This window comes from Solanum stenotomum, chromosome 7, assembly GCF_019186545.1.
Source record: "Solanum stenotomum isolate F172 chromosome 7, ASM1918654v1, whole genome shotgun sequence".
In the NCBI taxonomy this organism is placed as follows: domain Eukaryota; kingdom Viridiplantae; phylum Streptophyta; class Magnoliopsida; order Solanales; family Solanaceae; genus Solanum; species Solanum stenotomum.
The window spans coordinates 39246703-39318791 of record NC_064288.1 but is presented as its reverse complement, the minus strand read 5'-3'; the positions used below and the strand labels follow the sequence as shown (position 1 = coordinate 39318791).

Below are 72089 nucleotides of genomic sequence, written 5' to 3'. Positions count from 1 at the left end.
TTAAAGCAAAAACCACGGCGGCCAATTCAAGATCATGGGTTGGGTAATTTTTTTCATGAACCTTAAGTTGCCTAGAAGCATAGGCTATAACCTTACCACTTTGCATCAACACACAACCCAAACCAATACGGGAAGCATCACAATAAACAACAAAACCTTCTAACCCATCCGGAAGTGACAAAATAGGAGCGGACACAAGCCTTTCTTTCAAAGTTTGGAAGCTTTCCTCACACTCATCCGACCACACAAATTTAGCCTTCTTTTGAGTCAACTTAGTCATAGGAGAAGCAAGAGAAGAAAACCCTTCCACAAATCTCCTATAATAACCCGCTAAACCCAAGAAACTCCTTATATCCGACGGGGTCAAAGGTCTAGGCCAATTCCTAATAACATCGGTCTTCTTAGGATCCACCTTAATACCATCCCCCGACACCACATGGCCTAGGAAAGCAACTTCCTTCAACCAAAACTCACACTTTTCATATTTAGCGTACAACTTCTCTTCCCTCAATCTTTGGAGTACAACCCTCAAGTGACCCTTGTGCTCTTCCTCACCCCGAGAATAGATCAAGATGTCATCTATAAACACCACCACAAAAGAATCAAGGTAGGGTTTGAAAACCCTATTCATCAAATCCATAAAGAGAGCCGGAGCATTAGTCAACCCGAAAGACATCACCACAAACTCATAGTGCCCATACCTAGTACGAAAGGCCGTCTTGAGAATATCACACTCCCTCACCTTCACTTGATGATACCCTGACCGAAGATCAATCTTAGAGAAGTGACTAGCCCCATGCAATTGGTCAAATAAATCGTCAATCCTTGGAAGAGGATACCTATTCTTGACGGTGACCCTATTAAGTTGTCGATAATCAATACACATTCTAAGAGACCCATCTTTCTTCTTCACAAACAAAACCGGAGCACCCCAGGGAGAATGACTAGGTCTAATAAACCCCTTCTCTAACAAATCTTTTAATTGCTCTTTCAACTCTTTCAACTCCGCCGGGGCCATACGGTAAGGGGGGATAGAAATAGGTTGAGTATCGGGAAGGAGGTCTATACCAAGATCTATCTCCCTTTCGGGAGGGACACCGGGAAGGTCTTCTGGGAAGACATCTAGAAACTCATTAACAACCGGAATAGACTCAATAGGAGGGACTTTAGACTCCACATCATTGACTCTCACAATATGGTACAAGCACCCTTTGGAAATCAACCTATGGGCTTTAATGCAAGAAATGAATTTCCCCTTCACCACAACATCCCGGCTCTCCCACTCAAGGACGGGTTCATTAGGAAATCGGAACTTGACTTTACGAGTCCTACAATCAATAGAAGCATAATATGCATGCAACCAATCCATCCCAAGAATAACATCAAAATCCACCATGTTCAACTCAACAAGATCACAAGGCAACAACTTATTTAATATGCAAACCGGACAATTTCTATACACTTTTCTAGCAACAATAGAGACACCAATGGGAGTGGATACTTCATATGACTCATGCAACAATTCCGACTCGACATGAAATTTTCTAGCAACTAAGGGGGTAACAAAGGAAAGGGTGGCACCCGGATCAATCAAAGTATAAACATCAAGATCAAAGATTTGCAACATACCGGTCACCACATCCGGAGTCTCATTAACACCTTGTCTACCATGCAAAGCATAAAATCGATTGTCCCTTGGGGCACCACTTTGAGAAGCACCTCTACCCAAAGGAGTAGTGTTAGCACTTCGGACCTTGTTGCGGATCTTGGGACATTCAAACCTCTTATGACCCACTTCTCCACATTCAAAGCAAGCACCCGAACCCTTCATGCAAGGACCACCATGCTTCCTCCCACACTTAGGGCATACATCCATAGAACCCACTTCACCTCCCCCTTGAGGTCTAGGAACATTGATAGCAAATCCCCGGTTGACATGAGGGTTTCCTCGGCCTTGATGAAATCTAGCACCCTTAGGGAACCTATTCTCCAATCGGGCCCTCTTGGCCTCGTGCCCCCTTCTCTTCCTCAATTTCTCCTCCTCCATTTGCTCGGCATAAGTCATCAACCGAGACAAATCCATATCTCCAATGAGCATAGCGGACCGACACTCCTCACTAACCAAGTCGGATACACCCATCACAAATTTGTTCATCCTCGACCTAGAGTCGGCCACCAAGTGAGGTGCATACTTGGAGAGTTGGACAAATTTGAGGGCATACTCCCTCACACTCATAGCTCCTTGCTTCAAGTTCATGAACTCCACCAACTTTGCCTCCCTAAGCTCAAGAGGGAAGAACCTATTAAGGAAAGCAAGTTTAAACTCCTCCCACAACACCACATAGCCATTACCTTTCTCACCCTTCCATTGATCAAACCAAATTTGAGCAACCCCCTTGAGTTGGTAGGCCGCCAATTCCGCCTTCTCACAAGCACCAACATCCATAATGGTCAAGATTTTGCATACCTCATCGATGAACTCTTGCGGGTCCTCATCCACCTTTGAACCATGGAAGACCGGAGGGTTCATCCTCATGAAATCTCTCACCCTTTCCCCCGGGGTGGTAGTTCGAGGAGCTTGGGCTCCTTGTTGCACTTGGTTAGCTACCACTTGTGCAAGCATGGTGAGTGCATCACGGAGCTCACCATTGGTGGGTGGCTCTTCCGGTGATCGGGCCCGTCTTCCCCTCATGTTTGGCATGATGATCTAGCAATCCAAAGAACAAGCGTTAGGGAGGAATCACCTTATCGCACTCTAAGCACGACATAGAACATGAAGAAGGGAAACCTTTCCTAAAACGTTTTGTAGCCTCCCATTCATAGTCGTGGCGCGCTTCACAACCATGATTAGGACTCTACTCAACGCGGTGTGTTGGACTCCGAGGATTTAACAACCTAGTGCTCTGATACCAAGCTTGTCACGACCCAAGCCTAGGGCCTAGACGTGACATGGCGAATGAGGAACCCGAAGGAACCCCAAACAAGCCTCTCAAACTTGTCATCACACTTCATCGGTCGCGGAAGTACAATCAACATTAATTAACGGGAAATAGGGACTAAGGGCAAACCATTTCAAAATGACATCATAGAACAAGAGTCAAGCTCATTTACAAAATACTTGTCCAACGCACACCTCTACATACATAGATAGGACGGGGGCCATGACATACTACCGGCTCCCCTCATAGTCAAAATACAATTGCAAGCTAAAGTCTCAAAACATAGGAGTAGGAAACATAACATAGCCCTCGAATCATTGAGGACTCACCAACAAACTCGGATAAGCACCGTACTAGCCACGTGAATGGAGAGAAGGATCAAGAGTAGCTCCGGTCCCTACATGGTGACATCATGTAGGCAAAATATGCGTTAGTACTTGGAATGTACTAAGTATGCGGGGTGCAACACAACAATAGACAAGGACACAATCGAAATACAAGAAATAGTTTCATAGGCATTATGAATAACAATATGAGGATGCATGATCAAAGTGAAGTCAAAACATGTTTAAGTAAATCTATACTAATAGTAGATATCATATGTGTATGCATGATCCAACCAATCTATAACCCCAACTTAGGATGGGGGATGCCGTTCACACCCGGACACCCTGGTGGCAAGGTATAAACCCCTCACATGGTTGATGTTGGTCACACCCCAAGCATCCTAGGTGGTGAGATATAAACCTCTCACATGGTTGATGTTGGTCACACCCCAAGCATCCTAGGTGGTGAGATATAAACCTCTCACATGGTTGTCCGGTTCTTTTCCCCCGGACCGGGCATGGTCATGCAACACTTTATATAGGAAATTCCCATTAGGCTCTAATGCAATCTCACGTATGGAATGAACATATACACAAGCTTAGTTTGTCATCAACACATCTCTGGATTGCCATACATCTCATAACTCAAGCTTTAAAGCATCGATTCATCAATTCTCCATAGTTGGACATTTTGTCAAACACCTTGAAGGCATGTAATGGAATCAAAGAGCATGGAAAATAGGGTAGTAATTATGCAGCCAAACCAGTGAACAACCTACAACAACACCTTTTAACACCCACAATACCACATGAAAATCTCCACATCCATTCCAAATTTAGATTCAAGTTCTAGAGTCACAACATGCTCAAAACAATCACTTTTCATGTTTAAAATTCAATGTGCAGGAAATTATTACAAAGAACAAGACTAATTTATGAATCTTAACTTAAACCATGAATTAGTGAGTAGAATAGAGTCTAGGCACTATGGGTGGAAGGACCCATGAGTTCAACACCACATACCTTGAGTTCTTATGAAGGTCTTGAGAGTGTCTTCAATGGAAGCTTGGAACTTGGAGCAAGAGTCTCTTCAATCTTGAGGAAGGTTTTGGATTAGGGTTCTTGAGAGTACTTGAGAGAAAATGTGTCTAAGTATGGGAGAGGTGTTTTGGGAAATGTTTTAGAGATGGGAATTGAACTAATGGTATATAGGAAATAACATATGCCCTTTGGAAAAATGGTCCAACACTTAGAAAAAAAAATGAGGCGGGTGAACAGTAAAAACGCTCACTGGAAATTGCCTTTCCTGCCGGACAGATTTTACGAAAATGGGCATAACTTCTTCGTCCGAACTCCGAATGAGGTGAAACGAAGTGCGTTAGGTAGCTAACTCAAAGGGCTTTCCATGGATATGTTATTGGCCACCCAATAATATGTGTGCTAGGATATCTGATCCTCCAAAGTAGACCCTCGAAAAAGGCATCACTTGGAAATTTCGAATTTTGATACGGTTGCTCTAAAATTTGGGTTAGACCCATTCCCCACTCAATTTGACCCCCTAAACAAGAATATGAATTCAGATTTTCGAAAAATGAAACGGATTTTTTTTATATATAGCTAAACAAGTTGCCGGTAACTTTCGAAGCACATTTTTAAGAACTTTTTGGGTCATTTCAGGTGGTTACTCGGTAACTCCACAACATAATCCTATTCTGGATAGTCAAGGAGCCGTACCTGCGTCTGGAAGCAGGCCGTCTTTTGATCACAGTCGTGGCAATTATGGAGAACTAGGACATATGAGGAGAGATTGTCCCCATCCACGCATGCCCGACCCCGTGCAATTGTAGACCAGAGTAGTGCTACTAGAGGGAAATGGTAGTAATGGCAAAGGATGTCCACAAGGTGGGTGAGGAGGAAATTAGTGAGGCTGTGGAGGCCGCAAAAATGGTGATGCAATTAGAGGAGCAGTGCAACCAGACAATGAGGTTTTCCGGCAAGATGACATGACTCTGTTTTATGCCTTTCCAGGCAAGACCGAGGCTGAGGCATCTGATGCAGTGATCACATGTACTATTTTTGTCTATTACCAAATTGCTACTGTTTTGTTTGATTTGTGTTTTACTTATTCATATGTGTAAGTTCAGATTGCCTTGGGATTTGATACAGTCTGTGATGTGCTTGATGCCCCCATCTATGTTTCTACCCCACTTGAAGAGTCTGTCATAGTCACCCATGTCTATTGTGCTTGTTCTATCCTGTATATGGTTTTCAAACTTGGGCTGATTTGGTAATTTTGGATATGACTGACTTTGATATAATCTTAAGCATGGCTTGGTTGTCCCCCTATTATGATGTTCTTTATTGTAATGCTAAGTTTGTGACTCTAGAGATCGCTGGTATGGAAAAGTTAGAGTTGGAAGGGGTGAACAAGCCTAAGCCAACTAAGGTCATATCTTTCGTTCGGGCTAGGAAACAGGTGGGGTAGGGTGTTTGGCATATTTGGCTCATATTCAGGATGTTGATGTTGAGTCTCCCATTAGTGAGTATATTCCTGTAGTGTCTGAATTCAAGGAAGTGTTTCCTACTGATTTTCCTGGTATGCCTCCAAATAAGGATATATATTTCTGCATTGACTTGCAACCATGCACTCGCCCCATCTCTATTCCTCCTTATCACATGGCTCTGGTAGAATTAAAAGAGCTTAAAGCTCAAATCTAGGGCTTCTTGATAAAGGTTTCATCTGTCCTAGTGCTTCCCTGTGGGGTGCTCCTGTCTTGTTTGTAAGAAGAAGGATGGTAGTATGAGGATGTGCATAGATTATTTATAGTTGAATACGGTCACCATTCGAAATAAGTATATGTTCTCTCGGATAAAGGATCTCTTTGATCAATTGCAGAGTGCATCAGTTTTCTCTAAAATTGACCTAAGGTCAAGTAACCATCAGTTAATGATTAGGCCTGAGGATGTACCCAAAACGACCTTCAGGACCCGTTATGGGCACTATGAGTTCTTAGTGATGTCGTTTGGGTTGACCAATACTCCTGCAACCTTCATGAGTTCGATAAATGGTGTGTTCAAACCATTCCCGAATTCTTTTGTAATTATTTTTATTAATGACATTTTGGTTTATTCGAAGAATAAAAAAGAGCATGCCGACCACCTTTCTATTGTTTTAGGTGTCATTAGAAAACAGAAGTTTTATGCAAAATTTTCCAAGTGTGAGTTCTGGTTGACTTCAGTTGCCTTTTTGACGCATGCGTTTTCAAAGGAAGGGGTAATGGTAGATCCCCAAAAGATCGAAGCAGTCAAGAACTGGTCCGGCCTAGCTTTGTGATAGTAGTTTGGAGTTTGGTGGAGCTCGCCAGCTACTATCGATGGTTTGTGAAAAAAATTTCTTCTAGCGCCACACATTTGACAATGTTGATCCAAAAGGAGGTGCCTTTCGAGTGGACTGACAAATGTGAAAAGATGTTCCAAAAGCTGAAGACTCTTCTTACCACAACACCTTTTCTGGCACTGCCGGTGAAAAGTACATATTTCATTTTTTATTGTGATGCTTCACATTCGGGTTTGGGTGCTGTGTTGATGCAGGATAAAAATTTCATAGCTTATGCAGTGCGGCAACAAAAGGTGCATGAGAGAAACTACCTGACACATGACTTGGAGTTGGCAGCGGTAGTGTTTGTTCTAAAGATCTGGCGGCATTATATTTATGGTGTCAAGTGTGAGGGTTTTATTGACCATCGTAGTCTACAACATGTTTTCACCCACAAAGACTTGAATCTGAGACATCAAAGGTGGATGGAGTTACTCAAGGACTATGATGTTACCATCCAGTATCATTCGGATACGGCTAATTTGGTGGCAGACGCATTAAGTTGGAAGACGGTGAGTATGGATAGTCTAGCTTCCTTGGATGTGTTCAAGCGACCTTTGGCCAAAGAGATTCAGACCTTGGAGTCTAAGTTAATGCAGTTGGGTCTCTTAGAGAAAGGTCATATTTTAGCCAGCATTGAGGTTTCGCCTACATTCATTGAGAAGATCAAGGCCAAGCCATTTGAGGATGACAGTTTGAATGAGATCAGAAAGAAGATATTGTCTTGCAAGGCATAATATGCGGCTCTTGATATGGATAGTGTGCTCAGTTTTTAGGGAAGAATTTGTGTTCCCTAAGTGGATGACTTGATTTAGAAGATGTAGACAGAATCCCATGGTTCATGGTATTCCATTCATTTGGGTGTGACCAAAATGTATAGAGATGTGAAACGACTATATTGGTGGCCTGGCATGAAGAAATACATAGCTGAGTTTGTGGCTAAGTGCCAAAACTGTCAATAGGTAAAGTACGAGCACCAAAGGCCTGTAGGTTTCCTTCAGCGAATGTCAATCCCTGAATGGAAATGGGAAAGGATAGATATGGATTTCCTGGTTGGTCTTTCCAAGACCTTGGGGAAGCTTGACTCCATTTTGGTGGTTGTTGACTAAGTCAGCCCACTTTATTCCAGTCAGAGTAGACTATAATGCTCAACAATTGGCTAAGGTTTATGTGAAGGAGATAGTAAGGCTGCATGTGGTGCCCCTTTCCATCATCTTGGACCGTGGTACATAATTCACATCCATGTTTTGGGGGAAACTGCATGAGGAGTTAGGCACTCAACTCACTTTTAGCACATCCTTCCATTCTCAAATTGACGGGTAGTCAAAGAGAATTATTTAATTGTTAGAGGACATGTTAAGGGCATGCATGATTGACTTTTGAGGGCATTGGGATAAGTTTCTACCTTTGTGTGAGTTCTGCTATAATAACAATTACCACTCCAGCATTGACATGACACCGTTCGAGGCACTTTATGGGAGGTGATTTAGATCACCCATAGGGTGGTTTGAGGCTGGAGATGTGAAACCTTTGGGGGTTGATATGGTGAAAGATGTTCATAATAAGGTGAGAAGCATCGAAGTGAAGCTTTTAGCAGCCCAGAGTCGACAGAAAAAGTATGTAGACTGTATGGTAAGGGACATGACATTTCAGGCTGGTGAACAAGTTCTTCTGAAAGTTTCACCCATAAAGGGGGTGATGAAATTCGACAAGAGGGGCAAGCTTAGTACTCGATACATCGGGCCATTTGAGATTCTTGACTGTGTAGGGCTAGTGGCTTATAGGTTGGCTTTACTGCTTAGCCTATCTGGAGTCCATCCAGTGTTTCATGTGTCTATGTTGAAGAAGTATCATAGGGACGGAGAATACATCATAAAATGGAACTCAATTTTTTTAGACAAAGACCTTTAGTATGAGCAAGAACCTGTTGCAATTCTTGATCGCGATGTTTGAAGGCTGAGGACCAAGGAGATAAAGTATGTGAACGTTCAATGGAAGCATCGTCCGGTTGAGGAAGCTACTTGAGAAATCGAGAAGGACATGCGAGATAAGTATTCGTAGTAATTCGATGATTCAGGTACTACTATATTCTTGCCTTAGCCAATTCTCCTAGTTTATGACTTAGGGATGAGTGATGGTTAAATTGGTATGTATTGTAACGACATGTTCCCATCGTTGTGGAAAAGCCAATAGGGAAGGAATTTCTGCCAAAAAACTTCTGAGTAGTAACTTGGAAATTTCTAGCCTAGGCCAGACTTGGATGAAATCTGAGTAAGGTGAGGTCTAGAGCAATCCAGTAATAGATGGAGGATTTAATTATGAGTTTGATCACATGAGTGGATAGCCAAGACATTAAGGAGCCTATATGGCTTCACAGAATCAAATTTAGGCAAGTGAAACTCCTGAAACTGATCTTGGCGTGAAGGGGTAGTTTTACAACATCAAGGTTTGAAGGTACGTTGCAAAATGGGAGCTTGGAACTCAAATTCCAAGTTTCTGTCTCCATGCAAGACGCCGGGACGGGGTTAATTCTGCCACGGTGGGGCCGCTGTGGCGGGATGGGGATCACTGTGGTGGGCCAGTCGTGACTTAAATCGGGGAAAAACCCCAAAAATGTTATTTTCTGTAAAACCTCATTCTTAAGAGCTAATGGTCGACCTAGGGCAGTTTCTCATCAAATTCACATGAATTCCCGTGCCAAAGATTAGACAATTACTCCCCTAATCCGTATTTCAATTCCTAGAACTTAGAATCTTAGTTAATTATTGTTGGGGAGGGTTTTGTCTTGAAGTTAATGGTGGGAAAGCCCTAGTTGAACATTAGGATCATGGGTTTGGCCTTGGGTTGATATTTTGATAAAATCTGGGTAAATAAGGCCTTGTTTATTGATCATTGCATTAATTAATTGTTTTAAACCAAGAATAAGCTACAAGACTCTGAAAAAGGAAGGCTCACATGTCTTAGGAGTTTTCAGGCTTGGTTTCGAGTTAGGTGATGGTTCAACTTCCCGTTGTGTTGTATATGCATGTTAATTGTTTCATTGTATGTATGCATGTATGTGAATATGGAACATGAATCGAATTAAATGAAATGCTTATGTATGATCAATTGCATGCCATGAACATGTTACTTGGCTGTGTGACTATGTGCACTGTTCATTATGGGTCTGATTGTGATTGTGGTTGTGCTGACTGAACCGGGTGTCACGTTCTGACACATATATTAGACTGGGTGTCACATTCTGACATATATATTGGACCGGGTCTCAGATTCTAACAAATATATTAGACCGGGTGTCACGTTCCAACACACAAAAATTGGATCGGGTGTCACATTTTGACAAACTAACAATATGGGTGTGTGTTCCATGAGAGGAACCACTTGTGATTATTACATTCATACCTATAATTGATATTGGGAAATTGTATCATGCTCCTACAATGATAATTGAATTATGAATCCTTTATATGCGTGTCTATTGTGTTGAAATTACTTGCTTAAATTCCGCTGACGGGAGAAGCAATGTGATCCTACCAGTACACCGTGGTTTCATGTACTGATACCGCACTTGCTTTTTCTTTGTTGATTACAGGGCATTTTCAGGCGGCTACTAATAGACCTCAGCTAGGAAATTATTAACCTAGACTAGATTCAAGGGTGAGCCATTTCTTTCAAGCTGCCACAGATCCATCATTAGTTTAGTCCTTTCTTTTTGGACTCAGATTACATATTCATACTTTTACTTATGTTTTGTTTTCGGGGTTCATGTAATTACCCGTAAAACGAATAAGTGAAACTAAAGCCTAACTAGTGTATCTTTTAGTTGATGTTAGGTTATGAGTTGTAAAATGATGTCCCAGGATATGGTTGAGGAGTTTAGGGGTTAAACGTCAAGGTACGACCCCCCAAAGACCAACGAAGGGTCCTTGAGGGGGAACCTAAAACCTAACCCCCAAGACCCTAAGGAAACCAAAACTTCTGCTCAAGTTAGGTGACCTACGGAAGGGGACCATGCCCCGTATCCACGACCCGTGGATGACCTCCGTAGGTCAAGCACCCCAAATACAAGCTGCAGTTATGAACCACGAAAGGACAACACTGTCCGTAGACCAACACACGGTCCGTGGGTGGGGTCTCGTGAGTGACCACTGTGTTGCTGTCCAAAGTCGGCCTGGTGGTGGGGTAGTTTAGTAAATTCATTTTAAGTATAGTTTAGTTGGGGACGGTTATTATAAGTTATTTATGGTATTTTAAGAGCATTGAAAGTATTAAACTCTAATTTCCAATTCATTATTTCAAAACTCAAAACACAAACCCACCTCTCTTCTCAAAAGTTCCCTCTCTAGAAACCTCCATTGGAGGTGAAGGATTCAAGATTCCAAGGTCAAGACCTCAAGTTTTTCAAGGGATTTTCGTGGGATTCTTCCATTAAAGTTATGTTAGTCTTCATCCTTGACTTAGTTTCTTTCAAGGAGCCAATCTCAAAAGTGATTTCAAGTCTCCAATGTTTTCCCCAAAACCCTAATTTCAATCTATGCATAGGTTTGATTCAAAACGTTTTTCAAAGGCTTTATTGAATCGAATTATGAATGAATTGTGGATTTAAAGATGAATTAGGATGATTTTTTCCTTGAATCCATGTTTTCCCCAAAATCCCTATGTTGTGATTTGTGATTGGGATTTAATTGATTATGAAGTATGTGAATTTTTTATGTGTATATGGATATATAATGTTGAAATGATGTTATTTCTCCTGCATAATTGTATTAATCTATGGTGTGTGGGTGAATGTGATCCATGGCCTTGAAAGACAAGGTTTTAAGGTATGAATATGATGTAAAGGATATGTATGTGAACTCAATGATAGTATGATGATCTTGTTTAGAATGTAATAGGGTTGTTCTTGAAAACATATTCTCAAAAGACACTCACGAAATGATGATGATGGAATGTGAAGGGTTTTATCCTATATATTGTATATGTTGAATTGGTAGTCTTAGGCATCCTTTTCTTGTATAATGAACGTATCTTGAATTAATGTCCTAATGTCTTGAATTGGTCGACCTAATGTTGGTAGCCTTTCATGAATGAATGAATGAATGATGAAGTATTCTAGGTTAAACCTGGGATCGGTAGACCTAATATTGGTGGCCTTCATGATGAGTCTAGGAACTACTGAAATGTTGAAATCTTGAAGCGGTAGACCCAATGTTGGTGGACCTTTCATGTGTGAAATGATAAACCTTGTATCGGTAGAACTAATGTTGGTGGCCTTCTTGAAAAGTCAATGAGCTATCCTTAATGTACCTTGAATCGAGCCTAATGGTGGTGGCTATTTCTTGTGTAATGTACTTTGAGTCGGTAGGCCTAATGTTCGTGGCCCTCTCAAATACAATGATGTTAATGAAAATGAAATACTCTATGGGAATGGAGGCTAAGCACCGAGTGGATATGGTAAGATGGGAACTCTCCCAATGTTAGGCTAGGGTTCCAATGAACATCTTCCCATCCCATAACTATGTGCCCACATAGGGTATGAGCTAGTGGTTTCGACCTACACTAAAATTTTACTAGTTCTACCTTAGGCAAGTAAAACACCTTCCTTTGGTGTGGGGTCATACGACAACCCATTCCATAATTTAGCTCTCATGGTCTATGTCGGTTAATGCCTATTCCCATCATGTCAGATGTGCATTATGGTTTCTTGATGAGTTCTATGAAGTGTGGGTGGTAGTATGGGATGCCATCCATGCATTGCATAAGTAGGCTTTGAGAGGGTCATAGTGTGTAGGCTTTGAGAGGGTCATGTGTGAAATGATGAACATTGTATCGGTAGAACTAATGTTGGTGGCCCTTCTTGGAAAATCAATGAGCTATCCTTAATGTATCTTGAATCGATAGGCCTAATGGTGATGGTCATTTCTTGTGTAATGTACCTTGGGTCGGTAGGCCTAATGTTGGTGGCCCTCTCAAGTACAACGATGTTAATGAAAATGAAATACGCTATGGGAATGGACGCTAAGCACCGAGTGGATATGGTAAGATGGAAATTCTCCCAATGTTAGGCTAGGGTTCCAAACATCTTCCCATCCCATAACTATATGCCCACATAGGGTATTAGCTAGTGGTTTCGACCTACGCTAAAATTTTACTAGTTCTACCTTAGGCAAGTAAAACACCTTCCTTTGGTGTAGGGTCATACGACAACGCATTCCATGATTTAGCTCTCATGGTCTATGTCGGTTAATGCCTATTCCCATCATATGAGATGTGCATTATGGTTTCTTGATGAGTTCTATGAAGTGTGGGTGGTAGTATGGGATGTCATTCATGCATTGCATGAGTAGGCTTTGAGAGGGTCATAGTGTGTAGACTTTGAGAGGGTCATGTGTTAAATGATGAACCTTGTATCGGTAGAACTAATGTTGGTGGCCCTTCTTGGAAAGTTCATGAGCTATCCTTATTGTATCCTGAATCGATAGGCCTAATGGTGGTGGCCATTTCCTGTGTAATGTACCTTGGGTCGGTAGGCCTAATGTTGGTGGCCCTCTCAAGTACAATGATGTTAATGAAAATAAAATACTCTATGGGAATGGAGGCTAAGCACCAAGTAGATATGGTAAGATGGAAATTCTCGCAATGTTAGGCTAGGGTTCCAATGAACATCTTCCCATCCCATAACTATATGCCCACATAGGGTATTAGCTAGTGGTTTTGACCTACGCTAAAATTTTGTTAGTTCTACCTTAGGCAAGCAAAACACCTTCTTTTGGTGTGGGGTCATATGACAACACATTCCATGATTTAGCTCTCATGGTCTATGTCAGTTAATGCCTATTCCCATTATGTGAGATGTGCATTATGGTTTCTTGATGAGTTCTATGAAGTGTGGGTGTTAGTATGGGATGCCATCCATGCATTACATGAGTAGGCTTTGAGAGGGTCATAGTGAGTTCTCTAAGTCTTAATGGCTAAATGTATGAATGTGTCCTAAAAGAAGTTAATGAAGAATGTTGAATCTTATCTGCTTAAATGTGAAGATGCATGCTATACTTGGATTGTATTATGAGTTACTTCCTTGTCATGACTTATTGAGTATGGAGGTGCCTTGATTCGGGTGGCTTCAAATGAGTACTTAGTGTGGGTAGTAGTATGGGATGTTACTCATACATTGCACAAGTATGACCTAGAGTTGCTCTAGATGTTGGTCCTAATGTGTTGATATGACTTATGAAATTTGTATTACTCTTATGTATGAGTATTGTAGGAAGATGAAAACGTTGAATGGTAAGTTCACTTTTGGTGACCTTAAGGTGGTACTTTAGTGTGGATGGTGGTATGGGACACTATCCATACATTGCACAAGGTATAGCTTTAGGGTTACTTGAGGTGAAGGCTTAATGTGAAAGTAATGGTTTATATGGTTGATTATGTTCTAATGTGGTGATATAACGTGTATGTTGCTTATGTTTGAATATGATGCCTCTTATAATGTTCATGAAGTTTTATCAAAATGACATAAAAACATGACTTTCCAATACAACGTCAGTTTTTAGCATGGTTTTTGCATGGCTATCCTACTTTGTACTTAATTGTGCTAACCCATATTTCTTCATATTTTACTACAAGTGTAGGTTTCGGCAAGTGAGTTTCTTCCTCTCTTGTTGAAGCTTGGAGTTGAGATTCTCCAAGACTAATTGGTATGCCCTCATAGATCGAGGACAAATGCTTAGATGTTTCCATTTCTTTTGTGTCATAAACTTTGTTAATGTTTTTTATTGTAAAGGGTCGTGTCCCTACTTATGTTTTGGATGTTGTTTTTAGATGGCCATGTGAAACAATAGACTTCCGATGTGTTTTTCAAGAATTTTAAATGAGTATTTTGATTGTATGGTTTTAAATAAAGTTTTAATTCCACATTATTTCTATGTATACAATGTTATGAATGCTAAGAGGCTTGTACGAGACCCCTCTCGGGGTCAAGTACGTCGTGTCGCTTCCGGGGTATAGGCTCGGGCCATGACAAACTTGGTATCAGAGCATAATATTTTGGAAATGGTTTTTAGGATTGATGTCTCACAAGCTATGTCTAGTAGAGTCTTGTTCATCGGTGTGAGTCGAGTGAGAGGCTATAGGACGTTAGGAAGTTACACTTCCTTCATATTTTTCAAGTCGTGCCATAGAGTTTAAATCTAGAATGTCATTCTCTTATTCCTTATTTGATGGTCTTTAGGATATAACCACTTGAAAGGCTTATATTAGAAGGAGTAAGGGAGAAAGGTTGGTTGTGATGCGATTTATGGCTATGTGACTCGTTAGATTTGCGGTGATAGACATGATGTTGTCCTTAGTAGGAATTGATTGTTTTATGGTTATGCTTAGATTATGGTAGAACCCAGCTTAGTCATAATGATTTTTTAGGTATGTTGAAAGAGTTGATGAAATGTAGTGTTCTAGAAATTCCTAGGTGTGTTGAGTGAGTAGACCTCTCTAAGAAGGGTATTAGTGTAATTTACCTCTGTAGAATCATCTTGTGTGATGAGTGTAAGGGTTTAGTGATGTTTTGCTCCGACCTTAGAATGGAAAAAAGTGAAGTTTAAAAAAAGAACTTTTATAGGCTTACTCCTAGTGGGGGGATAATGTGCTTAGATGGTAAGGCCTTTGAGTGTCCTTGATGATCATTAGTTAAGCTTGCTTAATGTTCTCACCTTATGAGGTGTAGTGAATTTGAGAAGTTTAGACCCGGTGTGGTAGACTCATATGAGACCTTGATTGGTGTTGGTAAGGTTAATTGTGAGCAAGAGTTGCTTAGTGAGGACCTTCCTAGTTTAAATGCACCGGTATTATGATAGTTCCTTATGGTTGTGGATGACTTGTTGAGGTCCTTATGTTGTTTTCATGTTGGCCTTAGTTGGGTTTTCCCCTAAGTGGGGGATAGTATGTTGAATAGTAAGGTTGTTGAGAGTTTTGATATCATTATCTCTTTCCTTCTATTCTTATTCAAGCCTGAGACCAAGAGTTCCTTGTAGCTTGTTTCATCTTTTGGAGTCTTGTGTGAATATGTGTTTCCATGATCTCCTTATATTATACATGTTCTTAATGAGATTATGTTTAAATGAGAAATCGAGTTTATATGAATTATGTTCCTCTTGTCGATATACATTTAGTATGAGTTGTCTATATGCTTCATGAGGTTAATTATTGAACATGCCTAAATGTGCTTTTATGAAGAAAATGCATAATGTGCTTAATGATGTTGTTATGAAATGATATGAGTTGGAGAAGGTAATTCTTCCAATGAAATGAGAAATGTTGAGTTATGATGCATAATGAGTTTGTAGATGTAGTTCGTACCTTCTTGTGTTGCATTGAACTTATTAATGTGGAGTTGATGTTTCATCATTGTTTTGTGCATCTTGAGTAATTTACCCCTTAATGTGTTTAAAATGTAATTCGGGGATGAATGTTCCTAAGTGGTGGATAATGTAACGACCCGTAAAACGAATAAGTGAAACTAGATCCTAACTAGTATGTCTTTGAGTTTATGTGAGGTTATGAGTTGTAAAATGATGTCCCGGGCTATGGTTGAGGAGTTTAGGGGTTAAACATCAAGGTACGACCCCCTAAAAACCAACCAAGGGTCCTTGAGGGGGACCCTAAAGCCTATCTCCCAAGACCCCAAGGAAACCAAAAATTCGACCCAAGTTTGGTGACCTACGGAAGGGGACCACGCCCCGTAGGTCCATCCACGCCTCGTGGAGTCCTCCGTAGGTCAATCCCCGCAAATGCAAGTTGCAGCCACGAACAACAAAAGGACAGCATGGTCCGTAGACCCACCCACGGTCCGTGGGTGGGGTCTCATGAGTGACCACTGTGTTGCTGTCCAAAGTCGGCCTAGTAGTGGGGTAGTTTAGTAAATTCATTTTAAGTGTAGTTTAGTTGGGGGACGGTTATTATAAGTTATTATGGTATTTTAAGATTATTAAAAGTATTAAACTCTATTTTCCAATTAATTATTTCAAAACCCAAAACACAAACCCACCTCTCTTCTTAAAAGTTCCCTCTCTAGAAACCTCCATTGGAGGTGAAGGATTCAAGCTTCCAAGGTCAAGACCTCATGTTTTTCAAGGTATTTTCGTGGGATTCTTCCATAAAAGGTATGGTAGTCTTCATCCTTGAATTAGTTTCTTTCAAGGATCCAATTTCAAAAGTGATTTCAAGTCTCCAATGTTTTCCCCAAAACCCTAGTTTTCAATCTGTGCATGGGCTCGATTCCAAACGTTTTTCAAAGGCTTTATTGCTTTGAATTATGAATGGATTGTGGAGTTAAAGATGAATTAAGATGATTTCTTCCTTGAATCCATGTTTCCCCCCAAATCCCTATGTTGTGATTTGTGATTGGGATTTGATTGATTATGAAGTATGTGAATTGTTTATGTATATATGGATGTAGACTGTTGAAATTATATTATTGCTCTTGCTGAATTGTATTGATCTAAGGTGTGTGGGTGAATGTGATCCATGGCCTTGAAAGGCAAGGTATGAAGGTTAAGGTATGAATATGATGTAAAGGATATGTATGTGAATTCAATGATAGTATGATGATCATATTTAGAATGTAATAGCGTTGTGCTTGAAAGCATATTCTCAAATAACACTCATGAAATGATGATGATGGAATGTGAAGAGTTTTCTCCTATGTATTGTATATGTTGAATTGGTAAGCTTAGGCATCTTTTTCTTGTATAAATTGAAGTAATGTGATTGTGATATCTTGAATTGGTAGGCTTAGGCATCCTTTTCTTGTATGATGAATGTATCTTGACTTAATTTCCTAATGTCTTGAATTGTTTGACCTAAGGTTGGTAGCCTTTCATGAATGAATGAATGATGAAGTATTCTAGGCTAAACCTTGGATTAGTAGACCTAATGCTGGTGGCCTTTCATGATGAGTCTAGGAACTAATGAAATGTTGAAACCTTGAAGTGGTAGACCTAATGTTGGTGGCCTTTTCATGTGTGTAATGATGAACGTTGTATCGGTAGACCTAATGTTGGTGGCCTTTCATGATGAGTCTAGGAACTAATGAAATGTTGAAACCTTGAAGAGGTAGACCTAATGTTGGTGGCCTTTTCATGTGTGTAATGATGAACCTTGTATCGGTAGACCTAATGGTGGTGGCCCTTTCTTGTATACTGTACCTTGGGTCGGTAGGCCTAATGTTGGTGGCCCTCTCAAGTACAATGATGTTAATGAAAATGAAATACTCTATAGGAATGGAGGCTAAGCACCGAGTGGATATAGTAAGATAGAAACTCTCCCAATCTTAGGCTAGTGTTCCAATGAACATCTTCCTATCCCATAACTATGTTCCCACATAGGATATTAGCTAGAGGTTTTGACCTACGCTAAAATGTTACTAGTTCTACCTTAGGCAAGTAGAACACCTTCCTTAGGTGTGGGGTCATATGATACCGGATTCCATGATATAGCTCTCATGGTCTATGTCGGTTAATGCCTATTCCCATCATGTGAGATGTCCATTATGGTTTCTTGATGAGTTCTATGAAGTGTGGGTGGTAGTATGGGATGCCATCCATGCATTGCACGAGTAGGCTTTGAGAGGGTCATAGTGAGTTCTCTAAGTCTTAATGGCTAAATGTATGAATGTGTCCTAAAAGAAATTAATGAAGTATGTTCACTCTTATATTCTTAAATGTGAAGATGCATGCTATATTTGGATTGTATTTTGAGTTACTTCCTTGTCATGACTTATTGAGTATGAAGGTGCCTTATCTTTGGTGGCTTCAAAGGAGTACTTAGTGTGAGTAGTAGTATAAGATGCTACTCATACATTGCACAAGTATGACTTAGAGTTGCCCTAGATGTTGGTCCTAATGTGTTGATGTGACTTATGAAATGTTTATGTCTCTTATATATAAGTATTGTAGGAATAGGAAAAGGTTGAATGGTAAGTTCACTTTTGGTGACCTTAACGTGGTACTTTAGTGTGGATGGTGGTATGGGACGCTATCCGTACATTACACAAGGTATAGCTTGAGGGTTACTTGAGGTGAAGGCTTAATGTGAAAGTAATGGTTTCTATAGTTGATTATGTTCTAATTTGGTGAAATGACTTGTATGTTGGTTATGTTTGAATATTATGAATCTTATACTTATGTTCATGATGTTTTATCAAAATGGCATAAATGCATGACTTTCAAATAAAACGTCCGTTTTTAGCATGGTTTTTGCATGGCTATCATACTTAGTACTTAATTGTGCTAACCCATATTTCTTCATATTTTACTACTAGTGTAGGTTCCGGAAAGTGAGTTGTTTCCTCTCTAGTTGAAGACTGTATTTGAGATTCTCCAATAATAAGTGGTATGTCCTCACAGATCGAGGACAAGTGTTTAGATGTTTCCATTTCTTTCATGTAATAGACTTTGTTATGGTTTTCGATTGTGAAGGGCCGTGTCCCTACTTATGTTTCGGATGTTGTTTTTAGACGGCCATGTGAGACAATAGACTTCCGCTGTGTTTTTCAAGAGTTTTAAATGAGTATTTTGATTGTATGGTTTTAAATAAAGCTTTAATTCCGTACTATTTCTATGTATCAAATATTATGAATGCTAAGAGGCTTGTACGAGACCATTCTCGAGGTCAATTACATTGTGTCGCTTCTGGGGCATAGGCTCGGGTCGTCACAGTTCACCCCCTATTCTTAGTGTAACACTCGGAAAAACTAGTAGGTGAAACTAGAGCCATACGTGAGAGTTTTAGAGTTTGATGTGTGAGTTAATGTTGTAAAATGGTTTTCCAAACTTAGGTTGAGGGATTTAGGGGTTAAACATCAAGGTAAAACCCCCCAAGGACCAACCAAGGGTCCTTGAGGAGGACCCTAAAGTCTAACCCCCAAAACTCCCCAAATCTACCCAAAGCATCCCAAAAGTGTGAGCTACGGATGGGACCTACAGGGCATAGTTCCATCCTCGCTACGTGGGTCTAGCTGATGGGTCAAGGCGTGGAAAATGAGCTACATGCCATGGACCTATGGACCTGCAGAAAGCCCAGTAGGCCAACCTACAGACCGTAGATCATGGGCGTGAGCCATGCCTGCACAATCTGCCAAAGACTCGGCTAAGGGAGGGGCAAATTAGGTAATTCCTTTTAAGGTTAATTTGAAGTGAGGTCGTTTTATATTGTTTATTTAGACCTATGTAAGGGTTTTTAAGCTATTAATTAACCCTTACACTTCATAATTCTCAACTACCCAAATCATAACTAACTTTACCCCCAAAGTCTTCTCCCAAAAACTCAATTGAAGAAGAAGAGGAAGATCAAGTTAGGTATTGAAGGAGAGGAATTTCTCACATGATTTTGGTTGGATTTCTTCATCTAAGGTATGGTAGTCTTGATTCATGGAAATCTTTATTCCATGGAGTCATCAAACTTTCGATTTCAAAGTTGGAAATTCTCCAAAACCTAGTATTTTCACTCCAAGTCATGGATTCTTTATCAAAACGTTTTCAATGAGTTAATTACCTTGTATTATGATTGAATTTCTCTTTTATGGTGGTTTTATGATAAATTCTCCCATGAATCCATGAATTTTCCAAAATCTCTCAAATTGGTTCTTTAAGTGTGGGTATTGAATGATATTAATAGAATGTTATAGAATCATGAATATAATGAATTGATTACTTGAATTATGTATTAATTGAGTAATTTCTATGGTTTTGATGTTGAATTTCATCCAATAACCCATGAACCCTCATGTCCCCAATTTGTGTCTTTGTAAGGATGGTGAATTGCGGTGAGATGAATATTATGAGATTATGTCATAATTGTTGAGTTATTTGAATCATGTTATCTTTCATGTTTAATGTAGTAACCCTAAATGTGATTGGTTGAGTATGATCCTTGATCCAAGAGGGGTTAAACATGAGACTTATGCCTAATTGTGGCTTCATGTGTATACTTTTTAATGTGATTATAATGATGATGTATTGATTGAAAGTATATTCTAAATTGTACACTTTTGAATGATAATGACATGTTGTGAATGGTTTTCTCACAATATGGGGATACTTAGTTGAAAGGCTATTCTCACCTTTGAATTTATGAGCTATCTAATGAATGAATGTTGGGATGAGATGGATGCCCTCGCGTGAGTTGAGGTGGGATATCTAGTAATAATATCTTCTTCCCATAATAATGAAGTAAAGTAATGAATGTCAAGTACTCCGTGGTGAACAATGTTAAGCACCAACTGGATATTAACATGAGATGGAAGCTCTCACATGAATTGAGGAAGGGTTTTTAGAAGCAATCTCTTTAGATGGATGGCCTTATGTGAGTTGAGGTGGGGTATCTAGTAGAAATATCTTTATCCGATAAACTATGTGCCCTCATAGGTTATAGCTAGTGGATCCACCTAAGCTAAAAGTTAATGGTTCTACCTTAGGCAAGTAGGACAACCCTTTTCTGTGTGGGTAACATCGGATTCCATGATTTTCTCACATGGTCTATATCAATTAAGGCTTACCCCCACAATGAATGATGATGAACTATGGCTCCTCAAGAATGCACTAGTTAGTATAGATGGATTATGGGACTTCATCCATGCATTGTACAAGTAGGCTTTGAGAGTAGCTATGGTGTGTTTCTTAAATGTCATAATGTCTAATGAATGTGCTCATAATGATGCTAATGAGAATGTTGACTTAAAGGCTAAATGTAATGATGAATGTTTAACTTGGAATATTGCCATAGGTTGCTTTCCTTGACTTGACTTATCAAAATGTGAATGTTCCTTGTCTATTAGTATTAACTAAAGATGATAATGAAGAATGGTAAGTATGTTTATGGTGGCCTCAAAGTGGTACTTAGTATGAGTGGTATTATGGGATGTCATTCCTACATTTCACAAGTATAACTTAGGGTTACCTAAGATGATGGTTCTATTATGTTATAATGATTTACATATTGAACATGCTTGTGTCTTATGCTTTTATACCAAAGTTCACGATGTTTCTTCAACTTGGCATATAACATGGTTTTCAACTAAAATGTCATTTTTAGCATGATTTTTGCATGGCTATCATACTTTGTGCATTTTTGTACTAACCCATATTTCTTCTACATTTTTCTACAAAGTGTTGGTTCCGATGTTTGAGGTTCTCTTCTATTGTTCAAAGCTTGGATTGATTCTCTCGATGATTTTGGTGAGTCCTCATGGTTCGAGGATGAGAGTTGATCATTTCTAGTTTCTTTCTTACTTTCTCTTTTGAGACTATGTTTTGAAGGGTTGTGACCCTTATTGATACTTGATTGTATTAGATGGCTAAATGAGACAAGTTGACTTTTGCTTTTCCTTTTATGAAAAGACTTCGATTGTAAAAAGTTTTAAATTCTGCACCATTTTGTATTGTCTTATATTATGATATGCTATGAGGCTTGTACGAGGATTTTTGGAGTCTTGTACGCCGTGTCACGTCCGAGGTGTAGGCTCGGGTTGTGACAAACATGGTATCATAGCACAAGATATTTGGATGGTTTTAGGAGGATGTCTCATAAGCCACGTCTAGTATAGTCTTGTTCATGAGTGTAAAGCATGCCACATTTATGAATGAGAGGCTATAAGATGTTAGGAAACTACAGTTCTTTCATTACTCTATAAAAGTCCATTTCCTAACCTTTCTCTTGTGTCTTCAGCAAATGAATACACGAATGGCGAATGCTAGAAGGGTGGAAGATGAGAATGTGAATCAAGGAGTTCCTCAAGGCAATCAAGCTCCGGTTGATCATGTGGCCGATAATGTGACTCAAGAAGGGTTTAGATCCACTATTCAAATGATAACTCAAGCCATGATGGCTCAAGCTCAAGCCGTGACAACGCAAACCCAAGCTATGACGGCTCAAGCCAATAGGGATGTTGGGCCTCGTGTGAACCTAATGTGAGTACTATGGCTTTGAGATGGAGGGATTTTACTAGGATGAATCCCCTCGAGTTTCTTGGTTCCAAGGTAGATGTAGATCCCCAAAGGTTTATTGATGAGGTTTACAATATACTTGGTGCTATGGGGGTGTCTTCGGAGGAGAAGGCAGAGCTAGCCACGTACCAACTAAAATATGTAGCTCAAATTTGGTATGAACAATGGAAGGGTGAGAGGCCATTAGGAGCGGGTACCATAAATTGGGAGGTGTTCAAAGAAGCATTCCTTGATATGTTCTTCCCTCTGAAGGTGAGGGAACGAAAAATGCAAGAGTTAATAAACCATTGATAAGGGGGTATGAGTTTGAAAGAGTATTCTCTTACATTTACCCAATTATCCAAATATGCTCCAACCTTGGTGGCAGACTCAAGGGCTAGAATGAGTAAATTTGTAATGGGAGTGTCCAATTTGGTTGAAGAAGAATGTCGTACGGCAATGCTCCATTATGAGATGGATATCTCAAGGCTCATGGTATTTGCTCAACGAATTGAGGAGGCAAAGAGGGCTAGAACCGGTGATGAGAATTCCTCAAATGCTAGGTTTGAAGAACAAGGACAACCAAGGTTCAAAAAGAGGTCCTCCAACCAAGATTCCCCAATGGTCAACAAGGATAGGGTGTCTAACCTTAAATCTCAAGGAGGAAATGGAGGTAGTTCCTCTTTTGAAAGGTCTATATGTTCCAAGTGTGGGAAGCAACATTTGGGTAAGTGACAAGCCGGCATGGATGGTTGCTTTGGGTGTGGAAAGAAAGGTCATAAGATGAGAGATTTCCCAACACTCATGGAAAAAGGGAGAGAGGCTAAGCAAGCTACTCTTAGTGATACGGTTCCCATTCCTCTAAATTATGGTCGCTTCTATGCACTCCGGTCAAGAGAGCACAAAGGAGCCCTTCCGGATGAAGGCATCGGTATGTTGATAAGTCATTAAAGATGTAAATGTTTTATTAAGGTCCCTATGCTATTTGTGAGATTTTCATGTTAGCCTTAATATGGGTTTACTACCAAGGGCCGGGGAGATGGTATGCTTAGAAGGCAAGGTTGTCGAGAGTTCCGATATCCTTATCTCTTTCTTGTATTCCTTATCAAGATTGAGACAAAGAGTTCCTTGTGGCTTGTTTTAATGTTTTGTAGTCATGTGTGATTTATCTGTTTCCATGGTCTCCTTATGTTATGCATGTTCATGATAAATTCATGTTTAATGAGAAAATGAGTTTTCATGATTTATGTCCCTCATGTTGATGTGCATTTAGTATAAGTTTCCTATATGTTTTATGAGATGAATTGTTGAACATGCTTAAATGTGCTTTTGAGGGTAATTGCATAATTTTCTTCATGTTGTTATGATGAGCATGCTTTGAGTTGGAGAAGGTCATTCCTCCAATGATATGAGAAATGTTAAACTTTTTGTGCATAATGGGTTGTTAGATGTAGTGCCTACTTCCTTGTGTTGCGTTGAGCATGTTAAGACAAAGTTGATGTTTTCTCCTTTGAATTGTGCATTATTTTATATTTCATGCATGCTGGGTTGCTAGTCTTAAGTGTTTAATTCCGTAAGGTGTTGACGTCATCATGGACCCTTCTTCTTTCTTTTTTTGATTTACAAAATTACCTGACCCGCTTTGTATTGCTTGCGTGGTAGCTCTAATCGCTGTCTGGCTTACAATTTTACCCGATTTTATGCCGTTCTCTACCACTTCTCCGATCTTAATTGCTTCGGCGAAAGGCTTCCCCATTGCAGCGAGAAGGTAATGAAAGTAGTCAGGTTCTTGTGCCTGGAGAAAAACATCAATCAATTCATAGTCTTTCATCGGCGGTTTGACTCTAGCCGCCTGCTCCCTCCATCTTATGGCATATTCCCTAAAGCTTTCAGACGATTTCTTCTTCATATTAGCTAGGGAATTGCGATCCGGAACGATATCAATATTGTATTGGAATTGTTGGACAAAATCTTGAGCCATGTCATCCCAGACATGCCATCGAGAAATATCTTGGTCGATAAACCATTATGAGGCTACACCCGTTAGACTTTCTCCAAAGTAAGCCATAAAAAGTTCTTCTTTTCCTTCGGCTCCCCTTAGCTGATTACAAAATCTTTTCAAATGAGCCACTGGGTCACCATGACCGTTATACTTATCAAGCTTTGGAGTTTTGAACCCTATAGGCAAGTGAACATCTGGAAACATGCATAAGTCCTTGAATGAGACACTTTTGTGTCCTCCCAGCCCTTGCATATTCCTTATGTTTTGCTCCAAACTCCTCATTTTTCTTGCAATTTCTTCATGTTCCTCGTCCTTAGTGGTTTTTTCAACCTCGACGGGGGAACTGTATTGATGAGTGTGGTGGTAAGAGTCAGGAATTTTGAAAGTCAATTTAGAGGCCGGACTTTGGCCGTATTGATCTTTGGGTATAGGATCATCATTAGATTTTTGTGCTAGTGTTGGTTGAGGAATTGCATTAGTTTGCACAGTTGGCATGAAGAGTGGATTGTTCATCATAGGTGGATTCAACGGGTGTACCGAGGAAGTTCCAGCAGTATTAGATGTGTTAACGTAGGGTCCAAATCCAGGTGGATAAATCGGGTCACTTGTTCAGACTTGAATGAGGAATGGCATATTCACATTCAGGTATTCCCGAATTGAAGATGGGGGAGCCTGCCCATTCATCCAAGCTTCATACATTTCGGCCATCTGTTGTCTCAACATTTTGACCTCTTCTACAAATACTGACTCTTGTGCAACCATTTGATTTTGGACTTCGTCATTTCCCGACTCAGTTCCGTCTTTGCGTGTCATTTTTGCTTTCCCTTTTGATCTTGTGTTATATTGATGAGATGCCAGCTTTCTTCACAAACCAACCACTTTTAAACTCTTTCTCTCTTATATATAAAAACAAATGTGTTAGGATTCAACAGTTTGCAATATTAATAACACGTTGTATGTTATGCACTTAAATTATTCCTATTTCTACAATGAGTTTTGGAAGACTTTTATGTTTCATCCTGGCTTTGGACGACTTGCTTATGTCTTTTAGTCCCATACTTTACTCATCTGAATATTTTGAACGCATTTTGATCGAACCAGTTGAAGGTTGCCTACGTATCATGTTGAACATGAATCAGATCATTACGTAGTTCGTGAAGAAGAATTATTTAAAAAAAGAAAACACGACATTTATTTATATGAAGATATCATTCAAATCAAAATGTTCTTAAAATAAATAACCAAAATATCAAAGTACTTAAAGATTGAAACAAACTTCGACAAAAAATGAAAATAAAAGAAATAATAATAATAATAAAAAAAATCCTTCTCCAATATTTCTCGATCATCAATTGCCCCCTAGGCTAGAGTAAACCTTGAACAAAGCTTTTGGCAGATATGGGCCAGTGCACGCGCATGTCAACCCAGGCTCTCATCACTCCGATGTAAATAACCACCATAAACATCAATCAAGCTCTCTGTCAGCTGAAGCACTTGTCCTTTGGCCTCCCCCATATTCTCGTGACAATTCTGCAACCATTCTTGAGTAGTATCAACCCTATGGGTCAAATCCTCTTCATGTGCCTGAAGCTCTTCGATTTGATTATGAAGTTCTTCACGCTCCCCCATCCATTGGTTTCTCTCGATTGCGACTTCTACTTGATACGATGTGAAACGCTTTGCTATGTCTGTTTCTCGTCCCATCGAAGCTTTTAACTGATTTTGTAATCTAGCCTGTGTGTGCATTAAGAGGGTCTTTTCTTTTTTATACTCCTCTTCTTGTTGCTCCATAGCGCCTGTGACAATGCCCAAATCCTCATGTAAGGTTCGAATGGTGGATTGATGTTCTTTTTCAGCCTTTTTCTGAATCAACCTAACTCTTTCTTTGAATATTGCATCACGTTGAGCCAACTCTTCTCTAGCATTCTTTAGATCATTACTGAGGATATCCAGAGTAGACCTGTAATTTCTTTCCACCTCAAGCCGAGCTTGCTTGATTCTGACTTCAATTTCCTCTTCTCGATCTCTGAGTTCTCGCGCTGATCCTTCGGGCATTACTTTGAGGGGGGCTTGATCAAAGAACCAATGGAGGTATGAGGGGTCTACTTCTCCTTCAACACGATCGTCTACCATAGCTTTCGGGCTTAAAGTTCGACTACCACCCCAAATCTTTTGAGCTTCTGATTCTCGATCTCGATCTTCAGACGACACCTCCCATACAAAACTCTGTGTATCCTCGGCCCTAGGTAAGATTTGTTTTTGTCCTAGTTGGTGTAGCACCCGAAGGGGTATGTATGGTTGGAATCCTCGAAGGCCTGTCAGAACAAAGAATGGACGATAGGAAGACATAACAATTACCTCACTCGTAGGGAACCAATGATAGTTCCATGTAATATCAGATGCAGTTAATTTAAGAAGATAATGTCTCCACGCTTTGACACCTTTTGGCAATTTGTCTACTAATTCCTTCATCCTGTCTGGGTGGCTCAAAATATAATTCGTCCATTCAGATTTGAAATCTGTCGCAAAACGATGGCGATACAAGTGCTCCAAAAACCACATTTGCAATAGAATGCTGCAACCTTCAAAAAAGTCTTCCCCTTCTCTACATTTAGTCAAAGCACGATAAATGTCAGCCAACATCATTGGCAAGATAGTGGATTTCTTTTTCTTCATCATAACAGCGACTATTCCCGACAGACGAATACTGATTTTTTTATCCCTTCTTGGAAAAATCATGGTTCCCAAAAAGGCCACCATGAATGCTTCTTGTCTATGTTTTTCCCAAGTAGGGAGGTGTTGCCCATTTTTAAGTTGCTTCCCGTAGTCTAAAAATCCTTCTTTCTTTCCATATCTTGAGTATAGAAATTCCAAGGAAACCAACTCATTATCGAAACACTCCTTATGAGGATAGATGATGTGCATTTGTTCTAAAAATTTGTTCCTGCTGACGTTTCTTGGGGCTATGAGTGTTTTGCTTCGGAGATCCTTGCCTAACCCTGTGAAACCACCCAACTCCTCTAATGTAGGCGTCAACTCAAAATCGCTAAAGCGAAACACATTGCTTCTAGAATCCCAAAAAGGGATCAAAGCCTCGATCAAATCTCTGTCAAGACTAAATCTCATGATATCTGTGAGGAAACCAAGATGTTTGAATATCTCAGTTCGCCTAAACTCATGCATATCGTTCCACCAAGCCATGAGTAGTGGTGGGGTTTTATCCGTGATCATGAACTTTAGGGGATCATTGACCATTTCGACTGCTTCATCCCTTGGTCTTTTATCACATCTCATAGATTTTATGGTTACCTGGTTAGGAAAAGAAACTCGCGATTTAAAACCAAATTTAACTTATGAAATTTTGATAATTCGAAATCATTTGTTGAAGTAGTTAAAAAAAATATATATATGAAAAATGACTCAGAATACCTAAAATGGTCATTCTTTCGAAAACGACTTTTGTTGACCTTCCTTAAGGGAAGCCTAGGTTGTTTTAAGAGAAAATGACCGGATAAAGAGATAATTTTAACAAGTGAATCATGAAGAACAGAACGAAAAAGAAATAAAAAGAAGGTGGATATGCCCTATTTGAAACAAATTTAAAGACATACATATATATAATAATTTATTTTATTGCATTATTTTTATTTTTTTTACTATAACCTTTTTTATTTATATATTTATTTTTTTATTTTTTTTATTTTTTGTAAAATCTTGATGTTTTGATAAAAGCGAGAATACAATTGAGGGTTATATATATATATATATATTATTTTCACTTTGTTTATCTTGAATTATTTGCTGAAAGTGGGTAAAAATAGACGTTTCTTCTTTTAGTCAATTATTTAAAGCCGGTCAACATTTGTTATAGTCTTCCACATGATGCAACAAGTAGCACAAAAATGTACATGATGATCTCAAGAACAGGTACCTGTCCTAGACAGACCCGCCCCCCATGCCGAGTCTTGCTAAGTTAAATGCACATGATGCAGATAAAGCGGAACCTAGTAAGGATATCATGTATGGAGGTTTCAGTTCTACTAAGGTTGAACTTGTGGAGCAAGGTATCTAGATTGGCTGTAAAACAAGCGGACAACTCGAGTTAGGGAGTAGCAACGTACCGGTAGCAGCGCTTTTCGGCTTTGTGCATGGGTGCTCCCTATCCTAAACATGTATGACTAAATATCCTTCACCATGGATCGAAGATCCACTGGCTATCTTAACAGAAGTGGGGTGCGCAGTCGCAATTCCCATAATTGTATTATAAAAGACTCAGAGGGGTGCGCGAGAGAAGACAGTTGTAATGCAATGCAAATAATATTAAAATAGTAAAAAAGTAAACAATTAGCACATTTAGCCGACAAATACAATATCCAAAACATAAATAATTAAGTAAATAGTCATATATAAGTCAATATTATAAGGTCGAATTTTGGTTATTCCCCGGCGGAGTCGCCATCTGTCACACCCCTTTTTTTTCCCTCAAAATTAATTTATGTATGTTTTGAAAGAGAAAAGAGTTTCTCCAATTAAAGTAACATTTTGAAAAGGGATTATTTTATTATTCAGAGTCGCCACTTGAAATTGAGTTTTGGTGTTCCAAGTCACCTTATTTAAATCCCTAATCAAAAGGAAATTTGACTCTTTACTTTATTCGGTCTGCGAAAACAAAGATCGGGTAAGGAATTCTGTTGACCAAGGGGAAGGTATTAGGCACCCCTCGAGTCCCGTGGTTCTAGCACGGTCGCTTCATTGACTATATATGACTTAAATTAATTTTCAAATATTGTATTATTAACTTATTAATAAAAGTTATTTACCTCATTATTGAACCTATTTATATTATAGTAATATATGTTCATTAATTAAAAAAATGTATAAAAAAATGTATATCACATAAATTTATTCAAACATAATAAAGTAAAGTTAATAGATGGATATTTACAAATCTTGAAATGTCTTGTAATTTCTTTTCTTCTCCTTTTCTTTTTCATGTATTTGTATTTATTTATTTTTATTGTAGATAGAAAATATATAGGTATCTAATTGCTAGGAATTAGAATTTGTGTAGGATTGAGATTTTTTGAGTTTGAGTATTTTAGGATTGTATTTTTTTTTGTTAGTTTTAAAATAGAAATAAAATTTTATGTGATCTGGATTAGTTTTAGCAAGAAATTCTAAATAGATTAGGACTATTTTTTAGAAAGATTTTTCCTTCTTGATTTTTAATTTCTTTTTTTTTCCTTACTTTTTTTTTCTTTTTTACGTTTTGGGTTTTATTAATTTATTAATTTTTTCTTTTGTCTCTTTGTATTTTATTTTACGTTTTTTTTTTTTACTTTATCCTTTTTATAATTTTTTTATTTTTTTTTGGACATTCTGCTTCTTGTCTTCTTTATTTTTTTTATTGTTTATTTTTTTTATTGTTTTAATCATTTTTTTTTCTCTTTTTAAGTTTTTGTTCTGTTTCTTTCTACTTTTTTTTTTATTCTTTATTTATTATTATTATTATTATTATTAGTATTAGTATTAGTATTATTATTTATAATAATGATAATATTATTATTCTTAATACTGAATTTCTAAATAAGATTTATTCTCCTCTTAATTAACAATTCCACTTAAAGTAATAGTTTTCCTATGCTTATTATCAAGATAAACTATTCTTTATCAAAAATAAAAATAAAAGGACTAAAACATATTCCAGATAGCTTTTTTGAATTATTAATTAATTAAGTTTTTTATTTTTTTATTTTTTTATTTTTTTATTTTATTTACATCAAAAGCTAACAAGTCTACAAATAATTTCAACAAAATTTCTTAAATGAAAACTAAGCTTCAAGAAGTATTATCTATTCAAAAAAAATTAAATATCATGTAACCAATTTTAATATCAATTGCATCTAAAGAGCATAAGACAAAATAAAAAAATGTATGGTACATCATTTATTTTTATTTTTATATTATTTTTTTAACAAGAAACATCTTCGATTTTGTTTTCCTAAGCATTCATAAATTCTCAAAAATAATCACAACATGCATCACAGATTGATATTACATAATAATAATATGCGATTCAAAGAACTTCATATTATTGGAATCGAGTTTTCATACAACTATTCTATTTAAATCATGCGAGAATTTAGAGTTACCTCGCTACGAAAATCGATACCACAAAAACAACTGCTACTATCTACTGATTTCCAAAGTTAATAGCTAATATTAACTTTAAAGAGCCACGAATCCGAAACCTTGAGCGAAATCTCGAACGCTGACCTAATTCTCAAAAAATAAAACTCACTTTTTGTTATATTTTTTCTCTCCGTGTTTCTGTTTTTTTCTGTGTGTATGCGTATCCTTTTTCTTTACTGAGCGTATGTTTTTATAATAGTTTGAGGTGTGAGTCTAGTGCTAATTAAAAGGAACGTGATGGAGTGGGAATAGGATTTAATTTAAAATTTAGTTGAGAATTTTAGGATTGAGATAAAGGAAGAAAAATAGTAATATAATATTAACAAAACAAATAATAAAAAATAAAAATAAAATAAAATAAAGAAAGAACGAACAGAAAAGAAAGAAAAGAAAAAAAAAGAAACGTGTAAAAAAAATAAAAAGAAGAAAAGATCGTGCAAGAGGAGAAAAGAAAAAAAAAATAGAAGAGAAAAAAATAAAAAATAAAAAAAAACTAAATGGGAGGAGGATTTTTAGCAAATAAGTTAAGGAAGTTGGGGGTAATTAGGATAAAGGTAAGGTAATTTGAAATTTTTAGGACTCTTCTTTTTATCTTTTATTATTATTATTTTTTCTACTTTTCCATGATATATATGACTATTATTATTTTTTAGAATAGATAAAATTTGAAAGATTAAGACAAAAATACGTTAAATTCAAAAGCTTTCTTTATTAAACTTTAAACATAAAGTGAGCTTATAATTTGTTGTAACTTTCAGTTTATTTTAAATATAACCCTACTAAAATAATAATATTTAAGTATTAAAATTGGGTGTAAAATTTTTATGTTTTGGTCAAAAATTAGGTGTTCACAAGGCTGTACAAACAAAACTAACTCAAACAGACTTTTTTCTGTTGCTAACAAACAGTGCAAGTTATAACAAAGTTGTGTACTGTCCAACGATTGCACCCAATTCCTTTGACTTGCTATCACATAGTGTCTGAGATATTCTTCAAGCAAATAATTGATCCTTTCAGTCTGTCCATCAGTTTGTGGATGATTTGTCGTTGAGAACTTCAAATCAGTACCCAACATGTTAAAAAGTGCAATCCAAAACCGGCCAGTGAACCTAGTATCACGATCACTCACAATGTCTAATTGAATACCAAAATTTTTAACAGCATGCTCATAAAACAACTCAGCAGCTATCTTGGAAAAACATAAGGTAGGGCACTAATAAATTTATCGTATTTTAAGAATCTGTCAACCACTACCATATTTGACGCATTACCCTCCCTTTTTGGAAATCTACTAATGAAGTCCATTGAAACAGAAACCTACGGATGTTCTGCTAAAGGTAAAGGTTGCACCAACCCTGCTTCCTTCTTCTATTCTGTCTTAACAAGTTGATTTATTAAACAAGATTTTACATAGGCCTCAATGTCATCTTCCATTTTCTGCCAAAAATAACTTCGGGATAGTAATCTGATCATCCTTTCAATGCCTGAATGTTTAGCATAAACAATATCATATGTTTCTTTTAGAAGTTTTCATCGCAGTCCGTCACCTTGCATAACCATGATTCTCCCCACTCTAAAATAAAGCACAATACCATCTAACTGTACCCTTTTTCACTTGAGCCATTAACTTGACATATAATGAAATAAAAGCAGCACTAAACTTAATTTTATTAAGAAAATCATATTCAAGTCTAGTAATTGCATAAATCGTAGCAAATACCTCATTGTGACTCAATGCATCGGTAACTTGATTTTGCTTTCCCGGTTTATGTATCCACATAAAGTCATATTTAGCTAATATTTCTTGCCATTTGACTTGCTTTAAACTCAGTTTCTATTAAGTTTTGAAGTTTGTATTGGCCACATTGTCTGTGTTGATAAAAAAAATTGTTCCTAGCAGATATCCCGACCACCATGAGATTGATTTGGATTTGGCTAGGGATTCTCGGATTATTTCTCAATATATCCCCATCTTAGTTGTCTTTTTCTTGTTAAATTAAAGAACGAAGGAGAGAAGAATACAAGAGAATGCAAGTAGTTCATGCTATGGTAATACTTTAAAGGTAGGAACGACAACTGTCGAAGAAGAGAGGGTTTAGAAATTTTGAGAGTGCTTTCACTTTTTTATTTCTTCTATTTTTAGGAGGCAAAAGCCCTAAAGCGGCTGAAATTAGTGAATTAGGGACCGTATAGTATTATTATTTTAGCACCAAATTAAGTTTCGTCCGTAAATTTGAGAACCAGCGACCATAAAATATTCTTGTCTTTAAATGTATAGTTTTATGGACCGAATTTTTGACTCATACCTAAATGTTGGTCTCTAAAGATGCTTTTTCTTGTAGTTTCAGTACATTTCAAGTACTAACGAATATTCTACGCTACATCTTTTCATGATGTAGGTTCAGGTACTCAGCATCCAGATTACTTTTAGATCGTTTCTCAGTCCGCAATCAGTTGCTTCAGTGGTGAGTCCTAATATTCCGAGGACAATAGACATGCTTTCATTTAGTCATTATTTTTAGTTTTTAGTTTTGTTAGAGTTAGCTGGGGGCATGTCCCAGCAACTCAACCTAGTTAGAGGCTTTTGAGTCATAGTGATAGATTCAACTTGAGTTGTTAAGTGGTTGTATGTTATCACAAAGCTCTTAATATGTTTTATATGTTCAGACTATTTGGGTTTTATTCCCACACTAGATATTTATTGATTTAGCTTCTGCATAGTTCTTTCTTAACTTAGTTATTTTCATTATGCCTATGATATGCGAAACTCAGGGTTAGCTTGGGGTCACTCATGATCCTAGGTCTCTTGTTATGTAAAGTCGGTAGCCTTGGGGCGTGAAAAACTTGGTATCAAAGAATTAGGTTCAAGAGTCCTAGGGTGTGTAAAAGTCGCACTAAGTAGAGTCTCTTTAATGGGTGTAAAGTGTGCCACGCCTATGAGGGGGAGGATACCAAGTCTTTTAAGAAATACTTCACTTTCTTTATTATTCTTATCCTGCGTGAGATATGATTCAACTTCTCCTTTCTAATTTATAGCTATGCGTTTCAGATCATTCCTCCTCATAGAGCTAAAGCACGAAATTCTAATGCATGCAATGCTAACATAGTTCTCCAGTCCCAAACCATGACGTTACGAATGCAGAATTGCGAAATGTGCTCCAGTACTTGTCTCAAAGTGTGGCCAATCAGAAAAATTAGTAGGTCCAGCTCTAACAAACAATAATGGTGGATCAGCTGCATCTAGGGTTCTAGACTTGGTTTAGATGAATCCGCCTTATTTTCTAGGGTCGAAGATTGGTGACGACCCACAAAAATTTATTGATGAGGTTAAGAAGGTTGTTGAAGTAATGCAACTGACTGGTAGTGAGTGTGTTGAGTTAGCATACTATCAACTTAAGGATGTGGCTCAGATTTGGTTCACTCAGTGGAAAGACAATAGGAGTGTGGATAGAACTCCAATGGCTTGGGATTGTTTTATTAGAGCTTTTATAGATAGGTTCTTTCCAAGGAAGTTGAGAGAAGCTAAGGCATAAGAGTTTATGAACTTGAAGCAAGGTTCAATGTCGGTCCAAGAGTACGGGTTCAAGTTCACCTAGCTCTCCTGGTATGCTTCATACATGGTTGCCGATCCAAGGGCTCAAATGAGTTAGTTCTTGTTTGGGGTATCTAATCTGGTGAAGACCGAGTGCAGGAATGCTATGCTTCTAGGGGACATCGAGATTGGCCGAGTGCAGGAATTTTATGCTTCTAGGGGACATGTATATCTCCAGACTCATGATTTATGCGCAGCAGGTTGTGGGAGATAAGCTTAGAGAAATGTCTAAGGACAATAAGAAGGCTAGAACATTGATTTATGAATACTCTCAGCAAAAGTCGGGACTGTAGGAATCACTCACAATTTCAGCGAAGGTCTACAGCCTCAGCACCTTCATCAGCTAGTGCTCCATCCTCATGTTTTGACAGGATCAAATAGTAAGGGCATCATGCTCTAAGCAACATGGGAATGCTTCAGGCAACCTTACTTTTCCAACTTGCCCAAAGTGTGGTAAGAACCATTCGGGTGAGTGTCTTAAAGGCAGAGAGGGATACTTTGGGTGTGGTTAATCTGTCCATATATTAAAGGATTGTCATTCTGCCTGGCAGGGGCAAGGAGGTAACAACAATAGGGCTCAATCTACAACTCCAACAACACCAGGAAGTTGCCCAACTCACTAGCATGCCTCGTCTGGTATAGGTAGTGGTCAGCGCCAGAAAAGATTGTACGTTCTCCAAGCTAGCCAAGACCAGGATGATTCTCCTTTTATGGTCACTGGTACGTTAAAAGTATTTCATTTAGATGTTTATGCATTGTTACATCATATGCTACACTATCTTTTGTAAGTCCCTATAAAGCAGTAAACTTCAGTGTTAGTCTAAAAACTCTTTTAGAACCCTCAGTCTCTACTCCAGTTGGTGACACAATTATAGCTAGACGGGTATACCAAAATTTCCCATTCACTGTCTAACAAAAATTCACCTTAGTAGATCTTGTAGAGTTAGAAATGGCAGATTTTGATATCTTTCAGACATAGATTGCTTACATTTCTATTATGCCTCGGTCGATTGTAGAAGTGGGATCGTTCGGTTTCAATTTCACATCGAGCCAGTCTTAGAATGGAAGGGTAGTAGCTTAATGCCTACGGGTCGATCCATTTCTTACCCCCAAGGCCAAAAAAATGATTTCCAAATGGTATATCTATCATCTTGCTCGAGTTAACAATTCAAACTCTGAAATCCCAACTCTTGAGTCACTCCCTGTAGTAAATGAGTTCTCGAATGTGTTCCTAGAAGATATTTATAGAGTTCCTCTCAAAAGTGAAATCGACTTCGACATAGATCTCCTTCTAGATACCCAACCTATTTCAATTCCTCATTACAAAATGGCTCCAGTCGAGCTTAAGGAATTGAAAGAGCAGTTGAAATACTTTGTAGATAAGGGCTTCATCAGACCTAGTATCTCTCGATGGGGTGCTCTAGTATTGTTCGTGAAAAAGAAAGACTGTTCCCTCAGAATATGCATTGACTATAGGCAGTAGAACAAAGTCACAATCAAGAATAAATATCACATATCCAAAATTGATGACTTGTTCGACCAACTTCAGGGTGCTAGTTGCTTTTATAAGATAGACCTTAGATCTGGCTATCATAAGCTCAGACTCAGTGAAAATGACATCTCGAAGACAACCTTCAGAACTCGGTATGGTCATTATAAAATTGTAGTTATGTCTTTTGGACTAACAAATGCTCCTAAAACTTTCATGGACTTAATGAATAGGGTGTTCAAACAACATTTGGGCTTGTTCGTCATCGTCTTTATTGATGATATCCTCATTTATTCTTGGAGTGAGGAGGAGCATGTGACTCATCTGAGAGTTGTTCTGCAAACTCTCAAAGATCGCAGCCTCTTCGATAAGTTCAGCGAATGTGAATTCTGGTTACATCCATCGCTTTCCTCGTTCAAGTGGTATCTAGCGAAGGGATCCGAGTCGATTCTTGGAAAATTGAGGCAGTACAAATCTGGCCCAAACCCACTCTCCAAGAGATATCAGAAGTTTCTTGGGTTTGGCCGGTTATTACAAGAGATTTGTTGAAGGATTTTCATCCATTGCTTCCCCCATTAACCAAGTTGACTCAGAAGAAGGTCAAATTTTAGTGGTAAAATGAGTGTGAGAAAAGTTTCTCGGAACTGAAGACTAGGTTGACTACAACTCCTGTCTTGACTCTACTAGATTGTTCAAACGATTATGTGATTTATTGTGATGCATCTAGGGTTAGCCTAGGTTGTATGTTGATGCAGCGATGTAAGGCCATATCTTAATCTTCTAGACAACTTAAGGTCCATTAGAAGAAATACCTGACTCATGACCTCGAGCTTGCAGTTATAGTATTTGCCCTAAAGAATTAGAGACACTACTTGTATGGTGTTCATGTTGATGTGTTCACCTAGAGAGAGTTTCATCTTCATCAGAGGACATGACTTGAATTCCTCAAAGACTATGACATGAATGTGCTTTACCATCAGGATAACTCAATTGTAGTGGGTGATTCTCTAAGTAGGCTAACTATGTGTAGGGTAGAACTTGTTTAGGAATAAAGGAAAGAGGTAGCCAAAGATGTTCACCGGCTTGGTCGCTTAGGAGTTTGCCTTATGGACACTTCAGATGGTGGGGTGATAGTTTAGAATGGATCAAAATCTTCATTGGTAGCAGAGGTTACGAAAAAATAGGATAGTGATCCTATATTACTTCAGCTTAAAGGTGCAGTTCATCAGCAGAAAGTTGAGGTTTTCTCCCAAGGGGGAGATGGTGTGCTTCATTACCAGGGTCGCTTATTTGTTCCTAAAGTGGGTGAGCAGAGGCTGAAGGTCCTTACAGAAGCTCATAACTCTAGGTATTTCATTTATCCAGGTGCCACTAAGATGTACCGTGATCTACGGGAAGTCTTTTAGTGGAACGGTATGAAGAGGGACATAGTAGATTTTGTGGCTAAGTGTCCTCTCTATCAACAGGTTAAGGTAGAACATCAGAAACCAGGAGGTATGACTCAATAAATTAACTTTCCTATATGGAACTGGGAAATTATAAACATGGACTTTATTACGGGTTTACCTCGTACTCGCAGACATTATGACTCCATTTGGGTGATAGTTGACTGTCACTAAGTAGGTCACTTATTTGTTGTCAAGACTACAAATTTAGCGGAGGACTACGCCAATCTCTACATCAGTGAGATAGTTAGGTTGCATAGGGTTCCCTTTTCTATAATCTGAGATAGAGTTCCTTAGCTTACATCTCAGTTTTGGAAATCGGTCTAGAAAGGTATGGCTACTTAGGTGAATCTCAGTACAACATTTCATCCATAGACGGATGGTCAAGCAGAGCGTACCATTCAGACCTTAAATGACATGTTGAGAGCTTGCGTGATCGATTCCAAGGGTAGTTGTGATGATCACCTACCTCTCATAGAGTTCGCCTATAATAATAGCTTTCATTAAAATATTTGGACTTCTTGTATGAAGCACTATATTGGCGTAGATGTAGGTCCCCAATTTGTTAGTTTGAAGTAGGTGAAACAGCCTTAATTTAGCCAAATTCGGTTCATGAGGCTATGGATAAAGTTCAACTCATCAGAGATAGACTAAAGACAGCCCAGAGTCATCAGAAGTCCTATGCAGATGTGAGGAAACGGGACTTAGAGTTTGAAATCAATGATTGGGTTTTCCTGAAAGTGTCACCTATGAAGGGGGTGATGCGATTTGGCAAGAAAGGGAAAGTCAGTCCTAGATAAGTAGGTCCTTACAGAATCCTAAAAAGAGTTGGTAATGTGGTTTATGAGTTAGAGTTGCCAGCAAAACTAGCAGCAATTCATCTAGTGATTCACATTTCCTTGTTGAAAAAGTGTCTGGCTAATCATGCATCAATAGTACCATTAGAGAGTGTGGCTGTGAAGGATAGCCTAACTTATCAAGAGGTGTCAGTTCAAATTCTTTACCATTGGTTGAGAAATAAGGAAGTCGCTTCAGTGAAGGTTTTGTGGAGGAGTCAGTCCATACAGGGAGCTACATGGGAAGCAGAAACAACCATGATGTCCAAGTATCCTCAACTCTTTCTTTCCGATTCCATTTCACCTTGAGGTAATAGTTCCTCTCCAGTCTCTGAGTTTACTCCTGTGTAATTCAGTCTCATTATCTTGTTCCCTCAGTTATTCTTGCATTTCAGCATATTAGCATGTTCTTAGTGGTAGGTATTGCAACTCCTTCCCTCCATACTCACGTTGTTTAGCCTTCATTCGAGGAATAATCTTCCCAAAGGGGATATAATGTAACACCTGAGATCTCAAAATGAAGAAAATCCTAGTTTTCAGAAAAATTGTGTCAGTACCAATAGAACCACCCACGGACAGTAGGTAGAACTAGGACACTAGGTGGGGTTCGGTCGTTAAGGTCCAAAATTTTATGGTCTCTGATCCCACCCACGATCCACCAATACGGACCGTAGGTCTGACCATAAGTGAGGGTCATCAGCCAATTGGACGAAAATGTTTGTTGGGTCAACTTCAAACAATAATATCTTTTAGCACAAAATTAATTAGGTGGCCCTTAAACTATCAAATTAAAGATAATTAAATCCTCTTTCCAACACTACTGAGTTTGCTAAAATCCAAGCTTAGAGTAAAAAGTTATGCTCATTTTAGTGAAGCCCTATAGGGCGAGCATGAACGATGACCCCAAACGATGGTTGGTAGTTCAAACGACTGCCCGTCAGTCTTGTAGTGGATTGCAGTCGTCAGTTTAAAGTCTTGGTCACTTCGATCCTTTTCCCTATGCATTGGGCACTTAAACTATGTCGTTTGATGCATAAATTATGTAGCTTTACTGAATCTAAGCCTAATAGCCTAGTCAGACATACCCAGAACCGTCATTCTCCAAAAATCATCCAAACTTGGAGCAAAGAGAAGGGGGAAAGTCAACCAATCCTCCCAAGAACAAGCAGCAGCGTTCTTCAAAGTTCTGCCTTGAAATCTAAAGGATTTCCCCATAGATTTCATCACCATGTATGTGGGATTTCACTAGTACGTTCCTTTCATCTACTAGGTCCCTAAAATCCAATAGGTTCCTTGATTCTACATAGCTTGTTTAAACCTAGGGTTTGTAAAATCTTGGAAATTTTTTGTGATTTCAGTTGCTATAGGATCCACAGTCTAAATATCATGTTTTCTTTGAAACGTTGCTTAATTCCTTGTATAAAAATAAGAACCGTAGATTGTGTAATTTCTCTTAGTTCATAAATTATACTTGCTAGGTTAGGCTCCAGATTTCAAATGTCACATTCTCAGTTTATAAATGTTGCATTCACAGTTAGCATGTCAGTATTTTGAGTTATTCAGTATTTAGTGTATTTTAGCTTCATATGTATTCAGTTTGGAGTAAACTTAGTTATTTCACGTATCAGGACACTTCATCCAATACTAAGTCCCAACGATCATGAGTAGTAATATAACCCAACTAAGCGAGTTGGGGTGGAGTCCCAAGAAGGTGGTTCATAATCAAGAATCAATAGGCAAATAAGAATATGCTCTAGTCAATCATAGCTAAAAACATTTACGAATAAAAACATGGTTTAAATTAAGGGTGACACAAGTGTCAAATATCAAGGGGGATTTTTTTGTATTATTAGCTAAAACAACAAATAGTATGAAAATACAACTATGGAGAAGGGATTCTCGGGATTTGATAGGATTATGGGCTAAGGTAAAAAATCGGGTAATTGAAATTAATAGTATGCAGCTATAAATTGGTAAATAAGCTAGAGTTTAGACAGGTTAAACTTTCTCTCGAACAATTTACCCTGAATCAAATTGGTTTCTCTCGAACACCAATAAGCAGTAATGAAGCACAACCTTCGCTTTAGTCCATTCACTCTCTCGAGCTGAACCCATGGCAACCTAATATCCACAGACCATCGATTCAGTAATTTTAGTTTTAAAACCTCTATCTCGATCAAGCCAAAAATACGAAGTTAAGATTGTATTTGCAACTACAACCCATTAAATTCAATAACAATTACTGAACGAAATCACTTTTAAACAACAAATAAACTATCAATTAACAATACCCAACAGTTAAATCAACCCATAATCACATAATCACACTATAAGAATTGGGTTTTAGCTAGACATAGTAAAAAGGTAAAAATTGTTACCCAGTTGTGTTTCCATCAACTGGGTACAATTTATATAGTCTTTATAAAGGCCTAAGATGAAAAAGATTCAAGACCTACTTCAAATTTCTTAGAAATGGAAATCTTCAAAGCTAATCTCTAAATTATGTTCTAAGCTCTCAAACTTCAAAACTGAAAAATAATATGTTTCAACAAAATATCATATACTAAGCTAAAAATTTAAACAAGAATTTATAGTTGTCGAAAAGTGTGTTGCTGAGGTTCAGTCGGCGCAGTTAGTTGGGATCGCCGATCAAATCTGCGATCCACCCTTTGGTCATTTTAATCACCATTTTTATTTTGCCTTCAGCATCTTCAGGTTCTGTAACTTTGGGCGATATGTCACTACATCACGGAACCATTCGACGACTCACCGACTCCTTGTTTCTCTCGCCGACTAGCTTTTCTCCTTCAGGACTTGGCACTCTGGTACATTAAGTGAGACCCTAGTTGTTCGGCGACTCGCCTAATGGGTTAGGCGATCCTCAGGCCTTCTTTCCTTCGTTCTTTTAGTTGCCTTGTTCCTTTTTGCTCAATAGTGTCCATGCTTTGTTCCTCAATCCAAATACCTGAAATTCAAGAATTTACATTAGTTATTGGTACAAATCTATTAAAATAAACCCTTAAATGAGTCCAAATCGTGGACTAATCAACACCCCCAACTTAAACTTTTCCTTTTCCTCAAGTAAAACTCAAGTTCAGCGGTTCAAAAAGGATGTCTCAAACAGTGTTACATAAGATTCAATCATGAATGCACACAAAAAGATTCAACTTACTCATGCACAAATCAATTGTGCACTCAAATAGTCAAGTTGTGACTCACCAATATCAAAGAATCTCAAGCTCACAATACTTGCTTCAAATTCAAGGTCAAGCTCAACAAAGGTACTTAAATTCCCTCACACAAAGAATGATTCCATATTCGCACACAATGGCTCAACAATTTAAAGTTCCAGAATCAAATGCAACGCTCACACTCACAAAGATGAACACAATGTATGATTTTACTCATAGGTTTGCCCGTATTTTCCAACCAACATTTGTTTCAGCTCACTAAAGATAAAAAAGGTTTTTTTAAGGCTTGTAACGGGGCTGAGTGCAAATGTATGGTCATTTAGGCTCAATGGCTATAGTCGTTATGAAATGTGGTGTGAACAACACTTCCTTTGCTCTTCCTCATCGCTTTTTCATTCATACTTACAGGTCATCCCATTATTCATTTTATATGGACTATTGAAAACCCCATTTCTTTCTGCATTTTCACAACTTTATTCCATAACTTTTCCTTTCTTTTTCTTTTTCATTATTTTCTGGTTTATCAAATTTTTTTTATGGAGGGGTTCCATTTTTTTAAAGAACCATGGGTCAAAGGGGAGTTTCTTACATTTCTTGATTTACCTTCTCTTTTCACCACACCCCCAACTTAGGCTTTTGGCCTAAGTTGCCTATTCAAACAAACCACAAGTCATGAGGATTATGGGTATTGGATCAAGAAATGTTATGTTTTCATCAAGTTTCTTCCAAGAAAAAGGTTAAGGCTCAAATGGTGCTCAAAAGGAGTTCACAGACTCACAAGGTAGGCCACAAAAGAGGTATAATGTCAAATTGTTTCACACTTTTTAAAGTTTCCTAAGATCATATCAATAAATTGCATCACTTAGTCAGCCGGGCCAAAGGGGCAAATTATATGTGTCATTACACATGGTTCACGGTAAACTCATCACACAAGGCATTGACACCAAAGTCAAACAAGACTCCACACTTTCGCTAGTGTGCAATGTTCATCACAAGAGAATCAATTCGATATTTGGCAAGTCACAACGAGATTCAAAGAGTTCAAATATTGACTATGCAACTTCAATTGTCCTTATCGTAGCTGCACATTCATTTTTGTTCGATTATGAGCACTATTCAAGTCAGTGGTATTGATTAAAATACATACTCAAATTTGCAAAAGAACATCCACATTCAACAAAAACAAGAGGTGGCAAATTTTTTTTTCGTAGAAGGGTCAAAAATCATTTACAATTAAAACAAGGAGCCACAAGCTCAAGGAGCCACAAGCTCAACCATCCACAAAAGCAGTGTAAAAACACAATTATGGCTCAAAACCCAATATATAAACAAAACCAGAAAGTCACAAAATCACAAAAGGTGGGCCTCACCCCATCACAAATAAAACATTTTTCCTCAAATGCAAGAAAATATACAAAGGTCAAATAAATCAAGACAGAGAGGGAGGTCAAGGGGAATCTTGTCTAAACAATCACTCCATCTGTCGGGGCATCACTGCCCAGTGCATGACTTTGATCTTGGGAATCAGTGCCCAGAGTCACATCAACAGAAGTAGTAGGTCCACTAGGGGCTGCCACAGGTGTGTCTACCAAAAAGGTCTTCACAGCTCCATAAAATCCCTGAGCCCATGAAGGAATAGAGACGTCTCGGGAGTAGTCTCCCTGTCAGAAATGGACCTCTTGCCCCTGGTCTAACCTCCAGTTGGAGGCTCTTGCCTTCCTCTTTTTGGAGGATTTGATCCCCATTCGTTGATAGTGATACCTTATACTCTTTTTCGGGGTGGTATGTCTATATATGTCTTTACCATATCAGCAAAACATCACGAAAAAGTTAGAAAACCTTCAAACAAAAGCACAGAAAAGTAGTTGCAGAAAGACTCGCCGAACCAGTCGGCGGGTTACCAAAATGATTGGCTCTAAAATTTTGGCGAGCTAGGTCGGGCTAGCCGAAAGTATTGGCTCTAAAATTTTGGCAAGTCGGCGATCTGAAGGGCCTTTCGGTGAATCGCCGACAGCTTTCAACGAGCAAGGGCTAGACCGCCGAAAGTTACAGTGCAAAATGGATTCAGGGGTGCAGACAAAAGGCGATCAAGAAGTCTTTCGGCGAGTTGGTGAGTGCCTTCGACGACTTCAGGCTTCTCGCTGAAAGTTTCAGAGCCCAACAACACATTTAGCATGAGATTAAAGGCAAGATGGGGAACTTCGGTGAACCGCCGAGTGGTTCGGCGAGCTCGACCCAGCTCGCCAAATGACCCAACGTGCCTACTTTTAACCCATCATCTCGAATTCAACCCCGCAACCCCCGAAAACAAAATCAAAGCATGCACCCATCAATTTACAACAAGACCATAACACCCATGACCCTGGGATATTCAGAATTCTCTCGATTTTACCAAAGATGGCCATTTGACGACTTTTACCCTTAAGAATGACATCACCCGCTCTCTCATTGGGCAAATTACATCATTTGGCACAACTACGTGTTACTTAGACTTCACCCAACTAGATAGAACAACATGCAAGCATAACCGCATAAGAATTAGTCAATTTTAAGGCATAACACTACGAGATTTAAACATTAAAGGCAATACTGGCAAGGCATTCGAATTAAAACAAGCATTCAAAAAAATTAATACTATCATAGAGGCCCAGTATAGGACAACATGATAAGATTACTGAAAATGAGTACAAAATTCTAAAAAATAAATTCGGGGTTCAGAAAACCAACCTTTAATGCCGATTAAATAAATACTGAAGTGCTAGGCGGCAAAGTAATCCCAATCCGAGCACAAATCAATGACTAAAATACTTCCAGAAATGCGAAAATATATAAACTAAGGTGCTGGTGTGAGCTTGTGAAGATTGAAAGTGAGGGAAAGTGAAGAGTTGGAAGTTTAAACCTTTGGCCTTATAAAAAACTGTCTAGTTCTCGCCAATTCGGTGACATTTATCGTGTCCTTTGAACCACTTGTCGACACGCCGAGTGGTCACTTACCTCGACGAGTTTTTCAAGACTCTCAGTTGATGTGAGCGTCCAAACAACGGTATAGATCGCGGTCGCCAACCTTGTCGGTGACTCGCTAATAATATCTTGGTCTCGCCGAGTTTTACAGAGTCTAATGTAAAATTATCATGAGTCCAACTGCGGTCTGGGTCGTGCTCGCCTACCACTTCGGCGATGCGCCGACTGGACCTCTGGCTCGCTTATTTGCACTTTTCATCACTTTTCATCACTTTCCACACTTTGTCCTGCATATTCAACATACCATCATTGCAAAATTAAAATGAAAGAAAATAAAACTTGGGTTGCCTCCCAAGTAGTGCCTTAGTTAGCGTCGTAGCATGACGCAAGTCCACCTTCAAACCTCATTTTTGGGGTCGGCCATAGTATTACTAGGCAACCCCTCTTTATGTTGTAGGTAGAGACATGATAGCACTTGGTTTATCTGGGCATCTTGTTGCTGAATGATCATGGAATAGGAAGTTGTCGTCTGATTAAGCATTAAGAGATCCTCTTATATCTAAGTCAACACTCTATCTTGTTCTTCGAGTTTGTGTAGAATAGGTAAGAGGACCTCTTCTTTCTATCCACCCTCTTGCTGCTTCATCTTTTGACATTCGTGAGGGGGAAGGTACTTGTCCTTCTTGTTGGACCTTGCCTTCAATTGCATGACCTTCTTGGACAAGACATCCAACTGAGTCAACAATGCCGCCCATTCTTGGTCCTCTTCCTTTTCTTGATTAGTCTCAGTCATTTGGCCACCATTGCTACAACAATGCTCCAAGTCTCTGCTCAAAATAGCAACAGACAAACAAGCAAAACAAAACAAAGATTTAAGTATCACTATAACTAATAAGAACAAATAGTCAACTTAACTAAAAATTCATAAGTAACACCACTCCCCGGCAGTGGCTCCATTTTGATTTCATGTATCAGGACACTTCATCCAATACTAAGTGCCAACGATCGTGAGTAGTAATATAACCCAACTAAGTGAGTTGAGGTCGAGTCCCAAGGGAGTGGTTCATAATCGTTAATCAATAGGCAAGTAAGAATATGCTCTAGTCAATCATAGCTAAAAACATTTACGAATAAAAACATGGTTTAAATTAAGGATGACACAAGTGTCAAATATCTAGGGTTAACTCTCTCGAGTTGAACCCATTACAACCCAATACCTACAGACCATCGATTCAGTAATTTTGTTTCTAAAACCTCTCTCTCAAGCAAGCCAAAAACACAAAGTTAAGATTTTATTTGCAACTACAACCCATTAAATTAAACCACAATTACTGAACATAATCACTTTTAAATAGCAAATAAACTATCAATTAACAATACCCATCAGTTAAATCAACCAATAATCACATCATCACAACCCAAGAATTAGGGTTTTACCTAGACACAGTAAAAAGGTAAAAATCGTTACCAAGTTGTGTTTCCATCAACTGGGTACGATTGATATTGTCTTTACAAAGGTCTAAGATGACGAATCTTCAACACCCACTTCAAATTTCTTAGAAATGGAAATCTTCAATTCTTCAAAGAAAAGGAAATATTGTCTCTAAACTCAGTCTATGCTCTCAAATTTTGAAACTGAAAAATAATATGTTTCAACAAAAGATCAGATACTAAGATAAAAATTTAAACAAACATTTATCATTGTCGAAAAGTGTGGTGCGGAGGTTAAGTCGGCGCAGTTAGTCAGGATCGCCGAACCAATCGCCGATCTGCCCTTTGGTCATTTTCAATGCCGTTTTGCTTTTGCCTTCGGCATCTTCAGGTTATGTAACTTTGGGCGATATGGCACTGCATCGCGGAACTATTCGGCGACTCGCCGACTAGCTTTTCTCCTTCGAGACTTGGCACTCTGGAACATTAGTCGAGACCCTGGATATTCAATGACTCACCTAATGGGTTAGGCGATCCTCAGGCCTACTTTCTTTTGTTCTTTTAGCTGCCTTGTTCCTTTTTTCTCAATAGTGTCCATGCTTTGTTCCTCAATCCAAATACCTAAAATTCAAGTATTTACATCAGTTATTGGTACAAAATATACATTTGAGGACACTAAATCTATTCAAATATAAACCTAAATGAGTACAAATTATGGACTCATCACTAAGCACCAAGTTGGACTAGGGTTCTGCTCAAATTATGTCATTACTCAGTTATGCTTTGTTCAGTTCATATATATTTGTTCAACTTAGTATCTACATCCTGCATGCTTAGTCTATTCCAAGTACTGATCCATATGTACTCAGCATCCAAATCACGCTCAGATTGATTCTCGATCCGCATTCAACATCTTCAATCGTGAGTCCTAATATTCATAGGACAATAGTGTTTTGATTTTAGTTTTTTTTTTTTTAGTTTTCAATTTTGTTAGAGTTAGCTAAGGTATAACCCAGCAACTCAACTCAATTAGAGGTTGTTGAGACATAATAATAGGTTCAGCTTGAGTTGTTAAGTGGTTGTCAGATATCACAAAACTCTTAGTATGTTTTACATGTTCAGAATATTTGGGTTTTATCCCCCACATCAGATATTTATTTTTTTAGCTTCCGCATAGTTTATGATTTACTTGTTTATTTTTATTATGCTTATGATATGTCAGACTCAGGGTTAGCTTGGGGTCACTCGTGATTCTAGGTCTCGTATTACGTTAATGGGGTAGCCTCGAGGTGTGACAACAAGGGTTCACACAAAGTCTTCATGAATTGACGATTACTTGCTAAAGAAGCATACTCATTTGTGCATGGGACATGGATATTGACTGAGCTTAACATCATTGAGAACTTTTGATAGTAGGTGTTTCGATTCAATCGTCTTGAGTGATGAATAGTTACGAGCCAGGACTCTTATGCAAAGATTGCTTAGCCAAGACTCTTCTTTCGTCATTCTTAAGATGACTTTCTTCGGTTCTTTATCAATTTTCTTAGGCAAGATAGGCTCATTAATCATATTGACTACATATAGCTTAGTTGTAGGCCGAGATTTCATCTAAGATGAGAGTTGATTCATCTTTTTCTCTAGGTGTTCAATTGAGAGGGAACGTGATTCTATGGTTTGCGCAGTACAAGGTCATGTTTAAACTACTCTACTCCATCATTTGTAGAAATTATCTTCTCCATGACTTTCTCCAGTATTTTTTCCATGGTTGCTTTGACCAGTGAATCTTACTCATTTGCTTTATGAAACTTTCTTTTGTTTTGACCTTTGTTTCATCCCTCATCTCTCCGGGATTTGTATCTTATTCTTAGGGAATATGAGATTGAACTCCCTATAAAGATCTCTTCATTACTTGATACATGTAGTTTGAGGAAATAAACCTCGGTTTTACTTGTTTCCAAGTCTCGGATGCATTCCACATATTAACACTTTTGTAATTTTCTTTCCAATCCGCAAAATGCAATGGCTTCAATGGTTTTGATGGCTACTATTACATGTTTGCCTCTTGTTTCATCCTTTCTCTATTTCTCCTCACACATTTTGTAAAGGTGATGCCTATCATCCTGTCAGCTCCCCTTTTGTAACAATTACAGTTTGTTCGAACAATCCTTTGGAGTAAACACTTAGATCTATCAAATGACTGATCCATAGTTGATCCACCTGGAAAGCCCTTGAGAATCTCTTTTTCCGACTACTCAAATATTGGAAGAAATAATGTACCAAAATGACCTTAAATATATCATGCCTTGGTCACCTAACAACCCTTTGTTTAAATCTCAGCCAAACTTCATAAATTGGTTCTTTCGGGTTTTGTTGAAAGTTTTTGATTTCATCTCTCAACTCAACTTCAAGAGAAATGGAAAACTATCTCTTAAGAAAAGTAGCCTTGAGTTCCACCCAAGTGGTAATTGACCCTCAGGGTCTCCACGCCATGTGGTAGTGTCTCCAGTTAATGAGAAATGAATCAATCTCCCCCATTTAAAACCACTTTGCCTCCTAATAGCCCTTCATTTTTAGAAAATGAAGCATTGGACTTGTCACTTGAAATACGACATCTCCTACTTGTAGCGGTAGGCAAATTGATTTGACTACACCTATCTCCATGGGTGCTTCAGTTTCAGTGAATTCATTTATGAACTCCACATCACCAACAATTAATTTGTCATCCTCTTGATTCATCTTGTCCTATTTTTGGCAAGCAGCAACACAAATAAAAATTAACAAGAACACAAAAATACACACAAGTTCAAATTTAAAAATCAGTAAAAGACTATCGTTAACCAATCCATCGCAATGACGTCGTATAAACGCTCAATTGTGTCTCATATTTCATAGCGTAGATGATCGTATGTAACACAATAACGCAACTTATGAGGTCGGGGGTCAAATGACAAGGATTGGTAGATGTGACTCTTCTTCAAGTGATTTGTCTATTCGAACTAAATAGAAAATTGAGTCCTCAATAATTGGAGGTTTTAGATAACAACTAAAAAATCATCAAAATTAAGAAAAAAAAATAGGGAGTCAACAAAAATAAGATATAAAAAGATTGGAAAGTACTAGGGGTGTGTGCATAGTTATTGGGGTATATTTTTCTTCAATTACAATGACTAGGAATTAACGAAGATGGAGTTACAAATTCTAACCCCCAAATAAGGTAGGTCTCTTACATTGTTCCATAGATGTTTTTTGAAATGGCAAAACATCTAATTTGAAAGAAGAAGACAAATGGGGGGAGGGGTGGTTGGAAATAAGAACATGTATTTTTTCTTTTTTTACTTAATGTCTAAAATTTATTTTCATTTTTTTTTGGAATAATACGAATGAACACCCACATGCCATTTTTAGTTGGCTTTTTTGCCTTGTCATTATCATGAGAATTTTACATGTTGTTTGAGGAAACATCGAGTGTACAATACATATATATCTTAGTATTGTTTTTAATTTGTATTACTAAAATATTTAGAATAACAACTTTGGGGAACTTTGTAAAAAGCAACAATGTATATAGTATTATTAAAATCCGAAACTTTAAAACTCGTAAACAAATAGAATCAAATGAAAATAAAAAACAGTATTGAAAATATTTTTCATAAGGATGAAAATTTGAGCCCACTTGATACAAATTGTTTTCTTAAAGAAATTATTATCCTCAAGTACCCGATGTTAATGAAATTATTCTCTTCCCCTAGGATAGAACTATCTTACTCATTGATGTTTTAGTACCTAATTAATACCACGGTTTCAGTGAACCACTCAACAATAGTAACGACCACTCGAATTTATTAGTATGCAAGAAGTTTATAAATTAATAATGGAAAATGATAGAAACCCATCTATTTATAGACAACATAGGGTAGTATGAACATGTTCTTATGGTACCTTATCAGAAAGGCCACAACCCTTTAGTCAATTCAAAACCTTTAAGAGAAATGTCACAATCCTTCAAAAAAGTCACAACCCATCAGAAAAGTTACAATCCTTCGAAAAAGTCCCAACTCTTCAGAAAAGTTGCAACTCTCAAGAAAAGTCGTTGTCACGCCCCAAGCCTATACCCTGGGCGGGAGTGGCACTCGAGAACCATTTTGTCCCCAAGTGAACCCTTGTCCTGGCTAGACTCTAAGCAAAAGACTTTAAGCATTATTACAATGATCAAATGCATTTATAAAACAACTGTCTCCAATTAAACTCAAAACATTTTAGGATAAAACATTCAAACTAGCCATAGATGGAAACTCAAGTCTTATAGCAAAACATCTTAAATACAAGACTAAAGAACTATAAATACTTATCTATGAAGCCTCTAAAACAGAAGTGATGTCGGGAAGACCCCCGATCATCCTAACAACTGAAATACTAAAGCAATGTAGAAGGAGTCCTCCGAAAAGCAAGGAGGCTCACCAACTGACTTTGAGTGCTCAATTGGATCAACGAGGTGCTGAATGTTGATCCTCGTTACTTGTGTCAGCATCATAAAATGATGCAGGCCAAATGGCATTAGTACATAGAATGTATGAATATGCGAGGGGAATACTAAACGAGACATAAGCATTGAAAGGAATCTGAAAAGAACACTTGCCTTGGCTTTACTCAACTCATGAATAACTCAACTCAAATGCAAAGTAAAAAAACAACAATAATGGTGCAGTTTATACAAAGCATTTAAAACAATAGGTGAAAAATCAATGTATTAAAGAGATACAATAACAACTCAGTTTACTCATATAACAAAGTACTACAATATTGTGGGAGTTTCTGTAATCGACAACTATCACTATGAGCCTAAGTGATGATACATCGTCTCGCCCACACTGCCAGAACTTTCATATACGTTGCTGTCATATAGAACGCCTCAACTAAGTGGATCCACTAGTCTAGGCAAAAAAGCACTAAGGATCCATCTAAAAAGTATGATCCTTTCTACCCATGATGGCTACATGGTTTATGAAGAATTGAGTTCTTATGAACTCGCATCCTCATATTCTTGCTCAATACTACTCCTAAAATATACTCAGCTCAGATGTTTTTAAAAACAAAACTCTTTCAGTGATTTGAGATAATTACTCATAAACTAGCTCAAAGGCTCTCTTGAAAATCAGTGTTTCCTTCCTTGCTCAAATGTGAAAACATTTTATCTCTTAGGAATACTTAGTTCCCGTATAATCTTTGAAGAAATGAACTTTACTCTTACTCTTTGCTCAACTCAAAGCTTAAGCCTTAAAACAAAGTTAAAACGTGTGAAAGACTTTTGAAAAACTCTATGAACTTCTCTTGACTTGGCTCTTAACTTTCCTTGAATTGAATTTTGGATTCAAGTTTCATGATCCGATGTTTATGGATTATTTCATGATTTTTAGACATACCTTAGAGTGTAGAAATCAACTAGAAAATATAGGTACGTTGCTAAGGAGCTAGTATGGAATGAAGGGGGAAAATGGGAGAACTGGCGTCCAGGCACGGGGAGCCAGCCCTGAAATTTCATAGCCTGGGTTGGGGCGCTCTAACTTGAGCGGCATCCTAGAGCCCAAAATTCCCCAGTTTGGGCGCTCTGGCTATGGCAGTGCCCCAAACCCCTACCCAGGTGGATTCCAACTTTTCTTCTTCATTTTTCAACTCTAAACCCCCTATTTCAACTTGGTTCCTTCTCCAAACGATGAGAATAAACTATACCATCAATATATGTAAGATTCTACTTGAAAACACACCTAAAATCATGAATCAAACTCAATAAACCTCAACAACAAGAACCCATAAGATTTCAAACGAATTATCATCAAGAACTCATAGGATTTGCTTTCAAAACAATACAACATCGCTAAATTGAATCATGATTGGCGCGTTGGTGAACTATCTCAATGCTATGTGATCTCACATACCTCATAGGATTGAATCCTTGGAGAAATCCACAACCAAAATTGTACGATCGTGACGAGTCTTGACTTTTCTTCTTCTTTCTCCTCTTTTATCTTTTCTCCAAGCCCTAGCAAGAATTTCCAATTGTTTCAACTGATATTATTCTGATTAGACCCCAATTAAGCTCCTACAAACAAAATAAATTAATAGGGTAAAGAAAGGACCAAACTACCCTTCCAAAATCTGGATTATACTTTCCTTATTTGAACAACCCAACATCAAATGGGCATATCTCACTCATATGAACTCGGAATCATGCAAACTCGGCGGCGTTGGAAAGAAAATTCCAAGATATTTCCTATGGTATCAGAGAACAATGTTCAAGTATCTTAGTATGTCTATGATGTCGTGTCAAGTAGGATCTTATTTGTGGTTGTGAGGGCCCCACTTTTATAAATAAGTGATTACAAACATTTAGGAAAAGTTTCTCTTTTTTCATACTTTTAATCGTTCAATAGAACTATCTCATAGAGACTTATTCTAATTCGTGTGTTCTCCTATCCCTTCAACTACCTTTCCTATTAGAGGTGGTTGAAAAGCAAAGTCAGTTCTTTATCGATGAGTTGCTCTTAGCAAAATCTTAAGGAAGGGGTTAGAGAAAAGCACATGAGTGAGTTAAGTGTTGAGTTTCAAAGGAATGCGCTCATGTTCATATGAATTGTGCTTTAAAGCTAAAAACGAGTGGCAGTCTCTTCTCTAAGCCCTGTTTCTGCTGAGATCCTCATGAGAAAGTATGTTTAGAGCTTGGGTAGTATTTTTCATGTCAAAAAGGTAGCGTAAGTTACAAAATTATTAGCAGTAGTAGTGAAAGTGCCCAAAGTTAGAGAAAAGTATGCAGAGGTTCAGTAATGTATGAAAGGGAGATAGTGATGGCGCTAATTATGTTATTGCAATCATGCACCCAGTCAGTTATAAGTGATGAGTTCCTTTATAAGTGAAATAAAGAACAATAATGTTGTAGATAGTTCTTGATAGAAGGAAGAGGAATAGGTACTCGTCATGATGAGATAGAGTATATTTTAACCAAAATATAGTTGATGACTATGTGCCATTGTGTTAGAGGAGACTAAATATATGTGTTGAATAAAATAACAGGTATTCATGAAGTGACAGATCTAAGATAGGCTTATCAATTGTTTTAGATGGTCATGATGTTCCAAAGGTTGTAGAACCGATTAAGTGATGAGGTATAATAACTTATCAAATAGTACTTAAGTTGGTAAAAAGGGATGTAGACTAGTTTAGAGATGATGGAATAGGTCCATAGCTTCCAACTATCAGCTTTAGATCTAAGGGGGAGATAATAAGATGAGAAATCAAGTTCAGTGTTGATAATAAGATAGTAATGGGATCAAAAGAGTATGGGAGATATATTTTCAGAAGTCCTTTTAGTAGTGGTGTGATGCTAGAAGGAGAAGATTAATGTTCTCATCGTGATAATGATGGTGTGATAATCCCACCTAAGGTTATAAATGACGAGGAAGAGGAGGATGAAATTTTACTATGAGAAATAGTTAAATGAAAGCCCTTAGTTGGTTCTGTGGCAGTGATGATAAGAAAATGAGAACTTCTTAGGGAGTTGGTTGGTAAGTGCCCATGGAGCTGTTAGAATACTAAGATTGAATATGTTGTTGATTAAATGAGGTGGTACAAAGTAATGTTCTTGGGATGAGACTCCTTATAAAGAGGTATAGAACTCGAACCTTAGGATATGGGTTAAACTTTAATATAGTAACAGCGTGTCATTAGAATCAGGCCTTGGTAAGAGAAGTCAAGTACCCTGTTAGAACTAGGAGTTGCAGCAAATAAGGTATGGTATAAGCAAAGAAGATCCTAGTTGAGGAGATATAGCAATAATATTACCCAATAGAATTGTTCTTGATTTAGGTGTTATTGAAGGTCCGAACTCTTGGTAAAATCAGTGCAGCCCGTGTTAGTAGAAAATTTCATGAGTTAGAAGAGATAGTGAGAGTAACCGCTCTCCGTAACCAGTCCAGCCGTCATGGGAGGATGAATGACTCAAGGGGAAATAATGTAACACCCTGAAAAAAAAATTAACCAAGACTCGAGCCCTTCTTCTATGTGAGTATGATTTTACCAAGGAATTTAAAATTTCTTAAGTATTAAGCTCGGGTCACTAGATATAGCACTTTGAGTTCCAAAAAGAATTAAAGAGAATTCCTTCAAGTTATTCCTTAGTTCTTTGAAGTTTTGAGTCAACTTCAAACGACCATAACATTCAGTACATGATGAGTTAGAAGACCCATAAGAGATAAATAAAAGATCTTTGAGTCCTCTTTCAACTCCACCGAGTTTGCTAATTTTCGAGCTCGTATGAGCGAGATATGCTCATTTGAAGTCAAGCTGACCAATTAAGGAAAGTTACCCGAAAATATAAGAGGTATTTTGGTCCTTTCCTTACCCAATCTGATTTAAACATTTTTAGTAAGGTTTTAGGATAAACTGATTAGAATCGGGTTTAGTTATTCCTAAAATACGTTTAGGATTTTTAAAGGAGCTCAAGAAGAGGAAAAGAGGAGAAAAAGGTAGAGCGTTTAAGATTTTAGCGATTCTTCGAGGGATATCGCCAAGGATTTTATCATAGGAGGTATGTAAGCTTCCATAGTGTTGGATTTTTTCTCCAACACACCAATCATGAGTTTCTTTTATGAATTTCACTCATGAGATTGATTATTGATAATCTTGTTGAGTTCTTGAAGTTTTGTGTTTCGTTTTTTATAATGAAGTTGTGTTCTTGAGGTGAGAATCACCAATGAGTAGTGTTCTTTGTGGGTTTTTGTGTAGACTTTTCTGTACTTGGGTTGGTTTTAAAGATCCAAAAGAGTTTGGTGGAAATGATTCGACTTTAGACGAGGTAGGGCTGGAAAATTGAAGAAAAGTTTGTCGGATTCGTTTGGAACGTGGTTGGGCCGGCACGCCCCTGTTGCACCTGAAAGGCTGGTGCCTTGCACTTGCAGTGCACCCCAGACCAGCCTCAGTCAACTGAGGGTTGGCATAGTGCGCCACTGTTGTGCGAGGGACGTCAAGTCCTTTCCACCTCCGTTCTTTGTTCCGTATTCGATCTTTCAAAACATGTCTTTGCTCTCTTATTGATTTTTACTATCCAACCTACATCCAATCATCAATAAATTCCATATATAAAGTCATGATCCTTGAATTCATAATTCAAATTCAAGGAAAAGTTAAGATTAGAGATCAAGAAAGTCTTTGAGTGAAATTGTGAATCCTTCAGATCAACTATCGATTCGAGTTCTTTAAAACGAGAACTAATTCATAACATGAATCATAATCTTTAATTCATAATTCGAATTCAAGGTAGAGTTAAGAGTCAAGTCTTGTGAGTTCTTTCGAGTCTTTCGAGAAATTCCCTTTGAGTCTTTTGAGGAGTCTTCTACAATTTCTAATAAATTATTTCAAGACTCGAGTAAGTGAGCATAAGAGTTAGGAGAATGTATTCATGACTATACACTATCATCGAGATCCTTCATATCATGAATCATAACTCTTGAATTCATAATTCGAATTCAACAAAGAGTTAAGAGTATAGTTCAAGAAAGTCTTCGAGTTCAATTGTCAATCCTTTGAGATCAATTATTGATTTGAGATAAATTTTGAGGAAGTAAGTGTGAGAATGAGAAGAGTCGTATACATGATTTCCATATTGTTATGTAGACCCTTGAGTCGAGTTGTTCATTCCCATAAATTCTGCATGAAATCCATAAATTGAGTATCTTTGAGAGGAGTAGTATCTTCAAGTTATAAGTCTTGAATATTGAGTTCCTCATCCTTTTGAGATTATATTCCTAGTTGTGGGACTACAACATGTTACCATGAAGGTCCTTGAGTTGAATAGTTCATGCCCATAATTTTGCATGAACCCTATTTTGAGAAGTCTTTTGCAAAACTTTTTAAATCTTGTTTGAAGACTTGAGCACATGAGTTTGAGGAAGAGTAGAGCTGAGTTCATTTTCTTTAAAATGATATATGGGAATTAAGTATTCCCAAGAGTAAATGTTTTTACATTTTAGAAAAGAGGAAACTCTATTTTCTAAAAAGAGTTTTCATGAGCAGTTCTGAGTACCATCTTTTTTAAGAAAAAGATTTTTGAGTGATAATCTCAAACCAAAGAAAGAGTTATGTTTTTAAAATATATGAGCGAGTATACTTTGGGAGTATTATTGAGCACCGATATGGGGAAGATTATATACAACTCAGAGCCCCCATAAACCATGTAGCCAACGTGGGTAGAAAGGGTCATACTTTTTTGATGATTCCTTAATGCTTTTAGCATATAGTAGTGGATCCACTTAGTAGTAGCTTCTATACCACGACAAAGTATAGGACAGTTCTGGCAGTGTGGGCTAGACATTCTTGCATCACATAGCTCATAGTGATTGTTGTCGGTTAGAGAATCTCCTACAGAGTTATATTGTATTTTATATATAAAAGATGAGTTATTATTGTATTATTCAATGAAGTTGTTATCTGCTATTTTATAAGCATTTCAAATATTTCATCTTTTATTGTTGCTTTATCTTGAGTTGAGTATCCAGAGTTCAGTATCTTATATTGAGTTGAGCCCTATCTTCTCTGAGTTGAGTTGAACTATGTTTCATTGAGTTGAGTGAGTTGAGAAGAGGTAAGTATGTTTCTTTTTCATCAGTTCAAGCTTATGTTTATTCTTTAGAATTCCCCTTATATGCTCGTACGTTCCATGTACTGAGCCATTTGGGCTACATCATTTCATGATGAAGATTCATGTATTCAGGATAATCAACAGTCGTTTCGTTGAGGTCATGTGATATTTCAGTCCGCTTTACCGAGCCTTCTTATATTTCGGAGGACTTCACCTTTACCGTACATTTAGTAGTTTTTGAGATGTCATGGGTCTTGTCCCGTTATCCTTCTGTAATAGTAGAAGCTTCATAGATAGATAAGGTTGAGTAGTTTTCAGTATGCATTTTCTTTGAGTTGTTTTTATAAAGTCTGAGTTTATCTATTGAGTATTTTTCAGATCATTGTAAAGATTGAGTATTTGAGTAATTGATTTTATTTCAATTTTAAGCTTTTGTATGCTTTAGTTAGTATTTGGATTGTAGCCAGCCAGGATAAGGGTTCGCTTGGGGACCGACAATGGTTCTCAAGTGTTGGCCACGTCCAGGATGTAGGCCGAGGTCATGATACCACAACTTTAAAAATCTTCATTAATTGGTAAGGTTTTCTTTATACCTAACATCTCTCCTGTATTTTTACTGATGTGGGACTTCTAATCTTAAGTTACAACGTCACACTAATTCTTCTGGAATCAATTTATTTTCTCAAATTATCCTTAGAGTCAATTATCCAATACGAGTACACGAGAATATACTAAAAAAAACACTCAAACTTGACACATTTATCTCAAGAACTCATCAAACACATCCTAATTCAAGAATGAAAGCAATACTTCAAGAACACACATCTCAAAATTGAATCTCTCAATATATATGGACGAATTTGAGTAAGTAAATCATGATTGGCGTGTGGGTGAACGAATCCAACACTATCAGAACTCACATACCTCTTTAGAAAAATAACCCTTCATGAAAATCTGCAACAAAACTTCAAGAACTTGACGAACGCCTTGAATCTTCTCCTCTTTTCTCATCTTTTCTTTTCTTGAACTCTTTTCTAAAACCCTAGCATAAATTAAGATTGTGAAAACTGAACCAAATTAGCCTAGACCCCTAAATATTATTATAATTCTTTTAAGCTGATGGGGTGAAGAAAAGACCAAAATACCCCTCGTATTTTTGAATAACTTTCCTTAATTGGACAGCCAGACTTCAAAAAGTCATATCTCCCTCATACTAGCTCGAAAATTAGCAAACTTGGTGGCGTTGAAAGGAGGATTCCAAGACCTTTATGTGATATCATATGGGCCACTTAACTCACCATGTACTCAAAGTTATGGTTGTTTAAATTTGACTCAAAACTCACAACTTAAGCATAACTTGAAAAATTCCAGATTTTTCTATTTCCAATTTAGTTCTTTCTATTTTTAGCTTTTTCAAAAATCGAGGTGTTATAGTGATATTGTCTCCTTTGGGCCTAAGCCTGCATAACTTTGAAACGCGTCATTATGTTGTAAGGTCTGCTTACTTATATGTCCAACATCACTCATGTGTCTCAACATCCTCGCTAAGGTTTGCCCCACCGCATATGATTTGCCTAAACTCAATAATGAGGTTTGATTACTGGGATTTGCCTTAATTCAGTTGAAATTTGGCCCCACTTCGACAAGGCTAACACATGAGTTGCTCTGATACCATTTGTTTTCCCCATCTAACAAGGATTTGCCTAAACTCAGTTGAACTCTTGCCCTAACACATGAGTGACACCAATACCCTTTGTTGACATCCTTTGAGAGGGAGCAATGTCATGGTGACTCACAAAAATAAACAGTTTTAAAAATGAAAGAATTTTAAAGGGGTTTAAAAGGGGAATATTGAAAGGGAAAAGGGGTAGAAGGGTATAAAGGGAGTCCCCACCTAATTTTAGGAAAAATTAGGGAACAAATTAATAAATTAACTTAAATGAATGTCTACGGAACCGAAAGATTCTAGGCAAGGGTTCAAGTTATTCCAAAGGAATGGTGTTAGGTATCCTTCGAAATCCACAAATATGGGTCTCGACCGAATTCATTTTTCAAATTGAGGTGATAAAACAAAATATAATAAACATGTGATATACACAAGTAATAAAATAAAGCAATAATATAAGAAACAGCCTAAAGTTTACATAACATCGATATATACAAAATAATGAATAAATAATATAATTCGAACTCCATTCGAATAGCTTCAATGGAAAGCAACTCTGGTACCTGTAAAGACACTTAGTAAAAGTGTTAGTAATAAATAAATAATAAATAAAAAATAAAAACACGTCTTATTAATATGGGAGGCATTAGAAATTGATGGTATTTTCTTTATCGGCCAATTTTAACAAATAATGTAAACAAAAGGCTAAAATATTCAAAAATAGAAATAATCAGTGATGAAAACTTAACATACAAATAACAATAAAGATGAGCCCTTTCCAAAAATAAAATATAAACAAGAACAAGCGTGAATCAAAATTTAAACCTAAAATATAACAACACAAAGATAATAATAATAATATTTCAAACGAGCGTAAATAAAAAAATATGATAAAACAGTGAACCAATCAAGAGAAATATATATTCATAAATAACTAAATGCAATAAATATAAAATTAACTTAAAAAAAGTAGCAAAAATTAATTATAATAAATCTGGTCACCAAAGTCAATTTGCACACAATCTTGAAAAGAAAAGGAAAAAAAATAAGAACACCAACAATGCACAATGCCATATGATAAAATCTGGTAACGTTTTGCAACGGTAATAAAAATAGTTTAGGAGCATGCGGGGAAGATTAGTCTCAATCAAAAATACTTATTAGAAAAATTAACTTTAATAAACAACTAACAAATCTCAAAAATGAAAATAGAAGAAATAAAGTGAGTTGTTTGGAGTTCAAACCTCCAATTAAATTAGTGGTCGTTGTCATAGAGTTGCTGCTCACCGAATTACGTCGGAAACCATAGATCTGGTCATTTTTGGCCTAGTAACGTGTCTAATTTCAGAAGGGTTTTCCAGTGGCCTGGGCAGTCAGAAATGGAGCTTTGCTTCTTGGATTTGAGCTCATCACTCGTTGGAGTTTGCCGGAATCGATGGTGGCGAGCTTCGAACTCGCTGGTTGTTGGAGCTATCCAGAATACCTGCAAAATGGAGGAAAATTGTGAAAAGGGAGAGGGGAAGGGACTGACGGTGGTGTGGTGGTGGGATTTGGAGCTGTTCGAGCTTGTGGTGTGAGTTCAGTTGTTCTCCAGCTTATCAGGAAAATGAGAAATGAGTTTGTTTCAAGCTGCTGGTTGCAGCGGAATTGTTTAGGTTGGAGACAGCCAGAATTGGAAAAAGGGACGGAGAGCTGTGGTATAACATCCCGCCTTAGAAAGAGCTAAATTTTGAAAGAACTAATTCGGAAAGAGCTAATTTGAGATTTGTTCATGTTAAGCTTAAGTTGTGAGTTTTAGGTCAACTTCAAATGACTATAACATTCAGTACATGATGACTTAGGTGGCCCATAAAATATCAAATGAAAGATCTTTGAATCCTATTTTCAACGCCTCCGAGTTTGCTAAATTTTGAGTTTGGATGAGGGGTATTTTAGTCTTTTCTTTACCCCTTCATCTTTAAACAGTTTTAGTAATATTTTAGTGATATAAAATGATTTGGGTTAGTTTTCATAATCCTAAATACACTTAGGGTTTTAGAGAGAAGTTCAAGAGGAGAAATAAAGGAAAAGGTTCAAGCGTTCATTCAAGATTCTTGCGATCATTGAGAAGTATTCGCCAAGGATTTGATCCTAACGAGGTATGCAAGACTTTATAGTGATGGGTTCGTTCACCCTCACGCCAATCGTGAGTTTCTTCAGTTAAATTCGTCCATGACAACCCATGTATTGGAGTTCTTGATGAGTTCCTTGAAGTCTCATTTCATAAATCCTTAATAATGAAGCTTGATGAATTCTTGAGATGAATGTTACGAGTTTGAAGGTTGTTTTTGGTAGATTTTTGTGTATTTATGTTGGGTATTCGAATCTAAGTGTGTTTTGAAGAAATATTTTGATTCTAGGCAAATTAGGGACAGAAATTAAGAAGAAAAATCCATTGGGAAGTTCTGGGAAGGGGTTGGCGCGGCACGCCCTAGATACGCAAGAACATCTGGTGTGGCACACCTGCAGTGCACCACAATGAGTCCTCTAAATTTCAGGGTTTGGCAGACCTTTAAATCAGTTTAGACCCCTATAATATTAGTAGAATCGAGTTAGGCTAGTGGAGTAAGGAAAAGACCAAAATACCCTTCCTTAATAATTTGGATAGATTTTCTTAATCAAGCAGGTTGAAATAAAACAGGCATATTTCCCTCATCCGAACTCGGAATTTAGCAAACTTGATGGAAATAGAAATAGGACTCAAAGATCATTCATTTGATATCTCATTGTCCACCTAACTCATCATGTACCAAAAGTTATGCTCGTTTGAAGTTGACCCAAAACTCACAATTTAAGACTAACTTGCATAATTCTAGATTTAGCTCTTTCCAATTTGTTTCTTGCTAAAATTAGTTATTTCTAAGATTGGGGTGTTAGAATATCTCCCAGTTGGAAACAATCATCCTCGAATGAGATTACTCTAAGTAGAAACAGGGGTGAGAAAATATCTAACACCCAGCTCACACACCCAACAAGCAATTAACACAACTCAATATATCAATTTAAAAGAGTTGTTGACAAGAAGGTATTACCTTCCTAAATAACTTCCTCAACAAATTGATTTCTCCATAGGATCTTGATTGATGAAACCTCCTTAGTTCTCAACTTGCGACCAAGAATCTGAATGGGTATCTCCTCATAAGATAGATTGTCCTTAATACCAACATTTTCAGTAGTTATAATAAGTGCAGAATCTCCCATAAACTTCTTTAACTAAGAAACGTGAAATACTGGATGAACTGCAGGGAATTTTGATGGTAGCTCCAACTCATAAGATACATTGCCAACTCTTATGGATATCGCGTAAGGACCAATATATCGGGGACGGAGTTTCCCCTTTCTACCAAATCTCATAACACCCTAATGGATGAAACCTTCAAGTAAACCCAATCATCACCCTAATTATAGATGTGGCATGTTTCACACCGATAACAAGGAATCTACAGACATGACTTCATAGACACCTTAGGATTCTTGAACTATGTGCTATGATACCAAGTTTGTCATGCCACGAGCCTACACCCTCGACGTAACTAGTACTTGAGAAATATTGATGACCCCAAATGAACCTTTGGCCTAACTCAACTCTCAACGGAAGAGTTACTTGAAAATAAATGAACCTGACAAGTAAAGATTTAACTCAATGTCTCAAAATAGATAACTCAAAATATTTTAAAGAAAACATTCAACTGGCCAAAAGAGGCAACTCAAGTCTTAAACAATTGACAATGCAAATAAAAAGACTCCTAAACTACTATTGTCTATCTATGAAGCCTCTAATAACTATGATGGAAGTCGAGAAAAGACCCACGACACCCTAATACGACTGAAAGTAAATGTGGGAATCTTATGAAAGCAAGGACGCTCAGCATGCAAGGGGAACTTTAAAGGATAGACATAAGCTTGAACTGATATAAAAGGAAGAACATAATCACCTCATCTCAACTCAACTCAACGATACTCAAACTCAGAAATACTCAACTTAGTTCAATATAAAAGCAACAATAGAAATGCATTATAAAGAAAGCTTTTAAAACATTACATAATAACTCGATGCATTTAAAAATACAATAATTACTCAATTGTATGTAAAAATACAATAATAACTCTTATTTTGAAGATTCTCTAACCGACAACCATCACTATGAGCTATGTGACGATACATTGTCTCACTCACGCTGCCAGAACTATCCTATACCTTGCCAGCGTATAACACATCCTCACTAAGTGTATCCACTAAGCTATACTTTTAAAATAAATAAGGAATCATCTAAAAAGTAGGACCCTTTTTACCCATGTTGGCGTACACTGTTTATGAGGACTTTGAGTTATCTGAACTCGTGCCCATATTGGTGCTCAATACTACTCCCAATAACATAATTAATGGTCATATCTTTAAAAACATTTCCTTATCCTCAAACATTGAGATAAGTACTCAAAAGGTTCTCTTAAAAGAGATAGTGCTCAAAACTCCTGATGAACACGTTTGGAAATCAAGGTTTCCCCTCGTTTTAAATGTAAAAACATTACTCTTGGTAATATTTAGTTCCCTTATATATTTAATTTTTAAAACATGAACTCAATTCTCCTCATCCTTATACTCAAGTACTCAAGTCTTAAAACAAATTTTAAAAGTTTGTAAAAGACTTCTCTAAAAGACTCGAAAGGCTCTCTCAAACTTGACTCTTAATCTTTTCTTGAATTTGAAATGTGAATTCAAGAGTTATGATTCATGATATAAATGATCTCTTGATGATTAAATGTAGTTTAGAACAGTTAAAATCAGGAAAAGAGTGAAGATACTTCTTAAAAGAACTCAGACGGAACAAACGATGGAAAAGGGCAGGAGCAGGCCATCCTGGCACAATGAGTGGCACGGGGTGACAACCCAAAAATTTTAGAGCACTATTGCTAGCGATGCGGCAGCACCTCCCCCCCCCCTCCCCGACGCATCAGTGGGGCGTTACCCCAGCCCCTGCCCAAAAAAACCCGATGGATTTTCCTCTTTAATTTGTGGCCCTAATTCACCTAGAATCAAGTAGTTTCTTCAAAATTTTACTTGAATTCATTTACCTAACACAATTTCATGAAAATATACTCGAAATCCCTCAAAGAACTATGCTCATAAACAAGATCCTCATCACAAGAACTCAACAAAACCCCATTATCAAAGAATGAAACACACAACCTTAAGAATTTAAATCATTCAACCTCCAGCATGAAATTAGGGAAGAAAACCACATGATTGGCGTGTTGGGTTACCCAACACTATGAATACTTATGTACCTCAAAAGTATTGAATCCTTGGAAAAACTCGTCAACGATTGCAAGAATCTTGAACGAACCCTATAACTTCTCCTTTTTCTTCTCTTGAACTTCTCTCTAAAACCCTAAGCATGATCTGTAATTACGAAAACTGATCTAAATCAGTTTACACCCCTAAAATATTACTAGAAATGAGTTAGTATAGTGGGTAATGAGAAGAACAAAATACCCCTCTCTAATTCGGATGGATTTCCTTAATAAGATGATACGCTCAAATTATACCTCCCTAAAGAAGTATAAGCGATCATTGTCAAATAAAGAACCCAACTTGTAGGTTTGGGTCGATCCCACAAGGAATACGGTTTAGACTTAAACTTAACTCACTATTTTCTCTATTTAGTCAAACTATTTCCGAGAAAAGTAAACAAGAGGGATTTTGTAAGTAATTAACATATTTCAATGCTTAAGTAACAAGTAAACAAAATTCAAACTTTGATTTTTCAATAAGAGAAAGAAAATAGGGTATGTGTGTTCCCCACAAGCTCTTAACGTGGTAATCTTAATAATAGTAATCATTTCCTAGTATTTTACATGCAAAGTTGGTAAATTAGGTATCTCTAAGTGACTGGTCCTCCAAATAGGGAATTTCACCACGCAACTTGGTCTGACTATGAGTGTATGCTTTACTAACCCTTACATTTACCCCAGATTAGTCGTCATATCAATGTAGTTTAGTTTTCACCCTCACTCCAATTGACATCAAACTATTATATGGCATCCACTAAATCTCTGTTGTTTAATCTTTTTCTTATTCATAACCTTCTCGGTCCGAAAATTAAGAACGAGGTGAGTTCTAACGCGTGCACTCGTTAAAAAGACTTCTAAGCGAACGGATTAGCAATACGTGCATAAATACTATTCAAGAATTACTTAATTATTATTCACACTTTGTTAATTGCTCATGGCTCCCACAACCCTAGTTGTGCATTTAGATACTTATGCTTGAGAGTTCACAATTCATAATTAAAAAGAGAGAATTCATGAACTTACAATTAGAATAAATGAAACCCAAAATCTTGAATTGAAATTCAAAGTGAAAATTCTATAAAATGAAATCCGAAAAGTTAATTGCTCAGATTTTGCAAATTAATTCCCAAAGAACAAAAACTAAAACAATACAATAATGTCTAACACCCAAAAACAAGGATTACAACTCCTATTTATAGAAAACAAATACTAAATTAAAAAGGAAATAAAAGAAGGTAATAAACTGTTGAAACGCGCTTTCTGTCGATGCTTTGACCTTAGGATCCTGGGTCGACCTACGGTTTGTAGGTCCCCTTCCATGGCTCAACATTTAGAAAAATTCATCAGGTACTAGAACCTTCAACTTCCTAATCACCATCGATGGATGTGCAGGACGGACCGTGGGTTGACCTACGATCCGTTGTCTACTCCGTGGTTCCACACTTGGTCAGACGTCCCTGATCTTCAACCTACGATGCATCACCTACGGTCTGTCGTTGGACCTACGATCCGTGGGTGGCTCCGTTAGTGGCTACTTTTACACTTTTCAGCTCGCATCTTCATCAACTGCATCCAAGCCTATTTCCTGCAAAAATTATACACAAAACATTATTCCTAATAACAAAATAGCCCAAGACACACACAGATTCTAAGTGAAACGCAACAAAAATTGTGTAAACTCACGGTATATCAACACCCTCAACTTAAACTTGTTATTTGTCCTCAAGCGACACACTAAACTCTAAACGACACTTATGTAGAAGCAGACATACAAACTCAAGAAATCACATGGCTTTTTTCAATCAATTCCATCACATTAGTGCAAATAATTTTATCTAGACTCAACAAGATAACTCATGTGGTTCAAAACATTACATAGATTGACCAATAAACACCACAACATACACTTTTCACAATCACCAAGGTACAAATTCTTAGGTAAGGTACATTTGGGTACTTTTTAGTGACTTTCTGCCCTCCTTGACATTACATTAGCTTTTTACCTCCTTTTTCAACTAATTGTTGACATCTTTTTGTTTTCTGTTCTTTCCCTTGACTCTTTTCAACACATATATGATTTTTCATTTATCACTCATATTTTTCATATTCTTCTTTTTCTTTGTTTTCTTTAGCATTTTTTAATTGCTCTTTTTTTATTTTGACTTCAACCACATCTTTTTCTTTCTTTCTTTTTTCTTTTTTTTCTTCTACACAAAACTCTTGTCATACCCTCTTTTTTCGGTTTCCTTTTTCCTAGCCACCCTCAACTTATGTATTTTGCATGAGTTGAGGTTCACAATTTCCGATGTCGGAACAGGGCGAAGATAAAGGTAACTTTTTGAATTAGCCACCCTCAACTTAGGCTTTTGGCCTAAGTTAAGATGCATATTTCCAAGGAGGAACTTGGTCTAAGACAATTATTTTAGGGAATGTGAATTTAGGTGTATTAAAAGAAGTGGTCTACATTAGGCTCAAACATTTGGATCAAAGGGAACATTTATTTCTTTTAGTTGACTTTTTTGGTTTAAGTGGACTTAATTGAACAAGGGAATATGATCATTTCCCAACTTCTAGCCTAGATTATCTTAGCAGGACTAATAGGGCAAGTTCTAGATTGGCACATATTGTATGAACATTCAAACTTTTCTCACACACACTTGGCACATTGTTACATTATCGGATTATTGAATTACTCAGTTCAAGTTTTAGATTAAGTCATGGTATCCTACCGGTTCCTTATCATGTCATATGAAGATCGAACACATTCAACTCATTCAGCCTATAGACGGGTATCAATTTCATGTTTTTTATGCCACATGCTTTCATTCTTCTACTTACTTCAACACATACAATATCCTAAACAAGTCGGTTCAACATAAAAGTACACAATCCGTTGGGGGAAAAGAACACAGGAAAGAAAACCCTAAAGGAGGATTATGAGCTGGGTTACTCAGACTTCACAGTATCACTCAAAATACATTTACCCCACCGCCAACAAAATCAGACATAACATCCCCAAATAGGGCAGTCATCACCACATCATCCTTCTCCGCTGCAGGGTTAGCCTCTGGTGCAGTCTTAGTGGGGGCTAGGAGGGCGTCAACATTAGCACGGAGGCTTTCCAACTTGTAACATCCGGCAAATTGAAATAACTAAGAAGAGGCTTAGAATTGGAAATTTTAAATTTTAGGAAGGAATTTGAAAATCTGGAAAATTTTGGATAAGTATGGAAAAAATAAGTTTTTGGTCAACTTTGAGCGGTCATAAATCCTAGCTCAGAATGATTTAGGAGTAGTTCCAGTTATGGTTGTAAATCTTGTGGAATGATCTTTCCAACGCCACCGAGTTTGCTCGATTTCGAGTTCGTATAAGCGAGTTATGGCCATTGAAAGTTGGGCAGTTGGCAGGGAAGCCGTCCGGAAATTTTAAGGGCATTTTGGTCTTTTCCCTAGCCAATTTTTTTGGGATTATATTATTGTATAGGGCTGATCTTTGGATCATTTTGTCCCATTTTAAAAGGGTAAAAACCTAGGGCTTGAGAATAAGAAGAGAAGAAGAAGAGAAGAAGGGGAAGAAAAAGAGAAGAAAGAGGAGATCAATGAGTTTCCGTTAAAGATCGTCGTGGAAATCGTCGGGGGTGATCCCTTTCAAGGTATGTGAGCTCTTAGTGTGGGTTTATCCTTTCCCCCACACACCCAACTCATTGATATTGAGAAAAGATTGTGAATGTTGTTGAAGTTGTTGGTTTGTGTTGTTGATGTTGTTGATTGTGTTGTTGAAGTTATTGTTGGTTGTGGGATATGTTGTGGTTGTGTATTTGAGTTAAATCTCTTGTATGTTGAGGGAATTTATGATCCTTAGTGGTTGGGATTGGAACCCTTGAAGTTAGGGTGGTTTAGAGTTGAAGAAAAGAGGGAGAAAAGTTGAGTTTTCTGGGCAGAGGGTCGGCGCGTCGCGCCTGCCAGCGCGCCCCAAAAGGGGCTCTGAGGTTTTCCCCTTGGGGCGGCGCGCCTCTCAGTACTCCAGCAGTCCCACTCTGACGTTTATGGTAAGGCGCTCCGTGCCTCTCAGAGCGCCAAGTTTTCCTATTCTTTCCGTGCTTTCTCATGCATGTTCCTAGGTGTTATACCTATGTTCCCTAGTTGTTTTCAACACCCCAAAGTGTTTCTAAACATCCCAAACTCATCTAAATACGTGTCATCATACACCTTGAATCCATAGTTCAATTCAAGGCGAGTTAGTATCAAGATAAGGTGAAGTTAGAGTCAAGTCAAGGAGTGTTAAGAAATAAGTTCAAGCAAGTCCTCCAAGCTTTTCAAGAGTGGTTATTGAACGTTTTAACTTCGTTTCAAGTTTAAAAATCAAGCAATAGTGTTGAGTTCCAAGTCAAGAAATGAGTCTCAAGTTTCGAGTCAAGTAAGAGTCTTGGATTTCAAGTTAAGTCAAGAGTGTAAGTTGAGTCCATTTTCTCAAAAGCTATTAGGGAACTAAGTATTCCCGATGAAGTTTATAAATGTTTTTACATTTAAGTAAGGAAGGAACCATGTTTTCCAAAAAGAGCCTTTGGGCTAAGTTTTGAGTAATTATCTCAATCAAAGAAAGAAGTTAATTTAAAAGCATGAGCCAAAGTATTTTTGGGAGTAGTATTGAGCACCGAATTGGGGACACGAGTTCTGTTAAATCAACTCTCCATAAGAACCATGCGCCAACATGGTACTTGACGTATAATTCTTTTTAGATGATCACGTAAGATTAGGCTAGTGGATCCACTAAGCAAAAGTAAGGTCCTATATCACGGCAAGGTATAGGATGGTCCTCGGGCAATGTGAGGTAAGACATTGTATCATCACTAGGGCTCATAGTGGTGGTTGTCAGTTAAAGAACCTCCCACAAAAGCTATCTTATTTTTATATAAGTAAAGATGTGTTTGTTATCGTTTTATCCTTAACGAATTAAGTTGTCTACATTGTTTTGTAAGCTAAATATATATATTGCATGTGTCTTATTGCTTTATATTTTTGAGTTCGATTATTCATGAGTCGAACAAAGTCAAGGTAAGTATTCTCTCTTGTTTTCCTTTCAAGCTTAAATCGTGGTTTAGCTTTCCAGCTCACATACTCGTACATTCCATGTACTGATGCCAGTTGGCCTGCATCTTATTATGATGCAGATACAGGTACCCCGGATCAGCATCCTGCACGTCGTTGATCCAGCTGAGCAGTCCAGAGTCAGTGGTGAGCCTCTTTGCATTCCGGAGGACTCAATTAATTTGTGTTCTTAGTTTGTTATATTAGGGTGTTTCGAGGTCCGTCCCAACATCCATCTCAGTATATTAGAGGCTTCATAGACAGGCAGTCAGTTAGTATTGAGTCTCTTATATATGTAAATATGTAAATATTCTATTTTGAGACTCGAGTTGCCTTTTGGCATGTTATGCATCAGTTAAGTTGTTTTATAACCTTTCATTGTATTGAGTTGTGCTGTTGAGTTTAGTTTCCGCTGAGTTAAGAAAGCCAGGCCAAGGGTTCACCTGGGGCCAGCAATGGTCTCCGGGTGCCGGTCCCGCCCAGGGTGTAGGCTCGGGGTGTGACACAACTCCGGCTGGAAGGTAGTCACATCTATTGTAGGAGAAGGCCTCTCCAATACTCTAACTCGAAAGAATCCAAGTGCTTATGAAAGACCTGAATTTTCCGATCCATCATCTGATCCATCCTCGCCTGAAAATCCTCAATAGAGTGTTGCATCCATGGCCTCATATGTTGCAGCAAAGTGGCCATCTAGGTCTCCATATTCTGAACTTGGGCCAAAGGAAAGGAAGTGGACCCTGAACAGGGAGTGGCTCGGGAGGATCTTGGAGCCTGACTGGTGGCTAAAGAAGGCAGATCTTAGGCATCTGTTGTAGGGGATGGAAGGGTACTGTAATCAGCCTGTGCATCTGCTTCACATCCGCAGCAAGATCAACGCCCAAAGGTGGTACATCAACCTGTGGCTCCCTCCAGGGTGTAGCAAGGTTGGCATCATTCCGAATAAGGCCGATGTCCAATGTCTTGGTCGCCCCAAGCAACCTATCACAATGCCAAATAGGCACTGAAGCCTCCTAGCAAAGATGGATTATCAAACAAGGGAAAGGCAAGGTGGTGGTGGTCTTGAAGGCCCTCTCGTAGATCTCCGCGATCAGGATGCGGGTAAAATCAATCTCAAAACCCGCGGTAATGCCCACTATCATCACGACCTGGTCCCATCTAACAACATTGTCTGCCTAAGTAGGGGACCGTCGATTCTAAACCAATAAACATCAGAACTTCATAACGAAGCTTAGTGTCGCCTTTCTGATAGCTAGAGTAGGATTCTATACCCTCTTAGTGCTCTGCCTATTCTCAACAATATGACATGTCATCCACCTCAAAAGTGTCTCCCTTTGATCGACATCCTTCTGAAATGCACCACTTTGTACGATCCCCATCTTGTAGTCATACTCTATTTTATCAATCGATAGAGTGTGGGTTGGGCCGTAAATAAAATGGCGAATGGTGGTCTCGGAGATGTCAACCAAGAAGTTCCGCACCAATGTAGACTTAAGTGGAGGCTGGGCTACGGACATAGCCTATTTAGATATAGAATTGTGGACGATGGAAAAATATGAGGCATAGAACTATCTAATCATATCTTCGTTGTTACTCCTGAGCCTCCGTGCGGTCCACTCACATAGGTTCCTCTGGAAAAACTCCTCAATAATTGGTGCGGTGTGGAGGCTGCCTGTCAGAATCCTGCGCTCCTCAGTAATGGTCCTGGCCATCCTCCGGTGTTCATTAAGCATAGTACCATTCTCATATAACTGGTACTGACCCGCAACACACCACCTATTCGGTTCATCGGCATTAGGGGCAGGCTCAACTATAGTAGGTATCGGGATGTCACCTGAGCTATCGGCCTTAGATGAAGAGGCAGGACTATCGCTAGAAATAGAGTTGAACTGTGACTCGATCCAGATTGTGTAGCCCCTTCCTCAGACTAGGGGGCAGTGACCTCGACCTTTTCACTGGTAAATACAACCTGCTGGGATCGCCTGGTAGTGTGGGGGTAGTGCGGAGACCCTGGTGTTAGGTTGGATTTACTCCTGATTAGTGTCCTCATCCAATAGGCATCGGGATGGGACAACAGACTTGGACTTGCCCTTCCTGGCGTATACTGAAGATATTTTGGGGGCCATGGTACGCGTTCAAGATTAGTTAGTACCAAAACAATGCAATAAAACTCATGAAATAATTTTAGAACAAGATTCGAGCCTAGATATAAACTCAAAAAAATTTCAGGCAATAGCTGAACTTGTGACCCACGGTGGGCACTTATGGTCCATCGATGGAAAGTTAGGTCGTCAAGTAGTGGAAAGTTAGGTCGCAAACAGAGAACCACAGATCTGTAAAATGGTTTGTCGATGAAACGATGGACCATAGTCCAAATCGTGGTTCTAGACTTGACCAAATTTGTGTGTGCTACTGATCCACGGACCCCGACCTATGGTCTGTAGGTTGACCTAAGTCCAAACATCCAATTAGACTTGTTCTTATATTTAATTGATTTTATATAACTACACACTCACATACCATCATTCCAAGGGTGTTTCTAGCTTACAAGTTCAATATTTTAACAATTAATTCAACAACCCAAGGTCAAGTTCATTGTTGTGACTTCAATTGAAACAGTGAAATATTCAAAGTTCGAGCAAAATCAACGTACCTTACAATTAATCAACAACAGTGAGTGTGTGACCAAATACAAAAGCTCTAATAACAATGATGACACCGAAACCAGACCTTGAAAGCTTTTGGAGAGAACATGGGGGTGATGGCCTGCTTCTTTTGACTGTGGGATACGGTGCCGAAATTGATACGCTCAAATTACACCTCCCTAAAGAAGAATAAGCGATCGTTGTCAAATAAAGAACAAACTTGTAGGTTTGGGTTAAATCCACTAGGAATATGGTTTAGACTTAAACTTAACTCACTATTATTTCCGTTTAGTCAAACTATTTCCCAGAAAATGAAAGAGGGGGGATTTTGTAAGTAATTAACAAATTTGAATGCTTGCTTAAGTAACAAGTAAACAAAATTCAAACTTTGATTTATCAATAAGAGAAAGAAACTAGGGTACGTGTGTTCCCCACAAGCTCTTAACGTGGTAATCCTATAAATAGTAATTCTTCCATAGTATTTTACATGAAAAGTTGGTAAGTTAGGTATCCCTAAGTGATTGGTCCTTCAAGTAAGGAATTTCACCACGCAAATTGGTTCGTCTACGGGTGTATGCTTTACTAACCCTTACCTTTACCCCAGATTAGTCGTCATATCAATGTAGTTTAGTTTTCACCCTCACTCCAATTGACATCAAACTATTAGATAGCATGCACTAAATATCTGTTGTATAATCCTTTTCTCATTTATTACCTCGTTGGTCCCGCAAGTATGAATGAGGCGAGTTCTAACGCATGCAGTCGTTAAAAAGACTTCTAAGAGAAAGGATTAACAATACATGCATAAAAATTATTCAACAATAACTTAATTATTATTCATACTTTGTTAATTGATCATGGTTCCCACAACCCTAGTTATGGATTTAGCTACTCATGCTTCAAAGTTCACAATTCATAATTTTAAAAAAAGAGAATTCATGAACATACAATTAGAATAGATGAAACCCAAAATCTTGAA

The 72089-nt window shown here is 37.8% G+C and overlaps 1 protein-coding gene across 1 annotated transcript; it reads right to left on the bottom strand.

Moving 5' to 3' along the window:
- Positions 1 to 27355: 27355 nt before the first annotated feature.
- LOC125869886 (uncharacterized) lies at positions 27356 to 59369 on the bottom strand. Its single transcript, XM_049550291.1, is given in 6 exon segments — positions 27356 to 27469; positions 27471 to 27929; positions 42841 to 43026; positions 43416 to 43506; positions 45001 to 45153; positions 59338 to 59369. Coding segments are annotated over 6 exon segments (1035 nt in total).
- Between the last annotated feature and the right edge of the window lie 12720 nt (positions 59370 to 72089).